The sequence below is a fragment of the Cydia splendana genome, chromosome 23, assembly GCF_910591565.1.
Source record: "Cydia splendana chromosome 23, ilCydSple1.2, whole genome shotgun sequence".
NCBI classification, from domain to species: domain Eukaryota; kingdom Metazoa; phylum Arthropoda; class Insecta; order Lepidoptera; family Tortricidae; genus Cydia; species Cydia splendana.
This window is the reverse complement of record NC_085982.1, coordinates 13,152,758-13,224,846: the sequence shown is the minus strand read 5'-3', so window position 1 is coordinate 13,224,846 and position 72,089 is coordinate 13,152,758. Positions and strand designations below refer to the sequence as shown.

The 72,089-nt window shown below is 37.7% G+C and overlaps 3 protein-coding genes across 3 annotated transcripts; all 3 read right to left on the bottom strand.

Annotated features, from left to right (window-relative positions):
- Nucleotides 1-33,579: 33,579 nt before the first annotated feature.
- Nucleotides 33,580-36,909, bottom strand: LOC134801995 (CD63 antigen-like). The gene has a single exon (XM_063774613.1). It carries the CDS (start codon nt 35,756-35,758, stop codon nt 34,994-34,996), a length of 765 nt encoding a protein of 254 aa, XP_063630683.1. The 5' UTR covers nt 35,759-36,909; the 3' UTR covers nt 33,580-34,993.
- A 118-nt stretch (nt 36,910-37,027) lies between these two features.
- LOC134801994 (tetraspanin-12-like) lies at nt 37,028-38,155 on the bottom strand. The gene has a single exon (XM_063774612.1). The coding sequence runs from the start codon at nt 38,062-38,064 to the stop codon at nt 37,279-37,281; it is 786 nt and encodes a 261-aa protein (XP_063630682.1). The 5' UTR covers nt 38,065-38,155; the 3' UTR covers nt 37,028-37,278.
- A 9,405-nt stretch (nt 38,156-47,560) lies between these two features.
- Nucleotides 47,561-48,802, bottom strand: LOC134802015 (CD63 antigen-like). The gene has a single exon (XM_063774627.1). It carries the CDS (start codon nt 48,732-48,734, stop codon nt 47,973-47,975), a length of 762 nt encoding a protein of 253 aa, XP_063630697.1. The 5' UTR covers nt 48,735-48,802; the 3' UTR covers nt 47,561-47,972.
- Between the last annotated feature and the right edge of the window lie 23,287 nt (nt 48,803-72,089).

The following is a 72,089-nucleotide window of genomic DNA, read 5'->3' as shown; positions in this document are numbered from 1 at the left end:
CAAGCCAACTCTGCAGTGCTAAATACGTCAGTTCGCAATGTGGTAGGTGTGTCCGCTACTGCTTCCTACCAAACGAGATAACAACTCGAATGTATGTAGAGTCGGGCCAAGCCAACTCTGCACGGTGTTTGCAATGGCAAAGTGTGACAATGTCATAATTAATGACAAACTGCCTGATTCGAACTTTAAGATAGATCAAAAATTTGCTAAAGATGTGTTTTTTTTAAGTCACTTTTGACACTGACATATCCGACACATACATGTCGTATCTTTAGCAAATTTTTGACGTATTTTAAAATTCGAATCAGGCTGAAAGTTATAGTATAAATAGATGGCGTTTATAGAGTCGGACCAAGAAAAGTTAGCAGCGGATTTGATAGCCCACGCAGTGCAAGTGTTATTTATACGTCATAATTTCATAGAAGTTTGACGTTTACACTCTCTAATTACACTCTCATTTTGTTCTTCAAAACATGCTTGACTTTTTGGAAATATTATAATGACAATTTTTTTTCTTTAGTAAGTATTTATTTTGTTTATTTTTATTTATTTATTTATCTTGTAACAGCGGCGTCTTCAACCATAATTATCAGTTGCTAGCGCATATAAATAAAATGGATAATATTTTGTTTCTTCCTTTTCGAAGTTATTTTTTTAGTTGCGGTCTATTATAAAGTTCCTTCCACGATATGTTTTTTAAAAACATTGCGGTAAGGAAAGTCAATTCAAAGTCGAGTCCCGAGTGAGACCCACTATTCAAAACAAGCACGTTTATTCGATACAATCCCTCAATTTCCTAACGACGCATAAAAATATGCGTCTAAACCTGGAGATTACGACACCTACGTCTCGTGTCGACGTTGATTCGCAATATGGTGGGCGTGTACGAAGCCAGTAAACTGGTTTACTGACCACTTCCCTAGCGACTGAGAGAAATAAACACGAAAACATATATCTAAATAAAAAACACTTAAGGTGGTGGTACTGGTGCTCGACGCGGTCCTATTTAGTACATTTCAACTTGAAACTTAAGTCATTGTCAATAAGGTGACAGCAGGGTGTCATCTATTGGGCATTAGCATGTCGAGCACTAGTACCACCACCTAATTCTGTGCTAGGTTTTCTACTTCAATTTTTTACACATTACGTGCACTTCAGCTCGTTCATGGTCCGCGTGTCGCGGTCGCTGCTGGAAACCATCGCGAGCGCGGACTTCTGGCCGAAGGGCGTGGTAATTCGGCGGTTCCGTGGGAATCTGTCGAATCCTACATCGGAACATGCGACGTAACAGAAAACTGTATCGCCGATCCATACCAGCCGTATTCGAACAATGAGATACGTCAAATACTACCCAATACCGTCCAGCGGACTGTTAATCAGTGGGCCCCTTTAGAGACACACGTCTTCTGTACCTAGTACTATTATTTATTCTGTGCCTTAACTATGTTCTTGAACCGATTTTATTTGTTATAGAGATAGTTTTCGTATCGGGAAAGGGCGTCGTATATAGGATTATCTCTAGGAAAACAGCATGACAGACTCGGGAACAGGTTAGTAGGTATACGGTTTAGTTTATAATGATTGAAGCAACAAACTTCTGCTTCTATAAAACTTTTGATTGCAACACTACGACGTAGATTCGCAAGGCGTGTTCTTCTAAAGCTAGTATCTAAACAGGTTTACTGACCATTTCCTTCACTAGCATTATGTTAGTTGGAATCCTAAAGCAGTGGAAAGCAAAAGTAAAGCGGGCGGTGATCTGTCGTAATAAAATTATGTGATACCATTTGGTAACATACATACAAATACAGCTGATATTATTTACAAGTAAATTCGTCATCCAATTAACCAGAGTGCCTACCGCGAAAACCGAAATTCGCAAATTGCGGGGAATTTTCTATTTTATTCCAATGAAGATGTAATTAGAGTGACAGAGAAAGATGCCCGCAATTTGCGAACTTCGATTTTCGCGGTTATAGCCAAGCTTGGTTGGACCAGCCCAAATCTAATTCTGTTGTTGATTTGATAGTAGACTTATATCGACCGGGATATGGACCGTGATTACCTTTAACGTAGACATTTTCTTAAATTTTAAATTAATATTTTAGGGTTGAATTCCTTTTCTTATTTCGATGATTTTAACAATATCCCAAACTAACTCGATTGGTTGCACTTATTTGCATAATCTGTTGCATTCATATGCACCTCTTTATGCTTATCTGTTGTCGGGGTTGTCATACGAGTAAAAATAATTAAAACTTGAGATATTTAGGTTGTCACTCCAGGAAAACTTTGTATGATTTAGATATGTTTTTTTAGGTAAGAGAGAATTTAGATGTTAAATAAAACATAGGAATTACAGACTCCAAAAAGGGGGCTCTGAAATGAAACTTTATTAGATTTATTGATAAAATATATTTCTTAGGCTCAGGAGTGAATTGTTAAATAAATCAGTCAGAATTTTCGTAGGATTTGTGTCTTCAAGGGATTGGCACCCTACTTTTGTTTTGTCCTTTTGTACTCAACATATGAGGAGGTCATTTTGAGATGACAATGACTTTTGATGTGTGGACCCCTCCGGGGACGCACGCTCGCATGAGTACTATTTGTGGTGAGACCACACATTCGCCATGTTGGTCGAAATGCTGGAAGCAGCTCGAGTCCTTCGGTGTGCTCCACTGAGTAAGTACAAATGGAATTTAGGTGTGATCAACTCCACAATGGCGCGAAACGTTGTGGGTTCGTCCTTAACCAGGTTTTTGGTTCTTTACAGAGTTGACTCCTGCTCGAGGGTTGGGAGTGCTCCGCCAGAAGTCCTAACAGCTTCCAGTGCGGTGAGCTAAATTTCCAATTGTTTCATATTTTCTTTAGCGGCCATTAAGGCGTCGGCTAATGTATCCATTTCTCGGTTTACAGGAGCCGGGAGCTTGTGAACTTTTTTTGAAGAGCTTGTGAATTTTTTTGGAAGAGCTTTCGATTTCTTTTGGAATTCATTTGAAGATGTTTAGAAGTTGTAATATGAGGCTGTGGGATCTGTACCACGCCATTTGCAGCGGCCGGCTCCAACCAGGTCAGCGGCCAGCTTCCCGGGGAAAGGCGAGTTCGCTCCCCGCTGCTGCAGTTCCAGCAGCAGTTTTTGAAGTCGGTCTGTTGCATAACTTTTGAGTGGCATTCGCCACCAACTACAAATTTAAAATGGTTAATTATGATTTAATTTTATTCAGTTTGAAGTTTTTGAAAGTTCTGGTGCATAAAACTTAGGTATTTCGAAATTTAGTTTTTAGTTTTTAATTAATGGGTGTAAACCCTTATAACTAGAACCTGTGAAGCGACCCAGCTTTACCACTGAGCATTTAACAGTAAATGATTATATTAATAAAGTTTGTTAGATATAAATTTGTTTAATTGTTTCTCCTCCTAGCTTTCCTGCAGCAAGGTTTCCGTTTAGTCTATTTAATTTAATTTTGATTTAATTTTATTTTGTTAACATGGCTGTTTCCATTTTCCACAAGCCGGAGCTTTTCTTTTATTTATTTTACCCCCTTACCAAACAGCCGTGTTACAAAATGTCGAAATATCGGGAGCTCGAAAACAATACAAAAGGTAATCACGGTCCATATCCCGGTCGATATAAGTCTAGTGAAACTAACCGTGAAACATTCAAAACTGTGATTTGATAGTATGTATTTCAAATTTAGCTGCAAGACAATTGCGAGCAAGATTCAATTTAAAAAAATGTAAAAATAAATTCCAACAATTATACCTTTAAACGACCAATTTCTTGTTTATTTATTTATATATATATTTCGGGGATCTCAGAAACGTCTCTAACGTTTTCGATGAAATTTGCTATATGGGGGTTTTCGGGGGAGATAAATCGATCTAGCTAGGTCTTATCTCTGGGAAAACGCGCAGTTTTGAGTTTTTATATGTTTTCCGAGCAAAGATCGGTCTCCCAGATAGGGATCATCCATTAATTACGTCACACGAATTTCTAGGTTTTTTTACCCCTCCCCCCCTCCTTGTCACACTTGGTCACATTTTGCAAACCCCTCCCCCCCTGGTGTGACGTCACATTTTAGGCAATTTTGTTTTCAACGAAATCGACAATATTAACTCGGCATTATTTTTTTATTAAAAAAATATTTTTTATATATAAATATTAGTAATTTTATAACACAACGAAAGTTACATCCAAAATATCATTATTTAACTGTACAGCGAATAAAAAAATATAAATTAATTTTCGGTTACTGATGAAGTTAAAGTGACATCACAATGTTTGTGACTCCCCCCTCCCCCATGTCACAACATGTCACATTTTCATGACCCCCTCCCTCCCCCTAAACGAGTGACGTAATTAATGGATGACCCCATATTAATAGTTTACAAGAAAAAGTAGGTCAACCGATAGACAGACCTACATTAAGTACTTACTTACCTTTCCCACCCATGATTAGGCAATACTTACGCAAGGAACGACAACTTCCCAAAACGTTTAAACAACTTCTATCTATAACCGTGTTAGACCTACTTGTACTTGTATATTGTATTGATAATTCATATCCCTTATTACCATTACATAAGGTCCACCGATAACCAATTAAATTTTGCTGTTGATACGCCAACTAAGCTAACCAATTCAAGGGCATATCGCAACATAGTAAAACTATGCACCTTCAAAAATACATTTGAATTGAATATAGACGATGACTTCTTGGAATGCCAAATCGGTAGGTAATATAGTATAAGTCAAATAGCTTGAGTACGGTGACAGCCGTTATATTGAGACATATTTTCGTTTTAAGGTTATAAATTGTATGTAGATGACAGCTGTCACCGTACCTGAGCTACGGCTAATTCCGTCATAGGGACTATTCCGTCCACGAGCGTATATATCTATTTTCAATCGTAGGAAAAAAAAGCATTTGCTTTTGATTGCTGAAACTAAAAGCAATTGTTCGTTGTTCGAGAAAAACCCTAGTGGACGGAATAGGCCCTATAACGGAATTAGACGTTTTGATGACCAGTCTGGCCTAGTGGGTAGTAACCCTGCCTGTGAAGCCGATGGTCCTGGGTTCGAATCCCGGTAAGGGCATTTACTTGTGTGATGAACACTAATATTTGTTCCTGAGTCATGGGTTTTTTTCTAATTTTCTATATAAGTATGTATTTATCTATATAAGTATGTATATCGTCGCCTAGCACCCATAGTATACAAGCTTTGCTTAGTTTGGGGCTAGTTTGATATGTGTCAGAACTGTCAGATGTCCCCAGATATTTATTTATTTATCTAGTTATCAAACGAGCAAATAAGCGGCCAGATGTGACTTCATGTCAACAATTATTAATTAAACTTAAGTGTTGCGGTAACTTTATTGAAGGAATGATCAAAATCACGTAGACCAGGTACCTTCGGATCACGTAGTACCTATAGACGGTTAAATCCCTGCGCGTGATTCGATTGCCAATTCAGAGGAAAATCCTGCGGTACATTACATCTTCAGAAGCGCCATTTTAGAAGTTTCGTAAGATTTTTTTTACGCATGCTGTGTGTAATTTTTTTAGGAAAAGTATTTTCTCCCGAAAATAATAATAATAACATGAATCAATATTTCGATGGACCCCTTTTACTTTTAAGTATACAAATATTCTGCTTGTTTAAATCTGTATTGTAAAATGTCGTAAAATATTTTATAAGGTAGGTACATAGGAAAACGCTCATAGGACAAATAAGTCAAAGTCAGTTCAAAAGTCAGAGGAGGAGGGACCCATTCTTCGTTTATTATCATACATAATTTTAATTTTTACCTATAATATGGTGGAAAGATTTGCTGGCTATGGATGAGGTCTTGGTGGCTCAGATGGCAGAGCGCTGGAGTATCGATCCAGAGGCCGTGAGTTCAAGTCTCACCCAAGACAGTAATTTTACTACTTTTAAATTTATTATCATACATATTTTATACATAGGTATATAATTTACGTTAATTAATACACATTAAGAATTCAGCAACAAAATGCAATGTTATTTCTGACATGATACTGCATGCTTATGAATTTCCAAAAAATAAAAACTTTTAACTACTTAATACTTACCTTTACCTCTAGTTGTGTTACAATGTTCTTATTATTGTATTATTTTCGTCTACTGATGTGTTCCATAAAGAGTATAGGTATGTATTGTATTCTATCCCTTGTTTGTGAAACTAGTGAGTGGGACATTTAGAAGAATGACATTTTGCTAAAGGGACCATTTTGCGCCCTAGCCATCTTTGTTAGGTTGCGAACCCTCTACAGACTCAACGTATAACCAAATGTACCACTTTTCGACTCTATCAATCAGATGATAGAGTCGACAAGTGGTAGACCACTTTCTTGGCTGACCGCGTACATAGTAACGTCAACATTATGAACATCGTTGAACCTTACGTCTTGACAATAAGGTATACTTACCTACAAAATAGTCATTTAACAATGTATGATGGTATGTCGCAACGCAGGGATCGAACCTTGACCCGGCCCTTAAGTACCCATTGTGGCCGACGACACACAGATTGTGAGACTTCAAATTGAAAGTGATAGGCTGAGGGCAGGGTGACAGCGGAGCGGGGAGCGGGTGAGGGAGGTAAAAATGTACCAACAGCGCGACTGGACCGGATTTTTTATGCAATTCTCTTCTTTCTCTTTCCTTTTAGCCCTTTTCAATCTTTGAGATGTAGGCCTCGTATGCAATAGGCTAGATGACAAATTTTTATTTACGATATCAATCGATCTGGTTTGTTTTTAGGATCAAATGTCTATATGGGGCCCATTGCAATAAAGCAATACAAAAGTCAGAAATGATAGTCAAAGTCTGACAATCGTACTTCACTCGCGAAATGCCCCTAACAAAACGATAAGTGACCGTGACGTCAAGGTCACTGAGAGTCCATCTTGAAGTATGGACTGTATGGAAAAAACAAGATAATTGCGTTTTTGTCGGTGAAATATTGCGTTTATGTACATAGTTGCAATACAATCTTTTTTTGGATAAAATTTAAGGAATCGAACGGTATCCTTACTTATTTTCTTCTTGGAAGTTAAAAATAAACTTAAATTTTGGAACTTTCAGGTCCTGTATTTTTGTATTATTTCCATATATTATTTGAATATCCACATTATTGTGATAAATTGCTCATTTGCTATCTATTTTACTAGGTTTTGTTATAAAATTCAACATGTGTCATCATCCCTATTCTAGTAAGGTTTACTCGGCTAATTCCGAATGTCGAAAACTGTCGGATAATTCCGAAATTCAGATGAAAATCACCCTTAATTCCATCATAATAAAAGTCTCTTTTCGGAATTATCCGACAGTTTTCGACATTCGGAATTAGCCGAGTAAACCTTAGTACATTTTTATCTCGCTCCGCTTCAGTGGACAGGCAGCGTAAGTTATCACAGCTGAGACTGCGGCTGTCCTACTCTATCCGCTATCTATACACCGCTTGTCATAGCCTTTTCTACTTAAAATATATAGTTAATTATATATTTTAAGTAGTATATAGATATAGATACATAAAGAGTATATAGTTAATTGAGTAATGGTAGTGTTAACGGTCCTGCCGGCCTAGCCAAGGTGACAATCGCTATCGCTACGACAACGAAACGCGTTGTGTCTCTTTATCACTCCTCCATATTAGTGCGACGGTGACAGTTGCGTTTTGATCACTACGGAGCGTAAGCGAATGGCATGTTGGCTACGCGGCCTTTTTTTTTTTTTGGTGTTTAAGTAACTTCCGCGCCCGCCGTCCTACCCGCTCCACGCTTCACCCATGGCCACAGCCTTACATTATAAAGAGTAATTGAGTAACAGTGTTAAGTGCCCCGGCAATTATGCGATGAGTCGCCGGCGCTTCCTCTTTAAGAGGCAAATGTAATTAGGCTCAAGTGGGATTGACTGGATTTGCAGTGCTCGTTGTATGTCTTGTCTTATTGTTGGCGAAGGATGGTATGAAAAGGCTAATTTTCTTTTATCTTTATAATATATATAAAAATCTTTTTCATCACACTCGCTCAGTAAATGTGGAATTGCACGCAGGTTTCTAGTGCCATAATTAACAGTTTTTTTGTCTTTATACCTAATTTTTGTATCGCAAGTGTGATGAAAAACATTGTGTGTAACTCGGGGCGTAATAATATTGCAAAGTCGAGTCTATAAATCGCTCCGGCAAGCCGTCGCGATTTAACTTACTCTCGTTTGCAATATTCAACTTACGCCCCATGTTGCACAATGTACTATTATCTTTATCTTATCTAATTTGAAATAAAGGTTGACTCACGCTAGACCGGCGCTTCGTTTTATATTTTATTTATTTATTTAACATTTTATAACAGGCAACAAGGCCCATTATTAGGTTCTTTTGTGGTGCGCGTGCCGCGGCCGCTGCAGGAGACCATCGAGTGCGCCGACTCCTGGCCGAAAGGTGTCGTGTTTCGGAGGTTCCGGGGCAAACTGCCGAATCCGACACAAGAACAGCCGATTCAACGGAGCCACGCCGTTTTGTCGCATAAATAGTGTTTAGTTTTTAAGTTTATAATATATATATGTATGTTAGTCTGTAAGGTATTTGTAATATGGGCCTTGTTGCCTGATTTAAATTAAAAAAAAAAATACGAATACCTTACAGACTAACATATATAGGTACCTATGCTTTTTTATAAACTTAAAAAACTAAATTATTACTATATGGAAAGCACCACGTGATTACCGATCAGCCGTTATAGAAAATGATAAATGACATGTCGGACGCCTCGGCCCGGGCACGGCCCGGTCTAGCGTGAGTCATCCTTAAGGATTGTTTTCGAAGTTTCAAAGCGAAGCAAGTACCTAGGGTTGTGATTAGGGCTTGCAAATATTCGAAACTTTCAGGTATTCGAATATTCGACTTTTTCTGACGACATATTCGAATATTCGAATAATTATTCGAATATTATAAAAAATAAGAAAAAGAACGAGAAATCGGTTTATTATCGTTTTATTCAAAAGCTTATTTCACATATTGCTAAAACTAATGATATTTTGCAGAAATCCACTTAATTGACTAGATTTTATCATCCTACTATGAGTTGTCCACATTTATAAAAACAAGTAAAACGCCAAAATAAGACGTATTCAATATTTCTAGATAAAACTTTTATTATAAATGCGCCGTTGAGTGAAATAATATAACTTTAATCATCTAAACCAAACCTAGGTATGTAAGATATTTTTTTTAGTAGGTAATTATTTTCTGATTTAAATTAACTTGTAGTCACTCAGAGGCCTTAATTAATGGTCGGCTTAATTATATAATATTGGAATATTTAAGGGAAAAAGTTAGTTGACTACTGGATTATTCGTCAGCTAAAGGTGCATAGTTAGATTACCTAGTTGGGCACTTGGGCAGGTTTGGTATGATCAAATTTGAGAATTGCGATAAGTGCGGGCAAGGTTTAGTCTTAATAAACAGAATGACCCTTTAAGTTAAAACTTATGCACCGTAAAAATAACATACTTTATGATTTCGTTTTCTTTCAAATTGAGTTAGGTTTCACTGTATTCACGAAGTCTATCGAGAGGAATACAGTAAAAATATTATTTCCTTCGTATTTGGGTACCTACCATTACTCATTCACTGTAAATACCCGGAAAACACACAGAAACTGTAACTGCAGCGGATTAAATAGATTTTTATAGTAATAAAAAATATTCGAATATTCGAAACCTGAGCGGCCGAATATTCGAATATCAAAACAGGCCGAATATTCGACAAATTCGAATATTCGAATATTCGAATTGCAAGCCCTAGTTGTGATACTTGTGATATTAACACCGACACCGATTTTCATTTTTTTTTTCATTTTCATTTATTTCATATTACATTGGGTGTTACATTATAAATAGTCAGATCATGACACCCTGTTAGGGCACACAATAGTATTATTATTCTATTCTATTCTAGGCTAGTCTATAAGGCAACATAATAACATTAATAACATTTACTTATTAGTAATAAATTAAATTAAAAAATAAATGACGTCAAAGCTTAAAACTAAGTCTAAGTAAGTATATAACGTCAACAATATATTGATTAATGGTTATTTGTAATAATGTGTCAATTTATTATTAATAGCAATTATTTTAAATTATTGATGTCATTTCTTATTGTGTAGGTTGTAATAATGTGCTAATAATGTGAATAGAGGCAGACCGACGATATTTTCTCATTTTTCTTCGGTATCATCAATAAATTGTTGAAGGCTATAGTAGTTGTTATTTAATAGAAATTGTTTAAGTTTATGTATAAATTTATTATCAGATGTTTCGTTTTTTAATTTATCTGGGAGCTTGTTATATATCTTAATAGCCATCATGTTTGGACTTGCTTGGTACAGTTTTAAATTAGTATTTGTTGTAATTGCCAAATTATTTTTGTATCTCGCGGGGTATCGTCGTGGTTGTTCATCGACTTTTGTGAAAAATTGAGGGTATTTCGCGAACAAATTTGCATATTTCTAGGATATAGATTGATGTTAAGGTTTTTCAGTGGATAACTATAGAATTTTGAAAAACTTTTGAGAGAAAACAGACCTTTAAGGATGACTCACGTTAGACCGCACCGTGTCCGGGCCGGAGCTTCCGGAGCTTACTTTTCTATGGCATGACAGGCGTTCATGTTTTCCATAGAAAACGACGCCGGAAGCTCCGGCCCAGACACGGCCCGGTCTAACGTGAGTCATCCTTCACACTAAACTTATGTTAACGTTGTTACGCAAAAAACAGGATAGGAAAAAAGAAAAGTCGAAACGTGTAAAGTAATACTTTTCCCAAGCTTTCTCAACAGCTTTTCCCTCACTTTACTTGAATAAATCAGAGTGAGACACAAACATCGCTACCAAAAACATGTCTTACGCAACCGACATCTTTTCTCACTTCATCTCTATTGAAAAGAGTGAGATAAACATATAGCCATCAAAGAAACTTACGCAACCGATGTAGAGGCCCTTTGGCAACTGTTATATAATCGCCATTTTGGGACCCTATCAAATATCTATTCGTGAGGTCTCACAATGATACTTTGGCCCACTTTTATTGATTGTTCTGGAGTTTGAAATATGTTATGTTGTGTTATGGTAGCATTTGGGCTGTATTTTATTTTGTAGTCGATTTATTTATGTATATGATAAATACAAAATTAGAATCAGAATCAGAATCAAGCATTTTATTCGTGATAAACTCAAACTTAAATTACAAAATGTCCCGAAAAAAATTAAGTGATTTTCTGTTGAGTTACAAAAATGCCATACTAACTGAACTTTTTTTGGATCTATAAGTATCTGAATCCCTAAAATTTTTTGTCCTATCTTTGCATTCCCTAATATTATTTGTCATAATGATCAGATGTCCTAACGCGCGTATTCCCTAATTTTGGTTTCCCTATTATCGAATAGGCGATTTTTTTTTGTCCTAATATCTTTTTCCCTAATGACACTTTCCATATTGAGTATTTATCCTAATGTTATGTAGCATAATTATTTTTTTGCCTAATTATTGTTAGGCCTAAAAATTATATATCCTAACCATCATGTTACCTAATTTCACTTAGCCTATCGTTGCTTGACCTAACACTCGTATGCCCTAATTTTGATTTCCCTATTGCGTTTCGTTTTTACAATGGTCGCAGTTCTAACCTAACCTAACCCACTTTTGTGACAGCAGTTCGTTTTTGCGAGGATCACAGTTCTAACCTAACCTAACCCACTTTTGTGGCAACATTTCGTTTTTACAATGGTCGCAGTTCTAACCTAACCTAACCCACTTTTGTGGCAGCAGTTCGATTTTGCGAGGGTCACGGTTCTAACCTAACCTAACCCACTTTTGTGGCAACAGTTCGTTACCATTCATTATGGAAAGTAATTGTTATGATAATTGATCAATAGGAAAAGTAACTGTTATGACGATTGATCGTTAGGGTAATAGCCATTAGGTCAAAACAGTTAGAACATGTTATTTTATGCCAAACATTGTTAGGGATTTCGAAGAATATGGTAAAAAACATTAGGGATCTTGATAGTTATGGTACAAATGCTTAGGGCAAATGTGTCTTAGGCTAACCATTACATTATGGAAAATAATCGTTATGACAATTGATCGTTAGGGCATGTGCCCATTAGGACAAACCAGTTAGGGCAAGTGACTTTAGGACAAACGTTGTTAGGGATTCAGAATGACACCCACTTTTTTTAGGACATACGGCGAAATTGCGCTTAATATATATTGTACAGAGGGGCTACCGCGAAAACCGAAATTCGCAAATTGCAGGGATCTTTCTCTTTTACTCCAATGAAGGCGTAATTAGAGTGACAGAGAAAAATACCCGCAATTTGCGAACTTTGATTTTCACTGTTATAGCCCAGAATAGGGAAATCTTTCCACCAAATTTTATCGAAATCTGATGAAAAAATCGAGCTCAATTTTTTAAATCGGGCCATTTATCTAAATGTAATAAAGTGGAACCTGTCTTAAACAACACAAATTCCATTTCTAAACAAAACGAAAGTGAATTCTCTCACATTCGTTACCCTCATTTCCAATAATAATGAGCACCAGCTGATCAAACACACGATAAAAGTGATTACACACATATTCTCAGAGTGTACATAATAAATACAACACCTGTACAAACTAAATATATATTTTGTAACTGCTTAAACAAATTGTGTTAAACGTATTTTATTGAGAAATGTCAGCGAAAGTAAGAGTTTTATTTTTTGTTCAATTTTTAATTTTCTTTGATACTCGTATAAATAACAACTTCATGTAAATTTATTTTGTGGTGATCAAAAAGTGGAGAGCATCGAAGAAATATCCTATTTGTGGGTGGCTAATAAATAAGTGCATTTCCGTTGCTAGGGAGGTTTTGGGATTATACTGAGCAACTTTTTACTATGGCATATAGTCGCAAAAAAAAATTGACTGTGTCATACATTTTGGCTGGTTCATTTCCTATGGGAGGGTAATTTTTTTTTTTGTGTATTTGGGGTTGGTCCCATAGTAAAAGTTGCTCAGGAAATAAGGGAATGCACTTATTTTTTAACCACCGTGTATATTTGGGCATAAATATTAGTTACTTTTTATGCTGACTGTACCATAAAAATCCGACAAAAGGTACTCCCACACTTTCCACTTGTAGCCGACATGGAATGCATCTCTCTCCCACACAGTAAAAGTGAATAAACAAGCACAACACGATGCTACGAATACAAACGCACGTTCGCCTTGAATACACAATACAGCGGGGCCCCCCATTAGATGGAGCATTTAAAATCATAACCACCTCGAACATAACCAAACGCTACTCGAAAGAGAATTAATGTACAAAAATAATTATGTGAGTTTTCGTTGCATCTGTCATCTATACATGTTTTTTTTTCGATCAGCGTTTGTCAATGTACATTTAGATAAGGGGGCCTACCGCCTAACTAGATATATAGTTAAATACATGCAGGATATGTCATCAGACCAAGAAGTAAAGTATTGCGCGCAAAAGCTAAGTGAGATTACTCAATAACTTAAGTTTTAATGCACTTCAAATTTTTTTATGGACGTGTTTGTCCTCATGTCCTAAACAAAGACTGTCTAATTGTAAGTAGGTACCTACGATTTTAACGTCAAACCACTCAAACCTTGAGCCCTGAATGTTTTGCAAGCTACATCATAAGATACCTGTAGTTTAGTCCTTGCTTACAGTGTACCTTCTCTAACTAGCAGTTGTATCTTGGTTTTGTTTTTTTTTATTTAAAAAGTTATATAGAATGACTCAAATTATTTAGGTTTACTTAAACGAAAATGTAATTTAATTAATGGGCACACACCACGCTAAACATAAGTAATTTAAAAAGGCTAGAATTTGATATTGCTCCATCTATGGGAAGTAAATCTACAAATGCACAGCACAATAGTGCGGCACCCACGCCCGATTTGCTCATACTTACGTCACAGTTGCCTAATACTGGGCCCTTTTACTTTTTAAAGTACCTTTCTGGTTTGGCAACCTTTTGAATGTTAGGTTGAACTTTGGATGTACGTTACGTGCCATGGTAAAATTGGAGCAATGGGTTTTGTACTTCTTTGAAAGGCTGAGGTTTTTTAATGGTTCCTACTATGTAATATCATAAATGCGAAAGTAACTCTGTCGGTCTGTCTTCTCTTCTTCACGCTTGAACGACTGAACCGATTTAGAAGATATTTGGTATGAAGATGGATCAAGGCCCGAGGAAGGACAAAATAGTTTTTATATCATCCCATGCAGATGAAGACCAAACGCTAGTGTTTAACATAACATATGATATTACCTATGCATATTGCAATAGTTGCATCTAGTGGGCTACTTTGGATATGTTTAAAGTTATAAAAAAACCACGTCCAAATTATAACAGTACCATCTGAAAACTAAAATTTACACTTTTGTTCTTTAGAAAAATTAGAAACTCTTATAGTTATCCTAGTGCGATGCTTTGAAAACTGATTCGGTCAAATTGTGTTTTTTGAAAAACTAATTATAGCCAGCCTTTTATGAATGTAGTATGATACCTTTGGGTATGGTGCTTTACGCACGCTAGCGTCCCCTTCCCTCCCCCTGCCGCAACCCCCCCCCCCCCCCCTTTTTGCATGAAATGTGTCCCGGTTCACAGTTTTTTTCATTTTTTGGGGAAAGTATACAATATAGGAATAAAGCGTCAATAAAATAAATAATCCCTATTAAATTCTTAACAAAACAGGTCATATTCATTTTTTTGATATGACGCACCATATTCATGTTATGGCTAGATGAACTTCGACAAAATTTAACCGTTGAAAAACTTGTTGAAGTTCAATGTAACATAGTACGTAATAGTACTGAAAGAAATCCTACACGGAGAATAACCTTGCAAGCTTATTCTCCGTATAAGATTTCTTTCAGTAACTACTATTACGTACTATGTTATATTGAACTTCAACAAGTTAATACATGAATATGGTGAGTCTTACCAAAAAGTTGCATATAACCTTTTTTGTTTAGAATTTATTAGGGATTATTTCTTACCTTGACACTTTATTCCTAATTCTAATACTTTTCTCAAAACATAATAAAAACCGCCAACCGGGACATATTTTATGCAAAAAGGGGGGTTGCGGCAGGGGGTGGGAAGGGGACGCTAGCGTGGGTAAAGCACCATACCCAAAGGTATCATACTACATTCATAAAAGGCTGGCTATAATTTGTTTGTCTTCCCCATACATTAGAACACAACTTAACCGAATCAAACCGCTAAACATTACTCATGATGGTTGACTGGTAATAGTACTTCCGCCATTTGTACTTTATTTATTTTATTGTGAAATAAAGTTTAAATAAATAAATAAATCTTGACCACATTGTATTAATTTCAATACAAGAAATTGAATTGAACCAATTTATTTTATATCGATATGATTGATTTATAAAATGTAATTCATATAATTACAGCTGATTGGTAGATATTGAAATCTGTGCCAATTTCTACAAAAGCAGCGAAGGTTGTTAGCCAATTCTTAATGATGACATACATACATTCTCCTTAGTCTAGACGGTTGAATAATCAAAGTCGTGAAAATCCATTTAGATACCTAATCATTATGTTTATTTATTAGCATTTCCATATTTACGTTACCAATAATACTGCGCGAGCATCTATCTGCCACTTTATATTTGGAATAACAACACAGCATAACATGCTCCAACTATTCATTATTCACAACGACGGGACTTAACTAAATTTACCTCCGACGTTTCGAGGACGGCGTTGTCCTCGTGGTCTCGGAGAAGACGGGCTAAAGTTGACATCAACATCTTCTAGGCCCGCGAAAGGTAAATTTAAAACTTAATGTTACGCGATTGAGTCCCGTCGTTGTAAATAATATTGAGTAAAAATCGTGAAAGTTCATATCAGTGTTATGCTCCAGTTTAATAGACAGTTTACAATTTGTAAAACGTAAAATAAGCGAATATTTTGTTTGCTACTCCTGTTTTTATTCGCCATTCATGTGTAAATTCTATCAAAAAAATTATCAAGTAAGCAAAAAATACGAAACGTGTTACATTTGTTTCAAAAACGATAATTTATTTCATTCATAGTGGAATTTGTCACGTGCAATTATAATTATATGGATTTATCCCTTTAGGATATCATCATGATGATGATGATGATCCCTTTAGGTATTCTTATGTCGTATGCTTATATGTATATTTAGGTAGTGTACAATTGTACATTAGGTAGGTAAGTAAGGTATCGTTTAGCGATTAGGTAAACTTAATTCTAGTATTTATGTAGTACCTTGAAACGTGTAAAACTTAAATATTTTAACTACAATAATTATGAATTTCGCCCCTTCTTGATTTAGTGATTCAAGTTGCTGGATTACCCAAATATAAGATAAATTCTTACACATACTGGTATTTATCACTGTGATTTTAAAACTGTTAAAAAGTCAGACCGGCTACACAGCCATTGGCTGCTAATGTGTCATTAATGACGATACTAATTAACAATTAATGACTTGACTCTTAATCAGGAACTTCCGCAACGTCGTATCCGGTCCGTGAGAACCTTCAAATAAACCTTTAACTAGTATAAGATAAGACTTAAAATGGAATAGCTGGGGCAGCTATTGTTATTTTTGTGTTTGATGAAGGCATCGAACTTAGGAGACGAGACAAAGAGGTGTCGTAGACAGTTTATACTTTTGGTGCAGAGTTAGCTAAGTCAGACTATAGCATGATTCCGCAACACAATCAAACCTATAAAATGTACTAAATTACCGCTTATTTGCCTAGATGTAAACATAATAATATATGTATATTGTTATTTATTATATTAATTATACTTTGAAAGTTAAATCATTCGTAGAGGCCTTAGAGCATTTAGTAACTGGATACGTCATGGCTGTCATTTTCTGTACGAAACAGTCTGCCGATTTTTGCGGGGGAGGGGACGTCAAATGTATTGCTATTTCTACATGATTTGTAAGTAACGTACAAAATAGCCATGTCAGTCCATATAAAAGTTTGCATAATTGTGCAAATTTTTCGGCAGAGGGGTAAGCTCTTAAAGGTGACTCCAGTTATTAAATGCTCTGAGGTAGAGGTCGATAAATTAAATAGATACATAATAGAAATATAACAATTATAGATATACAGATATTTTTATTATTTATTTGTTTAAATGAAATTGAAATTGTAAAGGACAATCTCGAATACATTTACAATACACATAAAAGCAATCAAGACTTGTCAGTTACTTCATGCAGACTTTGCCTCTAAGTATTTCTATAGTGACTCGATTCACGATTACTCATTCCCACTACAAACAGTTGTACGTGTTTTTAAAAACCTTATTAGCATATACGAGCGACTTGCATAGCTAAAATTGTATAGTAAATTGCCTGACAAGCGAATAAGAGTTTTATTAGCGCTTACATAACGTTGAATTTCCTTTATTTGCCCTTGTTTCGAAATTTACGTTGTAAAATATAAAGCTTATTTGCACCGATACGTCACACATAGTTTAAGATATGTTTGTTGAGCTTTTAATATATAAATATCCTCTGATAAAAATATTTTGAGACTGATATTACTCACCCGATGAAGCCGTGACTAGTGGCGAAAGACAGGGGAGGGAGGCCGTTGCCCAGCAGTGGGACACAATATTGGCTACTAAAAAAAGATACTCAATAAGGTTACTTAATCTTTTTTCCGAATTTTTTCCAATTATGGTATCTATGACAATTCCTTCAAGTATCTTTTGATTAGGCTTAATTGAATAAAAAATTTTTGAAGAAATATGTTTTTACCATATTTTTATTACATAATATGTAGTGTGCTGAACTGCCAAAAAATGTCTATCAATTTAAACATTTAACGTGCCAGCTACTTACTATAATAAGCAGTTTTGACTTATTTACAATATGAGTGGTGGTAATTGCTATAACTGTTCCGAATTTTAGGTATCTACGTCAAACGGTCTCTGAGAAAAACGCATTTAACTGATTTGCAAGACCGAAGTGATTCCATAAGTGTTCCGTGAACAAACTTTTGTACGGAACAGGAACACTAAAAATGAACTGTCATATAGGAATCATCGTTCGATTTCGACGCAAAAGGCATAACTTTTTAGTTTCAAAGTAGATTATGTAGATCTTATTACTAATACGTAAGGTCTATTAAAGATCACTTTTAACTTCATAGGTACCAGTACCAGGATGACATAACCACAACGGAATCATTTCGTAACAAAGTTTTCCCAAAGATAAACTATGCGATAGGAAATTTTATGGAAGGGAAACCGGCTTGACCGCATTCTAATGGTCGTTTTTATAGTTTTGTATTGTTGTTATACTTCACATCAAATTGTTATGGTCAATTGGTCTATTTCTTTTTTTGTATTTTAGGTGCGAATCTTTTGTTACGAGTACTTTTTATACTGTAATCGTGGCTAATATTTGTGGTAATCATTGGTTAAGTTGAGGTACCTACCAAGTCCTACAAATACTGTAGTGTTACAAAAGATATAATCGATTAATTGACTAAACTAAAAGAAACAAAAAATGTCCTTTACCCTCAATTTAAAGGACATTGTAAAGTCTATTTGTTTATTCGGTAGACTAAAATGACATTTCATACTAGGAAATGTCATTTTAGTCTACCGAATAAACAAATAGACTTTAGTCTTGTTGTTATGTTGTATTTATTAAATATCCGTATAGTTTCCCACGCGCATTTTATGTTTTTCTTATTAAAATTAACGATAAAAATCTAGGTAAGCATATTTATTCGATGACAGAGCTTGGTTGGTGGAGAAATAGCCTGCCTGTTCTTAATCTTAAAGATTACTATATCGCACCATTTCTATACCTAGGGGAGAGAGCCTAAATTGTACTAAACTTGTGAGGGTACTATTTGACTTTAGGTGCTTACATTCAACCAATTTTGAGGCCATATTCCACGTACTTTTGATCAAATTCTCGCCTTCAGATTTGTATGACGCCCTGCCACTGCAGATAAGTAACGATACGTAAGTGTTACCTACTACTGTTGACCCCGCTTAAGAACACAGTCGTTACTATAATTAGAAACTTTGCGGTTTCTAATTGTCACGACTCCTTTAACAATGGAGCAAAAACCTAGTAAAAACAGAGGATCCCAGCATCTCTACCATTCCAATCCATCCACACAAAATACGCTCTATTATTAATACATTCAAGTTTAAAATCAAATGACAAGAGGATGCATAAAGAGGCAAACTTGAATGCGTTCACGATACGTGTTTCTGCAAAAAGCACGTACTGTGAGGACGTATGCGTTGATAAGTATTGTGTGGATATACGTACCTATATGTATATACATACTATCTATGTATATACGCATTAGTTGCAGTATGCGGGAGCGATGTTCACATAACACCACAAGCTGTGACACTTAAATAGCTACCTACGCAAAAATGCTTAAACATTACAAATAGATACTTAAGTTTTTATGCGAATGGACAACAATAATATATCAATAGTGAACAATTCGTGGGATACGTGGAATAAATTAATTTTAATTTGCTTTGATTTGGAAAATCATATTAGGCCTGTTTTCTGTTTGGTTGTAAAGACGCATGAAATTCGAACTACTTACCTAATTTTAATATATTTCTATAAAAGCCATGACCTCCTGTACTCACATCCAGGCTTAATTACATACACTCAAAGTAAGTAAGTACTTATTGTTAATCTTGTATCGAATATTGTTAACCTATAACAAAGACAACATTATCAATGCCACTAAGGTGTATTTTTCAACCCTTCAACGGAGCGGGCAGCTGACGTCCACGAGGGTTCACATTACCCTTAACTACTTTACGAGTTGTTGCCTGGGATGCGATAACCGGTGAACGCGGTCTATACTAAGTACAAGTACTTTACAGACATGATTGTCATTGGACTATGACCCGTCTTTGGGAAGCGACAATTGGCTGAAATGACTCATCATCATTCTCATTATCAATCAGACAGGTACGCGTTGTAGTGGTCACTGACGTTTTCGTAGCATCTGTCATCCCCGTACATTTTTTTCTATTCGTTTGCTATTTGTCGATGTACAGTCGACGTCAAAGATATGTTTACACTTTTTGCCTTATTACAAAGGAGTAAGGTGCAAAAGTGTAAACATATTTTTGACGTCGACTGTACGATTTTCAGCTTGGCTAAGTCACCAGAACAGTCGCCATCGGATATATCTGAGTGGCCGAGGTGCTCAAAAACATCTAAACACGTACTCTAACGTCTTGACAAAAGACCCGTGTAAAGACTTATGTGAGCACTTGGCTGCTAAAAAAACTAAATGGATTTTCTTTACTTTGCATTGTAACAAACAATAGCATCTTACGTTTTTAATCGTTCACTCCATCCTTCTTATTATAAGTACCTTAACCGTCATAAATATGTTTACACTTTTGCACCTTACTCCTTTGTAATAAGGCGAAAAATGTAAACAAATCTTTGACGTCGACTGTACACAAAACGGTCAAGCACGTACTCACAAGAGCAATTACATTCTTTTCATTCATCTTCAAGTACTAACAACAAAACTGACCAATTATAGACCTTTTGGTATTGGAATAAGATTTACAACAATAAGTTGGTGGTTAAGTTAATTTGGTACTTTGCTTACAACGCCATTACGCAGTCCTCAACTCAAAATGGAAACTTGGAACGAGCGTATGCCATTTGGACTTCACTACGCGCCATGGCTTATGACCTTAGCTTGACCCACATAAACTTCGTGCTTAGCTGAGCTTAGCAAACAGGTCAAATTGAACGTACATTGACATCAGAAAGACATAAATATGATCATTCAATAGGGGGTATTACTGCAATGTTCTGCCGCCAGAGTGCAGCACTAGCTCCTCTAGTAAACCATAGAGTAACTTATACACACTGTGCCTTAAACTGTTTTTGACAAGTTTTCACAGACAATAAAATATAACATTGATGCATCAAGGCGGTTTGTTAACAATGGCCTACCGGGAAACGCGAAAATCTAAATTTTGTTATTTGCCTCTTTATCGCTCGAATAAGCAAGAGATAGACAGGTTAGAAAACGAAATTTCGATTTTCTTGTTGCGCGGTAGACACCCAGATTGTGACGGAGTGGTGCCTCCTACGCAGAGTTTCGCGTAATATTCCCTATTATCGTGGATTTTGCTCGTACTTGCCCATACACGTATTTAGGTGAGACGCACGATAACTAAATGATATCATTCAGATATCATTCTGATGTCAGTGTACGTGCGAATTGGCCTGAAGGTTAAGGTATAGTGTAAATAACATTATTTGCGGTATTTGACGTCTGTCACTCACAACAGCAATACTACGTAAAATGTTTTGCACATCGAAATCACAAAGGAAAACAACTGCACTGCGAACGTTTACGTTCTACGTCTTTTTTTTTTTAATTTTAGGGTTGGCCGGACACCACCGTTATGAATCGGTAGTCGTCTAAGTAAATCGATATGAATTTTTCATTTTTCTTTTAATAAAAATAAGGAAAAGGTGGATAATTAACTGTAAATATGGATATATTTATCGTTACTTAACAGACAACAAATTTGACACAGAAATAACATAAATAAACTTTAAAATAGATCCCCAGTTAGTTTCAATTTTGACAATGGGTGCGACCTACTCGGTCGGTGTATTAAATACACCGACCGACCGGTAGCTTGCGGGAAAACCATATAATTCTAGCTTTATTTAAATCTCAAATAAAAATTCATTATACGTCACAATTCGATACCTCAGTCTACGTGCCATCCAATCGTAATCGCTTGCTGTGACAATCGATTTGCGTTAGTTACATCTCTATATACGTCAGTCATAATGTGTCAAATACCGCAAATAATGTTATTTACACTATAGCATTCGGATCGAGACTGCTCCAGTGTTATTACTGCAGTATTCAGGTGCATTGCTGAAAATGTCTGGAATTGAAGATAAATTTTTCCTTCAGCAATGTGGCAGCAGTAACGCTGATGCAGTTTGAATCCGGATGGTACCTTTACAGATTTTAAAATCAGAATCCCCTCTAAAACATTAATTCTTCCCATTGACGAATATCCTTCCTTCTTCCTCGCGTTATCCCGGCATTTTGCCACGGCTCATGGGAGCCTGGGGTCCGCTTAACAACTAATCCCAAGAATTGACGAAGGCACTAGTTTTTACGAAAGCGACTGCCATCTGACCTTTCAATCCAGAGGGGAAACTAAGCCTTATTGGGATTAGTCCGGTTTCCTCACGATGTTTTCCTTCACCGAAAAGCAACTGGTAAATATCAATGATATTTCGTACATAAGTTCCGAAAAACTCATTGGTACGAGCCGGGGTTTGAACCCGCGACCTCCGGATTGAAAGTCGCAGGCTCTTACCGCTAGGCCACCAGCGCTTCCCCCATTGACGAATATATTATTATTTATTCACCGTTTGATTCGAGTTATTTTTAGAATAGACTTGAAAAAGCTTTCAAGAAAAACGGCCGTGTGAAGTGGCTCGGTTGGGTGAATATTGTTTTATGTTGTTGACATAAAGAAGGAAGGTGAGATCTACAAAGGTACGATACCTTTACTTACTTTTTTTATTTTCGCATGTATACCTAATAATATAAGTTTGTCCGTTGATCAGTTGATCAGCATGTAACTGCATGAGTTAAACTGTGAAATCAGTTTAAGATCAGTGAAGCGTTTAATTTGGTCATAGGGAGTGTTCTGGGCTTGGTTCTTAACAATGAGTTTGATGTAACAACTCCATTGAGCATTTGTACGCCTTGTGTATTTGGATTATGGTTCACTATAGGTCAATGAAAATTGCGGAGGATGGTAAATTCGCGTTTGATGTTCTAAAAATGTAATAATAGTTTTGTTACTGCATTGTATTATTGCTATGGGATTGATTATATGACATCGTTCGTTTTGTTAGAATGTAAAATGTTAGTACGAAGTTACCTTAGCCGCCCAGAGGCCTATAAAAAGGTCTCCCGTTCTATTCTAATTTGAATCGTTATTTTCACAAATAAAAATTGCATTTGTCTTGGCAAGTTTTGACTCGTGGAGGCTAGAGGTGGTCGGTTACAGAATGGTTGAAAGTTTGTAGTTTTGTAGGTATTTAAGTAAAGAGGTAGGTCATATTAAAAACTACTTTAAATCTTCAAAATTAGCTACATTTTCCTCACCGCGACCACGACCGCGGCCACCACACGCTTGAGATAAGTGTTATACCTAGGTAGTACCTTATAGTAGGTATTAAATTCTGTGATACATATGAATTTGTTAATTCTATTTTCCTCCTTTCACATAGAAAGGGAGCGAATTATGATCCTGTTTTTGTATGTAGAAATTTTATAGGAGTGTAAGTCATGCCATGTTGTTTACACCGGGAAAATGTAGAATTCACATCACAGAATACAGAATACAGAATACAGATCTTTATTGGTAAAAGCAGATTTTACAGGTCACATTTTATACATATTTACAAAAAATATATGTTAGTAGGTACACACATATAAGACAAGATATATTTTAAGAAAATGTCGGTACTTTTCCTCGGTGATGTTTCTGTGGTAATGATATTTTTTATAAGAATTAGGTTTGTACTAGAGTCCCAGATTTTAAATGGCTTTAATCGTATATCAATGTAATTAAATTCTGTGTAGTCAGCATCTGGCATAAATATTGATTTTTTTGTTTGCCTAGAAACTTCAAAACAATAATATTATTACAGTAGGTACTTGTTGTGACACACGCTACTGCATTAGTGCTTACCTTAAATAGGTCCAGAACATACCTTCTTCAAAAACTATCGAAGACAGAAAACTTAGGTGTCATCATCATATATTACTATTGCAAGTAAACGCAAATCTAAAGAAGTACCTTTTAAATCATTGCTAAGCAATCCACCTACCTCACTAAATCAAATTGTACAGAACACTGTCAATTTCAGCACCCAACATACGCAATATCACTCAACCTAAACTGGCACTGTGTCATCACCGAACCAAGGTAGCTATTGTCAATTTTGGCCTTTACTGAACTTTACTGCAACGATATAAGGGCTACATAAGATCAGCTAAAAGTCCCATTCTACCTCAAATAAGTGCCCTATAATGGCCTCAATAGGGCCATTATTTACTCATTACATTAGCATCTTCCTCTGCCCTTACCTTAAGGTACATTTTAGCGACATCACTGGCCTTGACGGCCGACCTCAAAAGTCCATGTGACTCTCTGTTTAGTGTATTATCATAGGTACCTTAAATTTACAGTTTTGACATGTAGAGATTGACACGAAACTATCACAAAATAGATCAACAAATAGTATTGTGTGGTGGTATCGATTTTATTATTTTATCTGTATTTTTTTTTTGATGTAAATATTGTATTTTTGGGAATTTTTCACTAAGTAGCATGTCCCAAAAGTCCCATATTATATTCGATAATGAAACTAATGCATGTTTCATTTTGAAAGATTTTTTTTGATATCTATGTAGAAATAAATAAATAAATACGAAATGGACCCTTGTGCCCCAGCGAAGTGCCTTAGGGCCCGATTCGGATTTTGAAATAGACATCTACTAGATATCTTTTAGACGTCACCAAGATACGATAACGATATAATATATGTTTAAGCTCTAACCGGTCAAATTTGACATTTATGCGATCCTGGAGATACTCTTGAACGATTTCCACAAGATATGACTTAGAGATCCAATTCACATCCAATAGATATCTAACACTATCTGACGTAAAAGTGACACTGGTTGCCCGACTTGAGCTGCAAAAGAGAACTAGTTGAAATCTAAACTATAACGTATCTAGTACGTGTCGTGTCTTGTGAATATCTTGAAGTTCGAATACGGCAGTTACTCCAAAGTACTCCATTTTTTTGTATCTTCTTCCGAGTTGGGATTGGTCTTAAGGGACATAGCGGTAAGTAGCTAAATATAACCTTCCAGCAGCCTTGCTTTTTGTCGCTCGTCTCGCTGTGAAGCCATTCAGAGCAAATGGGGTGTGACGTGTAAGACGTAGAAACGTTTTGGCATCAATTCATTGTACGTCATGTTAATGTTTACATACAGTGTACATATAATATTTATGTTAGTCTTTAATGGTAATTTCGTCTTGTGTCTAGAAAGTCCTGAAAATATCTTAAATTTGTGATAATTAACGAATAAGAATAAGAAATGTTTATTAGCACAAAAAATAACATAAAACTAAAATTCATTTAAAACATAAATATTTGTGCTAAAAGGTTACTCAGCTTCTTATCACGTTGTGTATCCTAGCACTAGCACTAGGACACACAACGTGACGCTGTGTTTCAGTGAGGCTTGGTAAAAGACTAAAGCTAGATAACTATGTGGCACACATATCCAAGAAAACATAACACTAAAATAAGTGGTCACAGCATCACGTAGTCCAAAATTAAGAACAAAAACATAAGGATTCATCAATGAATAAAAGTGAGAAAAAAGAAATGTAAAAAAAACAGTATAAATAATTCCGTCGTCAAATATTCTGTATTTATAGAAATACTTTTGATTACCTATAAGATTACATCGGGGTTTTTGGTGCGGGAATGTTTTACACTAAATAGGTGGAAAGTGTAAAAACAGATACTATTTTAACATTTCGAAGCACATTTGGAGCTTTAACCTATTTTAAATGTATAGTTTGATAATTATTTTAGAAGTAATATCTATTTATTTACATATTAAAGTAAAACTACCTATAAAACTAAACTAACATTAAAATAAACCTACTTAAAAATTAAACAACAATAGAAAAAATACCCTATTTTTAGAATTAACAAATTTATAAATAAACGAAATCATTCCCTCACCATAAACCCCGATATATGATTATAAACACTAAAGATGAGGATACATTTTAGAGCTTAAAAAAAAGAAAAATACATTAATAAAAACTTATTTTTGGAGGACATCGATATCAAGTTTTGAACGAGACACCGACTTGTACCTACTGTTTTCCATTATAATAAAAAAAATTAAGACGAAATTTCTTAAATAAATTGAATTTTCTGTACAACGTTGACGTTCTGATATTAATGTAATATTGACAAACCCAATTATCTTGTAATAAACGTCTACAGATAAGAAAATTGAAAAGACGTGACGTTAAAATATCAGCCGAGATGTCAATTAGGATCTATTAAGAGAGTAATTATGTTACGCCTGGTCTATTAGGTTAAATCACATGTTCCATTCAAAATCATGTTTCATTTAAGGTTTTGCCTATGCCCCTTTTAAGACAGCCAAGATGTGGGTCCCGAATTTGGCAGTTTTTGTTAGGTGGGTCGGAGTCCAATTAACTTTGGGAACCACTGCTTCATTTACGGTATAGCGAACCCTAATATCCTATTATTTGAAAGTTGATTACCCAGCACCGAATCTCGTAATTATTTCTATCCACAATTGACACTTGTGGGAAACTAATACAATCACTATCACCCCGCCATCTCCGCACAACGCTCTCACGTTTCCAATATTTTTCTGAATCGCACGTGCAATAGCTTCCGGAGTAATCGCATAGTTCCACGCCTCGTCATGCGCGAGAGCATGCTGTATTATACTATACGACCTAAACGTGGGCATTTCCATTTTCACTTGCGCTTTAAAGCGCGACTTAAGGGGTGTTTCAGTAACGTCTAACCGTTACATTCCTGACAAAATGTATGGGATTTTACATTGACCGTCAGTTTTGTAACGATTGTTAAAGGTGCACAGTTAAGTGAAAATGCCCACGTACAACATGGGTACCTACTCGAACTTAACTGATCACCTAAGGTAAACGTACTAGTGCTCGATATGCTAATGCGCAATAGGTGACACCCTGTTGTCACCTCTATTGACAATGACTTAAGTTTAAAGATGACATGTACTGGGACCGTGACGAGCACTAACAGTACGTTTACCTTACTCATACTATCCATAGTGGCTCTGTAAGCTGTAAACCTCGCGATAAGCTAAAAAATGTAAAAAAAAAGGAAATATTTACTTCATTGAGTCATTATTGCAGAGAACTCACAATTATCTTAAGCGCCATAGTCTCTAATGGCGTTTAAGTCCTTTATGCCAATTTCCGCCATTTTGAACGTTTTCCAAAAAAACAAAACGACAGAAAATTTATATCTAACTACTCGTATCGAACTGGTTCACAGAATTTTAGACCAAGCTGAAAGTCATACGAACCCTCAAACTCTCCTAACTTATGTATAAATATAGGGTCCAAAACTAACTCGAGTTAGGTAATTGAGTGACACAGATATAAGGAAATATTTTCATAAATGGAAAAAAACTAAGACAAAAAAAAGAATTGGTAGGTAATCTGACAGTCGAGATTTCTGGGAAATAGGTCCTACTTTAAACAAGGACCTATAAGGTGGAGTGATTCAGACTTGCACTTTACAAACAGTGGTTATTTGCCCATTTATACTATAGTTTCTCGGAACCAATCTGATCTTGTGTTATATTTTGGCTTCGTGACTTCTAACAGTGACATAATTAGGTACATTTAAATGTAACACATACTAACGACAGGCCGGTCTCCAAGTGAACATGACCAAGACAAAGTACCTGAAAGCGTCAAAAGCGACAAAAGACCAACAAGCACTACTGCAAGGAATTAACACTATTGGCAATAACACCTTCGCTAGCGTCAATTAATTCGTGTACCTGGGGTCCTTAGTAACCGATAACAACGATGTATCTTCAGAAATCAGCAGGAGAATAATGGCCGCTAACAAGTGCTACTTCGGCCTGCTAAGATACTTTCGCTCGATACTTCTTTCAAGAAGCATAAAACTTCTTTTGTACAAAACCTTACTAAGGCCCATACTCACCCAGCATACCTACGGCCTATGGTTCTGAATGTTGGGTGCTGAGCAAAAAAGACGAGAATTCCTTGTTGGTATTTGAGCGTAAAATACTAAGACGCATTTTCGGAGCTGTGATGGAGGATGAGATATGGCGAACGCGTTATAACCACGAGCTATACCAAATGTATAATGAGCCGAACGTCATTAAGACCATAAAGATCGGACGCCTGCGTTGGGCAGGGCACGTGATACGAATGGACGAGGCCAGAGTACCCAAGCGCCTTCTAGAAGGCCGACCGGAGGGCCGCCGAGGTAAAGGCAGGCCCAAGCTCAGATGGTTGGATGGCGTATACTAGGACATCAGGATCTTAGGAGTGAAAAGTTGGAGAAGGAAAGCCACAAACAGATCGGACTGAGAGAGAGAGAGACTTGCTTGACCAGGCTAAGGCCCACCCGCGGCTGTAATGCCTCAGATGACGATGACATACTAACGACAATGCACAACCTAATCCGTTGAAAGTAGACCTTTAAATTTTGAATCATAATTATATTCTTCAAATGTTGAAGAACTCCACTTATGATAGATTTTTAGAAATTTCACCCCCTTAAGGGTTCAATATGAGGATGAGAGTTTTTAACGACTTCAACACGGAGGAATCCGCAGAAGGATACTGCTAGTAGTAGTAACAGTAGTATAAGTAGGTATATATCTACTTAGGTTACCTACGGAAAAACACTCCAAGCGAATTCGCCAAATGCTGACGCTGAAAAAGACGACTGGCTTAAAATTTTCAGATATTTCTCACACCTTTTGACGCCACCGTACGTAGGTATACAAGGGGCCTACCGCGAACCACGTTCGACGTGTTGCCTCCCTGTCACACTTACGTACGAATTTACAAGTGCGATAGAGATGCAACACGTCGAACGTGGTTCGCGATGAGCCCTCAGGTTTGACGCTGCACAGCGCCAGGTTCTCCATCAATATTGATAATTATATCTATTTTTCTCATAATAGGTACGACGCTGCACGGAGCCGAAAAGCAAAGTGAAACGCTATATGTCATAACGTCTACCAAGTCTATGGGAAAGTAATTTACAACTTCTTGGTAATATGGAACTACTTATAGCGTGAGTCATGGCGGTGGCGGTGGTGGAAAGTAGGCTAATTTAGTTATTAGATCATTCAATTAAGCTTACTTCCGATACTGTTGCATAACTGGTAGCTATTATAGTACATACTCTCAAATCGCTAAATATAATACCTATTCGAAATTAGTATATTGTTTAGATTTAATAGAAACAATAAAAAAGTTAAAAATATTTCAATGTTATTACTACACTTTTGCCATAGCGTCGTTTTAAAAACGATGCATATTAAATGTTTGTAAATATATCATAAACAACTCTTTATAAACACCCATTGTTAAACACCATCCTTGATATAATATATTCACTTAGTATTAGGTGTTTTAACTGTCTTGAGAAAATCTTCGACTTATACTTTTATATCTAACTCTCTTATTGTTTTAATTTAGTTCGTCCCTTATACATTTTTGATCGCCCAATAATACACTGGGTCCTAAATACTTAGACTTTTCGCCAAAAATTCTTTTTTATTTATTTTTTTTATTTTTTTTTTTTTTACAGCTAGACCGCCAAAAAATACAGTTGATATTAACTAAAGTAGATCCTAAAGGTTGTGGCACAATAACAGAGTCGGAAACTGCCTTGCGTGCAAATTACAACAATATGGTGAGTCAAAGCCTTTTCCTTATCCCACACATTCTTGGACTTAGTATGCAAATGTATACTATGTGTTTGTGTGTATGTCTACGAGTATGTTTTTCGTAACTTTGTAGTCCTATGTATGCACATATGTAGATTCACAAATTGTAAGGCGTCACGGTAGATCTGGCGGGAAGAGCTAGACGCCTTTGACAGAGACTGGTGGGAGACTTTCAAAGATAGGGATACGTGGAAGAATAAGAGGGAGGCATTTGCCCAGCAGTGGGACAATCAATAAGTGTATGCTGTTTCTTCTTGTAATTGGTCTAGTAGAGACTTTTAATCGCCAAAAATACCGTTGGCCATGGACTTTTGACGACCAGAAAGTACATTTGATAGGTATAATTTTTTTAGGGTTCCGTACCCAAAGGGTAAAACGGGACCCTATTACTAAGACTCCGCTGTCCGTCCGTCCGTCCGTCCGTCTGTCCGTCCGTCCGTCCGTCCGTCTGTCACCAGGCTGTATCTCACGAACCGTGATAGCTAGACAGTTGAAATTTTCACAGATGATGTATTTCTGTTGCCGCTATAACAACAAATACTAAAAATAGAATAAAATAAAGATTTAAGTGGGGCTCCCATACAACAAACGTGATTTTTGACCGAAGTTAAGCAACGTCGGACGGGGTCAGTACTTTGATGGGTGACCGTTTTTTTTTTGCCGTCGTTTGCATAATGGTACGGAACCCTTCGTGCGCGAGTCTGACTCGCACTTGCCCCGTTTTTTTTTTAAAGACGACCACCAAAATCTAAAAAACTTGACAAACCAAACTAAGTATTGATATGATATTCTAACAAAGACTTACCTAGTTAAATACCAACTTGTAAACAGCGAGTGATTTGTTTCCACTCAAGGTTAGGTCCCAGCATCATTCAGGTATTGAGTCACTACGTTACAATGCACATAATAATTGCATATATACCTACATTATATATACGGATATATAGATACAGTTGATTCAATGCAGTTGAGTCAGCGAGCGCAAGAAATCGTGCGGTGTGTTTTAATGGTGTATGGTTTGACCTCAATCTTATTGGCATTATAAAAAAATTGTTCTTACGAATAACTAAATTATTTGAGCTATAAGTCTGTAATAAGAATACTGAATCGGAGATGTTGGATAGTGGTGATGTAGTCAGAAAGGGCTATGAATAGTTGTTCAATAGTTACAATAGTTGACGTAACTAAAGTTCATAGCTTTTTATTTGTCTTGACGCTCATCTCTTACATAGACAAGTTTGACATTGATTGACTTTGCTATGCTCAACATAGGTCGATTCAAAGTTAAAAAATATTTTGATCATATATGAAAACGCTTTTTAGACGCGCATTTAACGATTTTTCTATATCCTGTTTGTTTAAAAATCACTGCTACTTATAAGTATCGGCTGAAGAGTACTTAAATAACTATCACTACTATCAGTGACAAAAATAATTAATTATAACGGTGTAACATGAGGAAACCGAATAATTTTAACAGCGTATTCCTGATCATATTTAGAGACAAAAATGTCCTATAAACTTTTTTGAAATTCGCCTAGTTTCAGAGATAATATTAATTAAAAAAAAACAAGTATTTATTGTTACAGAGTGTAAAAGGCCTTTTTGATGGTGATGTTGCTGCTATGGGACGTAGTCTAAATATCCTTATTGATAGATGTCAAAAAGTGACAAGTAACACTTTGCAAAAAGTAGGTTTTATCGAAAAAAAAATGTAAAAATCAATTTTAAGTGCCAAGTTTACCAATAACATTTATTTTTTATGTACAAATACTCGTACATTAAAAAAATAGAAAAAACAAAACAAAATAAAATTTTTTTTGGCGAAATTGACCTAAACTCATATTAAATTTTTTCCTTCTTTTGACCTCAGAAATGCGTGGTTAAAATTATTCGGTTTACTCATGTTACACCGTGTATAGGAGGATATAAGTACTCGCGCGTTGCAACAACATAAGTTTTGCCAAAATATGAACTAATATGTAGACATTAGTGATTTTCAAAATGACTCTGCCTCCGAAGTTACCCTAACCCAGCTTACTTATATACAGTCTTAAATGTATTTGTTAAAGAGATACATTATTACTTATGTTTCATGTTAAACACCGTAACCGTCTTACTAACAGTTGAGTCTACTCTATAGGTACAAGAAGTAGGTACGTACCTACAAGATAGATTGTCACAATAAGATAGGTAACTTTAATATCCATGAATAACTTATATCAAACAACGACAGCTCTCCTAAGCTTAAAGTTGACCTCAATTTTCGAGGGCACTGACTCGTATAAAACTAAACGCAACAGCTCACTCAATACCGAAACGTCACAAGTACCATGCTACATACTATAGTTAACACTACTGCTGACCTATTATCAACCTTACTGCAACGAAATAAAGTCGACGAATGATCAGCCATGTGCTGCAGTAATATTTGACGATCTTTTTCTTATGAAGAAGTGCCAAATGAAGTGTGACAGTGTGAGGCCTATTCGTGGGTGGACGATTATGGTCATAAACATGTATACATATAGTCACTTCATTGCATTGACGTAAGGTGAAACAGTTTGTGTGACTATAACGACATATGTGGAGGGGGCATCCCCTCTTAGTTTGAAGTAGAAATCGCCATGGACTGAATACAACGCCAAGTCCACGCATCAAGTGAACACTGAACAAGTATGTTGCGGTTTTACGCATATGGATTTTGTTATAACGAAAATGAGACATTTGCAGATTTCAATCTAATTTCAATAATAATTATCATCAGAATAGAGCCTCAGAAATTGTGCTTACTATTTTTATTAGGTAACTTGACATTACGTTATGCCTACTACGTAGTATTTATCTGGTACTAAATAAAATGTCAAGTTGTTTTTGTTTGTCTTTGCACTTGCTAAACCGGTTTTGATGCAATAGAATAGATGATGCTATATATGAGATAGTCTACCTACTCAACAATAAAACAACTAGGTATGGGCCAAATTAAAATTTATATGTTTATTTACTTATGTGTAAATAAATTGTTGCTTGAATGATTCTCTTGGCTATGGCCCCATTTTTTGCTGTATATAAGACGGCATTTTTTATGAATAATATAAGTTTTTTGGCAACAAAATTGTAGATACTTATAGAGAAGGACAATATATAATTCTCACGGTGTTTCAAGGTGGCAGATTGAATAGAAGTCTGTGCAAAACTGGGTTGCCTTGGAAACTAAATGTTAGCTGAATCAACATTCCTGGATAATTCGCAGTTGTTGCAATGCAAATGCAAGATATTTTATTCTTTAACTTAATATTGATAATAGAGAATTGAATGTGGCAAATAATTATTTATTGTGAAGTAAAATGTAATTCAATTTATTGACTTTAAATATGACAACATATAGCGTAGGCAAAATTTTTGTCATATAAATAAATAAATACGCGATCGATTGCCAAACAAAGTTTAGTTTGCGTGGTCATATAATATGTCATGAAATCATAATTATTTAGAAATAAAAGAAACTCATAGTAATATATCACAAAAAAATATTTGTTCAACTATTAAGTATGCAACTATAATAAGTATTCTTTGGCAATACTTTATATTTTATACCTACAATTATTAGGTGTGGGTATTTTTAAATGCATTTATTTAACAAAGATATTTGATAGTGACCTATAATTGCGAATTTAACATTTTTCTTTACTTTTATGTTATGTTTTACATGTTACTTTTACATTTTATGTTCGTTTAACTATCAAAGTACCTATGTATTAATGACTAATGGCAGGTTTCAAGTAGGTAATCAGTTAAGTAAATTAGTGAAACAAGGTAATTAGTAAGATGTCATTTATTACACATTTCTGACACATCACAACGAAAAGGTAACTTAAAGACTAGGCATTCCAGATATACTTTAGAGATGTCTGCAGTTTTCTCTAAAATATACCCTTTTGTTATGTATAAAAATCTAAATAATTATATACATTTCATAATTGTGATTTATATACTTAAAACTATCTTACCTAACACGTGTATAGTTTTTGCATGCAAAAAATATTTCTTTAACACATAAATTATATGATTCGATATATATTTGTACCTATATGTTTCTTTGGCATGCGATAACATTTACGAAAATATTCTACAGAAGGTGGTATACATATGTTACATCTAAAGTCCATATGAGCAGGTAAAAAAAACTTATTCTAGTCCAAAATATACAATAATATGGACGGAGAATGAATGTAGCAAATATATATATATATATCTAAATATAACGATGCGTAATCTATTGCATAATCGCAACCAAATAACATGGTTACGTTGGCACTTTGATATTTCAAAACATGCTTCATCGAAGCCAATAAATTATCATTCAGAAGAACACATTGCGTAACTGCCTTAGAACCAATCGGGTTCCCAAACACACATCGCTAATAACATGACAAAACACCATCGCCTTTAACAAAACAGTCGGAAAGTTCCATCGAAACTCGCGAAGATACTGCATTTAAGTTCTATGTTCTATTTGAGGTCAAACATTTTCTCATAAGCGGCCTTCGAGGTAAGTACAACATATACCTGTCCATGGCGCGCTCGCTTTCGAAGCAACTTAGAGCGAGTCTTGCGAAATCAACGTTGGACGAGGTACATACTCGAATGGTTTTATAATTCGTCACGACTTGGAGGGGCGCGAGGTCGCATAGCTTAAGGCTTTAAACAACTAATGCTAAATTCAACCTTAGGTTGAAAGTAATACAGCTCAATTTCAAGGATGTGTTAATGGGCTTAAGTCACTCAATTGCCTAAATATACATGATTGAGTTAGGAGGATCCTGATTAAAATCACTCAAGGCGATGGCATTTTGACCTCAACAGTCGATTTCATTATGGCAATTAAAGACCTTAACCATAATCTTAACTAAGACACGAAGGAATGCGGAGATCTTAACAATTAAATAATAATTACGTTAACATAAACAAGTTGCCTGATTTTCCTTGATCAAGGAGACGTGGGAACTTGATGCTAAATGCAGCAATCTAAAATTAATTATGCATATCGGCATATTCCATTGTCATACTTAAGTTATTTTGAACCTTACAATGTAACACTTTAAGTTGAGAATTCTATGTTTATTATTGTAAACAACGTGCAGATATGCATAGTTAAAACTGCAGTAAATCGCGTCGGATTCGTGTCGGATATACTAAGTCGGCGGTATAATACTGGCTAACCACAACTAATACTAGCACTCGGTCTCACCTTCCTTCTTCTCTGGGATATAATGTTCCACCTCCCGGAACAGATGAAACAGTCTCCAAGCGATCGCCACTCCGACGATCTCGAGAATCATCATAAGTAGTGACGCAGCGGCGACGGAAGAGCTGATAATCTTGGTGTACACTGCAGCCACTTTAGCACAACCCACTCTCTCATTAGCTTCCTTGTCCGTGAAGTCACACAAGGCTTTGTAAAGGCTGTCATGACAGCATGACAAAGGCAGATCATTTCTAAAAGCTCGGTAATCTCTTGCGTCGTTGGCACCGCAGCATTTCAGCTTCCGTTCGATCCACTCATACTGCCTTGCGTGTTCCTGGTTGTTTTGTATGTTGTAGAATCCATCGTACACTGTATCCTTAATGAAACGGTCAGTATCTTCACCATCCACATACACAAATATAAGCACTGCTGAAAGCACTTGGAACAGGATCAGGAAACTCAAGAATCCACCGTAAATCCCGAGGATTCCTCTGCTTTCCCGCTGCGCGCCGCACCAACCACAGAAGGCGATGATGATGATCATGACCCCGAAGATGATAAACAGCCATGGCGCCACTTGAGGCCAGTAAACTCTCCAGTCAAGTAAGTAATGGTTCATATTCCGAAGCCGGACGAATTCCATGAGCTGCACGAAAAACCATATTCCCGTGATAGCTGTAGCCAGCCCGAACACGGCGAAGATGATGTTGACAACGTAAAGCACGTTCTTCATAAAGTCTTCCTTAGCCATGGCGATAGGCGACCGCGCCGCTAGATCGTTGTCGACGAAATGAGGCGGCCGCGCGCGCGCAACACCTTTTATTAACGCGCGAAGGCCGTAGAGCGATCAAGTCGTGACATACATAAGATGGAGGTGATTACGTAAGCTTTTGGACAAGAATTTTGGATTAGAAAGCTATCGTCCTATACTCCTAAATTAATTATCTAAGTACGATTATAATTATGATCTTTAGATTTACAATTGTCAATCGATGACGCATACCTATTTAGTTCAACCAAAAGTGACTCATGCATGTAATGCTATTATAAGGTATAATTGTAGCCATTAAGGGTTATAATGGCGTGTACAAAAATGCACTTGAGTTACTTTGGTTTTGAACAGTCGTTAGTTTATGAGAATCAAATTAACACATCAGTACAGACATTTACGTGAGATTCTAAGATATAACAACATAGCAGTTAGGACCATAATGAAATGCACTACAAATCGCACTTGGGTTACTTTGATTTTGATCAGCTTTTACAATACGAGAAGCAAAGTGACTCATATGTACGTGATTGTCAATAACATTTTAGACTATAAGGTTAAAGCAGTTAGGACTATAATAGAATGTACAGCAGATCGCACTTGAGTTACTTTGCTTCTGGAACAGTTTTTACTTAGTGAGAACGAAAGTGACTCATGCGTACGTGATTGTCGATTACATTTTATACTATAAGATTACAGCAGTTAGGATTAAAATGGAATGTACAACAGATTGCACTTGAGTTACATTGATTTTAAAGTTTCTACTTAGTGAGAACCAAAATGACTTTTATGGACATGAATGTCAAATTCATTCTAAAGCTTAAGATAATAGCAGTTAAGATTATAATGGAACATCTAATCAAATGCACTTGAGTTACTTTGGATCTTAACAATTTACAATTAATGAGACGCAAAGTGACTCATACGTGCGTGAATGTTCATGCCATTCTGAGGCTTACGCTTAAGGCTATTAGAAATATAATGGAATGTATAACAAAATGCACTTACGCTACTTTAGCTCTAAACAGTTTTAGGTTATGAGATACAAAGGGGCACAAGTCCACATTAATCGCTTTGCCAATTTAAGAAATAAAACAGCAAATAAGTTCACAATTGCGTATATAACGAATGCACTTATAATTATTTGCTCTGAACATTTTTAGTTTAAGAACAAAAATGACCCAAGTAACATGGTATAGATCATCCTTGTACAATTTTATTGATTAGATTATACAAGCGTTTACGATATACGACCATAACGTTCAAGCGATTAACAATACATTTACGTTTACAATAAAATGGGTTGGGTCTTTTTGGCTTTTGTGCTAATGATAAATGCCATTAAACTAAATGATTCAAATAAATAGTGTCAAATGAAGCTACACTAGCAAGTCTTACAACATATGTTACGTCATCGCTTAGAGAAAATGTTACTTACTCTCGCTTTTTTGAGGATAGAAACAAGCACAAATACAGTCTTAACACTAAATTAGTTAGAGTCTTTATAGAAGCACTTTTTTGGTTTCTAATTCTCTCCCATCTATCACTTGAGGTGTTCTCCTCCTGTTCTTGATTTTCTTAGACGTTGAAAAAGCAACGGCGAGCGTTAACAAGCCAATTAAGGCAGTGAAAATGGAGACTCCAGACAAAACTTTGATGCCGATTCTTGCATATTGTGCTGCGACTTCTGAACATCCGTGTCTCTCATTGGCTAGCTTGTTGGTCGTACTACAGTCAATGGGATAGGCATCTAGAAAACTGTACCTGACGACATCACAGCACGATTGAGGGAATTCGTTTCTCCAGCTGACGTAATCTCTTGGGCTATCTGCGCCGCAGCAATATAGACGTTTCTCGACGTTTCCAAAGTACTGTTCAAGTTCAGGATGGTCTTTCATTTGCGAATATGCGTCCCAGATTGTGTCTCTGATGAAATTATCTGTCCTAGGACCATCAGCGCAAACTAGGGCAACTATAGCCATGCCCAACAGTAAAGATGTAGCTACAGAGACGAATATCCCGTAAGTAGTAACCATCGACTTACTGTTTCTCTTGGCCCCGATACATCCGCAGCAGGCACTGAAGATCACAAACAGTGACGTCACAAAGAACATCCACGGGACCGCTTGAGGCCAGTACACATTATAGTCCAGAAGGTAATGATTGCTGTTCCGAAGCGTGACGAACATGTTGATGTAACAGAAGAAGGCAATAGAACCACTGAAGAGGATCAGTCCGAATATCGTGAAGACGACATTTAGCACGTGTAGAGGGATTTTGGAAGCCATTTTTATCACTTCGCGGCACTTGTTTTCAACTTAAACGTGTCACTGCGCGCGCGCGTCGGCTACGAAGGCTTACAATTGAATGGCGCGGGGCGGGCACTAATAACTGATCTTATAGCTAGTATAGTATGTGATACTTGGTCTTGATCAAGGTTGTAAGGATTCTTCGTTTGATGAATGACTCATGATGATTCATGTTTGTTTTGGCCGAAAATACGATTTGTGGAAAACTTATGATGGTGTTCGGAATTCGAATGAAAAGGGCTCATTGTGTGGAAGCCTTATAAAATTTGAACGGTGTTCGTAGTAGGTACCTACTTAATCATAATCAATGTTTAGTAAGTAATTGTGAGTTTTAGCTGTTAAGATGTAATAATTATTGTTGTTTTATAAAAAAAGAAATATAAGTACTTATACCTAATTACTGGGAGTTTGTAGTAGCCCACTGGTCCCCCACTTTTCCTAAATAATGACATAAGATTCTTGAGCTTATTACTGTGGGCTTAGTCAATTTGTGTAATAATATCCTTATAATATTTTTTATTTATAAGATTAGGTAAGTATACAGAATCGACGGGAGAGACGCAAAAATAGAAGATAATCGCTATGTTTCTGTATTAGGTACCTATTTTCTTCTATTGTGGTGTGCAATATAGTATTTTGTATTGTAACGTGTTTGTTACCACCACCAATATTTTATAAAACAGTTCCGTTACATAGGTACATACTGAAAGACAACATACAAGCTAAACCATTTAAGATACACACCTTGAAGTTGGAAATATACAGAAAGTAACTAAGTAAGTTCCTCGGATATTGTAGAGCCTTAATGATAAGGTTATTTTAATTTATACCCCATAAAGGATGACTCACGTTAGACCGCGCCGTTTCCGGGCCGGAGCTCCTGGCGCATCGTTTTCTATGGAAAGCATCACGTGATCGCCTGTCATGTCATGGAAAAGTAAGCGCCGGATGCTCCGGCCCGGACACGGCCCGGACTAACGTGAGTCATCCTTAAGAGGGTCCAAATGGCGCTGAAAGTTTTTACGGCTTCTACATAGTATAGACGAAGTGGCAGATAGAAACTAGTCTTTAATCTTTCTAAAATCTTCAACTACATAGGTAGGTATCTTAAAATCTATTTCATATTTACTTTACCATATAAGCACAGTGAATCAGTACAGAAAACCCTACAGATTCGCAATGGTATATAATTATCTACAACAGTGGCCACGTGTATGGCGTCACGTGTTCAAACGAGACAGGTGATGTTATCATTGTCTTTGTCATACTTCCTCGCTGAAATGCGGAAATAAATGCGAATATAATTCTAGAGTTAGACCAAGAAAAGTCTGCAACGATTTTGATAGCCCACGCGGTGCAAGTGTTATTTATACGTCATAATTTCATAGAAGTTTGACGTTTAAAATAACATTTGCACTGCGTGGGCTATCAAAATCGCTGCAGAGTTTTCTTAGTCTAACTCTATGTACATAAAAGAAGTTGATGACAATATAGTGAACTGCAAAAAATACAGGCCAATTAGAATGTACACTGATAGACATAATAGGTTTTTATTTTTAAAATACTTTGAAAAAGGCGTTTTTTACATAAAAAGCTAATCATATACATATTATCAAAGTTTTTGAAACGTAACATCGTAAAGTTAATAATTATGTTTTTAAACGAAAGTGTATCCAATTAAGTAAAATGGAATTATTACGGCTATCCACTTTTACAATATTGCATATCATTAATAAATGAAGTACTGGAAAATTACAGAGATGGCAAAAATAAAACGATTATAGAAAGAGCTTAAGTTATTTAAGGCTACTCAGGCTCTACTTCTTTAATTGTAAGTTCTTTCTGAGTAAAAATTACATGTTTTCTTACAAATTTACAAATGCAACACTGCACGTGTCACCTACACTTTTTATTGTTATTTTATTTCCTCACTTCGTAGTTTACGGAAGTTTTTTTTTTTCGTGAAAAATCAATACTTTTGTAACACTTTACACAATTCGCATAGATTTCCGGTTTTTAATGCTAATACTTACCTATTATACTTAGAATAAGGCGTGTCACTTAGTTTCCGTGAAACAGGTAAGGTACCTATACTTAGAAAGGGTATACCTATAAAAGGTGAAGTCCTTAAAAGACCTTGACCTTGGTCGTATGTTATATGACTAGCCGCACGATTCGAACTTTAAGATACGTCAATTAATAGATCTAGAACCGATATGGATGAGTAAGTGTCAAATGTGACGTTTCTTCAAACAAAATTGTCACTTTTGACACTGACACATCTAATCCATATCGTAGCTAGATCTATTAATTGACATATTTTATTAGTTCGAATCAGGCAGTTGTTTTATAATGAGTATTTTAGACTTCTGCTAAGTTAATTCTGGAACGACTTTGACAGAAGAAAGTGTGAAAGAGACATTATAATTATCATATTTTCAACCCATATCTAGAATGTAAAATATAAATTTACCAAAAGTGCGACCAAAATCGGAATGATGACAAGTTTAGTGTCGTTAGAAGTCTTGAATTGGATACAACTTTTAGTAGGTACTTTACAGTCCGCTAACCTTATGTTTTAGTACGTTCAATAGGCCGTTAGCGGCCGCTACGAAAGCTTAAGTGGCCACGTTTTTTCATTTTAAGTCTGCCTCTTTCACACTCGGTAAATTTGACATTTATGATGACATTTAAATAATTTATCATTACAAATGCCATGGAGGGTTATCGTGGCCCGACTTTAGTATAAAACCACGAAAGCAGGCAAATTTAAATGACTGACCTAACCACAAAATCTGGTTATATGTATTATATTTTCAGGATAATTTAACTATATAATATATCAAGGGATATAGCGATAATTAACCGCAGTGATTAACCACATCTGTGTGAAATATAGGTACCTAATTAGTTTCAGGATAATTGTAGCAAGGTATATATTATACCTTATATGATATATGAAAACGACAAACACGATTAAAATCCAATTTTACATTTCTGATTGTAAATATAAAAATTACTTTTTACGAATTTGGCACGCTAGACCGTGTCCGGGCCGAGGCATCCGACTTGTCATTTTCTATGACGTCTGATCGGTGATCACGCGGTGCTTTCCACAGAAAACGAGGCGCCGGAAACTCCGGCCCGGCCCACTTTCACTCACGCTAGACCGGCCCGGCCCGGCCCGGTCTAGCGTGAGTCATCCTGAAATGTATTATTATATTTTAGATTACAATAAGTGGACCTGGCGCCCACGGCACATTCTCAGAGCTGGCGAAACGCCTCTTGGAGGCGACGGGTGACAAGAAGGCTGGCTCCTGCCTTGCGCAACGCGTCCAGCGCGGCAATGCCGCCAGCCTTCTTGGCAACCTGTCGCAAGGCACCGAGCTGGAGACAGTTTTTTGAAGTGAAAACTTCTTTAGCAGCGCTGTGCACTTTTTGAGGTGGGGAAAAAATGATAAACTCGAGACAGCGTAAGGCGTAACGCGTAAGGCGTCTCTCCTCTCTTTCTACCGCGCGGCGAAAATGTATGCCTGAGCCTGCTATTTCATTTAGGCGGCGCAGTGCGCTTGCGTGATGTGTGACGGACAATGTCATTGTTTTTTTATTTAAATGCCATCTAGTGAGATTCCCTCAAACTGGTATTAATATACCTAACTGTAGTACCAGTAGTACTTACAGTGATGTGCTTAGGGGTTTCAAGTAATGCGACAATACAACGCTAGATTTTGCGTTAACATCAATTTCACATAGTGCTGCAGACATTTTGCACTATATGTTATGAAAAATTGAAAATGAAAAAAAATGTTATTAATATTTTGAGTTACAAGGTCGTTGAGTTTTCACTTCTGCCGGCACTCCCGGAACCCGTTGTTTTTTTATTTATAATTTTAGTTGTTGTAGTTAGTTGTAGTATTATGTAGTTTATATGTTTTGTTTATATTAGTTACTTGTTATTGCTTTATGAAATAAGTAGATATAAACACAACATTAGAGCTGTTATTGGTGCACAACAGAGATGACATTGACCAGACGCGAGCACAGGCCGTGACAGTGCGTAACTTGCATAAACAGCAACTTGACTATTCGCGGCCACTCGACTGTGAACAGCTTAGTAGAGTAACTCGCTTTATATTGGAATGGAATCGTAATAGTAAGGTCCGCGATATAGACAGCCATAATTGTATGTTTTTAGTTTTAAGATATATTTAATAATAATAATATTATGTATGCTAGTTTTAAGGTATTTATCTATGGGCCAATATTTGCCTGAAAATAAATATTTTCATTCATTCATAGACAAAAAACTTGTTGTAAAATTGAAATTAATATGCACATGCTATTATGCTGGGCTGGACATATCTGCCGCATGCACCCAGAAAGGTGGCCCAAAATGGTTACTGAGTGGGATCCACGGAACACAATAGACGGTGCAGGCCGGGATTCAGGCAGACCGAAAAGGAGATGGCGGGACGACTTGGACGCATTCTACCCCAAATGGTGGGAAAATGCCGATGACAGGGTCGAGGGGAGAAAACGAGGGGAGACCTTTGCCCAGCAGTGCATGGGACACTAAAGTAGGCTATTAAAAATAAAAATAAATCATAAAAGATTTACTTATTGCATATTGCATACTGCGCTATCTCTGGACATCACTTGAAGTTACTAAAGGGGCCCACTGATTAACAGTCCGCCGGACGGTATCGGCCTGTCAGTTGATCGGAACTGTCAAAACTTTGTTCTAACTGACAGGCCGATACCGTCCGGCGGACTGTTAATCAGTGGGCCCCTTAAGATAAGTATTTATTTATTAAAGCAACAACGGTAAATGGATAAATTTGCAAATTGCGTATTTCCCAGTTAAGATGCCATTATGACGCGGTCTCTTCAGAATCTTCTTAAATCTTAAGCAGGTTTTAGTTTTACTATTGTATACCTTCTGTACACCTAGTGTACATTTTTATTCGATAGCGTGACGTGACGTACGCGTTTCCATTAAGTCTTATTTTTGATGGTATTGGGATATGGGAAACTCAAAATCCCATACAAAATGACAACGCAAACGCATACATCACATCATGCTATCGAACGAAATTTACACAAGGGATAGGTACTATATTAAATTTTGAAATAAATACTGCTGCGTACAAAAACACAATTAGCTACGCAATTAATAGCCACACCACAACCACGGTAGTAACACAAGCATGCTAATAAACAGTGCTTGTTGTAGGTTAATTATACTAGTTATCGCCAAACAAGGCCAACCCAAAAACATACATCTAAATAACAATCATTATGACACAAAATATACCAATTTGGCTAAAGAAGGTCCTTTTCTAACGAGTTTATTGGAAAGAGAAGTCATTGCAGTTCTAAGTCATTCAAAAGAACATTGAAACAACACTCAAGTGTTAAACGAATTTGAATCTTAAGTAATGGGAGGAGAGTTGAGATTGGAAGATGATAAAGATGTAAAAGAGAGTATTATGAGTGATTAAGGTACTTTTGTTCAAGATGCAAGGCCAATGACCTTTGTTATTCATATGTTGTCACTATGGTGTAAACTTGGTAGTTTGTTTGAAGAAGTATGGTGAGATTATCGTAGATGATATAAGTTGTCAAAACATCCGGCTGGATCGAAAATTGTTCTCTTTTATACCTTGACTAGATTTTATTTGGCCTCCGCCATGTTACGGATTACGTTCACGTTAAGAAAAGATTTCTCAAATATAATCGATTTTTACAAAAGTGCCAAAAAAGATTGTCAAAGTTGCAAGAAAATCTAAAACGTATGAAGCAGTTTTAAGTAGGAATTTGTCTAACAAATTAGACAATAAAAAATAATCAATGGAGTGGTGTGGCTAATATATTTTACTTTTACCATGAGATACCATAATACTGATTGTTATGGTAAAAATACTTAGGACAAAATGAGCGTCTGGACAACCGTTACATTACGAAAAATATTTTTGAAGACAATATTGATCGTTAGAGGTAATACCCATTAGGACAAAACAGTTAGGGCAAGCGATTTTAGGACAAACGTTAGAGATCGCGAGGGAGACCCTACAAAGATCTATAGTATGTTATATGTATGACAATGACACCATAATATACCACAGACCTTTGTGGGAGTTGTGCAAACATCTCGTTGAAAATATGCTTATGTTAAGATGGCATGTATGTAATGTAATATTCACTACAAACTATGGCATTGTATACCTACCTCTACTCGTTTCCACTATTTTCCCACGGAGAGCGTATTGACAGTAAAACAATAGCCAAGAAATATGCTACTGGTTATTACACAAAGAAAACATTATATAACCTTTTCTAAGCCTTATGTCTTTGAAATAAAGTTCATTTTTAGAAAAATTATTAATTACGGAATACATATGTATGTTACGTTGTATCTTGTATTTAACTTCAAAGTAATATAATAGGAAAAACAGATTTAATTTGGAATTAGTTGCACCACAATACGGTAAACAACTAAATGAGTTTCACTTTGGCTTTTACGGCTGATTTCATTGTAAGTAGGTATGTTTAGTTTATTTAGGAGGAAAACTTAGTTATATCGTACGTAGGTACACATTATGTAAATATGTATCCAATACTTCCAGACATATTAATTGGAAATCGTTGTATCTCGATAGTCATGAGTACTTACCACATTTTCCAATAATTGGGGTTCTAAAAGGAACTCGATTTTTTTCTAAGCCTTGAAGTGCTTTTTTGTAAGCCTTGAAGTGCTTTTTTGTAAGCCTTGAAGTGCTTTTTTGTAAGCCTTGAAGTGGTTTCTTGTAAGCCTTGAAGTGCTTTTTTGGAAGCCTTGAAGTGCTTTTATGTAAGCCTTGATGTGCATTTTGGAAAGCCAAATTACGGTTAGTGCAGGTTTCTTTTTATGGTTCCGTACCCAAAAGGTAAAACGGGACCCTATTACTAAGACTTCGCTGTCCGTCCGTCCGTCCGTCCGTCCGTCCGTCCGTCCGTCCGTCCGTCCGTCCGTCTGTCTGTCACCAGGCTGTATCTCACGAACCGTGATAGACAGTGGAAATTTTCACAGATGATATGTATTTCTGTTGCCGCTATAACAACAAATACTAAAAACAGAATAAAATAAAGATTTAAATGGGGCTCCCATACAACAAACGTGATTTTTGACCAAAGTTAAGCAACGTCGGGCGTGGTCAGTACTTGGATGGGTGACCGTTTTTTTTGCATTTTTTTCCGTTTTTTTTCATTATGGTACGGAACCCTTCGTGCGCGAGTCCGACTCGCACTTGCCCGGTTTCTTTTTCTATCCATTGAACTAAATACATAGTAACATAATTTCTTTAGTTTTATAGATTGATTTGTTGTTGTAATAATTATGTATAATCAATATTACGGGTATCGTAGGACACTGTGTTATTAGCAAATATCAATGTTATTTTATTTGAGTTTATTAGGTTTTACCTAGTAGTTGAGATGAACTGTGACATAACCCTATTACTCTATTAAATTTGATGGCCAAGACCGATCTCAACGGAACCCAGACAGGCCATTTGGCCAAATTGAGTATGCTATCAATGGTTTGATCGAGGCTTAACAATTGGCTGTTAACTGCTAAATTACTAGCAATTAAATGAAGGTTAGCTTAGGGCGAACTACTTCAGACTGGTGTGATGAAAAAGTTAAATACTTCTACGTTAGTGTTTAGATAAAAGGTCTACCCTTGTCTACTTTCCGAATGATTTTTGTCATGGCATTAGTCATTGTAGAAATATGTATAAATTCAATATAAAAAATGTCTGTAAAGTCGGTTTAAGGACGATAATTTTGCGTGATAACGTCATAAGAAAACATTGATGAAAACTTGCCGTAGCGTTACCATGGAGATCCGTCCTCAACGTGACACTTTTTCGTGCATGCTACCCTCGGAGTAATTAACAATGGAGCCGCCATTAACAGGCGTTCCCCTCTGTCGAAAATAGGCGGCCAATGGTCAACCACATGTCAACCATATGTATGGACTGACGCTTATCTGACATGACGTACCTATACATTTGATGTGCCCCTCCCCCGCAAAAAACGGCAGACTATTTAGTACCGAAAATTTTAGACATGGCGTCTCCGTTGGTTATATCCTCTAAGATGCTACCGGTGTTCTTCGATTTTTAAGACGTTATCATGCCAAAACATCAATTTTGCGTTAACGTTTGGCCTCTTTTAAGACGAAACAGGAGCTGAGTTTTAAATATTTTAGGTAAATATACCCGTCTCGCTAACGGAAGCGGCACCTAAAAGTAGTGCGATAAGGACAAGGCGAAAAATCCTGCGTAAAAATCTCAAAAATCGAGGTTTCGTACTCCTCTGTTTCCTCCTCCAAAACTTCACCAATCGTAACCAAATTTGGAAATCTAAATGACTATGAAATTATCTGTGTCGGACCGTTTTGCTTTTTTGGCTAATTGATATCAGTTTTGAATGCCACGCCTCTCATTGCGGCATAGTCAATTAGGCCATTTTGGCCATTTTTGAAGGGCTCTAGCGCCTTAAAAAACAAAAATATCAAAAAAAGCAAAACGGTCCGACACAGATATTGACAATAATAATCTGTGTTGAAAAAATCATTGCTCTAGCTTCAAAAACGACGGAGGAAAACGAGGAGTACGTTTGTATGGAGAAATGACCACTCCCGTTGGCTCTTAAGGCCAATCCTCGGTGGTCAGTAAATTTGAGCATTAATTATTTTATGAACCGAATCGTGATTGGAAGTTAAATTAAATTAAGTATTTTAGAAAAATTATGTTTTATTTAACTATTTACTATATTGCAGTTCTTGGTTTATTCTTAATTATAAATATTTACAATCCAGAAGTTAAACTTCGACAATATATATTAGAAAACAATATTTGTATAGGTAGGTACTTTTATAATTCATAATAAAATAACATCTGTTTCTTAATAAGTAAATGCCTTTTTATATTATACCAATTAGGTATATTGTTTACATTCTGACAACTAATTATTACGTAATTAAAGTTGTATTATCTATATTTACTAAAATTATACACTATGTATTAATATCACGTAAACTATATTACAAACTTATAATAACATAACATTCACAAAACTTTCACTACAAAATCAACAAAAAAATAATTTAAAAATATTATTTTCATGATTCTGTACTGAATGGCATGTGCAAATGGTAACTTTTTATAAAATATAACAAAAACCTTTTGTTTTGTATAATAATGGCATAATGACTGTATGTAGAACCATTGTTAATTCATTTGTCCTCTACAAAGGTACAAGTACAACAAACAAACTAACAATTTTTTCTATTATGTCAATTAAAAGCAAATTCTTCCTCACACACTTTGACCTTGTTTGTCTCATTTTAATACTGTTATTTGTGTAAGTAATATTACTATGACAGTATGTATGTTTTTACCATCAGAATATAGTATATTTTATTTGCTTTTACACTTAGATTTTTACCGAGACCATTTTCAATGAAGACATTTTGAAACACAGCAATTTAAGAATTCACAATAAAATTAATTGTCTCTAAATTAATTGGCCTTACCATAAAATCACACAATTTGACATAAGTAAAATGTAAATTACATTATATCTTCTTTGGTTATCTCACCACTAGCATCCTACAATAAATATTAAACATTCTCACACACATGAACACATTCAAAACATTTAAATTAGTAAACATCAAGAAACATTTTGCAACCAACCTTTGAACTATTGTACAAATTGCAAAAAATTACCTGAACTTTACAAATACTGAAACTTCTTTAAAGTTTTCAAAATAAAACTTAAGAAGTTTCATCCCAACGGCGGGATATTAAAGCTTGACTCATTTTACAAAACACAACACTTTACAAAAGTCCTTTCTTCGTCTCGATGTCCGTTGCTTCGTACACTGCTGGCTTTTTCTTCAAATCTATCGATAAAGCTAAAGTAGCTACTAAACTTAAGATTCCAAAGAAGGCTGCAACGGCAGCGGCCGCTGCTAAAACTCTTAGGAATAATCTACTGTATGAAACAACTACTTTTACACAGCCATGCCTATCAGTAGCCTCCTTAGACGTGAATTCGCATTTTTGATTGGAATTTTCTGAATATCCGCAGCAGGATTGAGGTAAATAATGCACACCGTGAGGCCTATAGCTTGATGAGCCTTCCGCGCCGCAGCAACCAAGCCAGCTCTCAATCCTTGAGAACATCTCCTGGTGATTCGGACTCGTTTTTGCTTCGGAAAATCCGTCGGTCAGCGCATCAATCAAATACACGTCTGTCTCTTCATTGTCGCCATATTTCAAAGTTAACGCAGCACAGGTTATGAGCACTATTAAGGTGATAAGGATGAAGATAGACTGCATAATAGTGAAGCCCTTGTTGTTCTTGGAAGCAGTGCAGCAGCCGAAGCAGCTGACGAAGATCACGAAGATTCCTGCTAAGCAGGCGACGACCGGTATCACTTGAGGCCAATACAAGCTGAAGTCTAGTTTATAATGATGGGTGTTCCTCAATGCAGTAAATTGGGCCACGTATATACAAAACGCGACACCGCCGAGGAACAACGCGAGCCCGAAAAGGGCATAAAGAATATTTAGGATATAAAGAATTACTTTACGCATTTTGGCGTTTGTTTTAACGGGAGCGGTTCGTGTGGCGCCGAACAATATAATGGCGTGTATAGCAATTGTCTCGATATATAAGCGGGACAGTTTCCTGCGTGAATCACCCTATGACGCCAATTGGTCCACTCAATGGGTCTGACCGCGGTCAATATTTTCAGAGGAACGGATAGTCTTAGCATGTTAAAATGTTATAGATAGTTCCATAGACTTAAATTGAAAGATTAAGACCTAATTAAAGCTATTTTTAGAGCGAGTTGATTAAAACCGCCTGTTTCAATTAGCTATTTAAGTGTTTGCTGTTAGAAATATTGAAGTTTTCTTTTACAATTAATTTTAAGCACCAAGTTGCTTGTTTACCTTTTGTTTATCGCAGCTAGTAGAAAAATATTTTTATCCCTGGCTAAATATGAGTGTTTTTATGAAATTAGTAGCCACATCTTATCAATATTCTTGGCCTTACATTATAAAATATGAATGGATAGTTATAAAGCTTAATATTCCGTTTTCTTTTATCTATAAAGTAGTGGACTTCTGTAGAGGTTTCTATGTTCTATTTTTACTTAAAATCCTTAATTTAATTTGATATAATTTAATTTTTAACAAGCAGAAACGTCTGCAAACAGTGCTATTAAGCTTAGAATAATAGAATTTTTCCACTTTAAAATTTAAGTGTGATCTTTTTAAAGGTTTTTCCTCTATGATAGTGTGCTATAATCATTTTAGGATTAGCTTTAAAAAAAACACCCAAGCGTTAAGAGCTATAAACCACCAAATCCAATGTAATCTAAATAGTGCTAGTTTGGATTATCATTGCCAAATCATTGCGTGTAGCCGAAATCAAAATGGCAATGACTGGTTTGTAAATCAGCTAGTGTGACAATAGGTACAGAAATAGCACAAATCTAGTAACTATCCGGTTAGGGTTAGATCAAGGACACAATCTGTGTAATTAGAAGTTCATTGATGGATTTGTATCACTTTTGCGCTTGGTATTTTGGGTTTTTCGATACTTAAACCATACCTCTTATGTACATTCTTACTTGTTGTGAATGTGAATTGCGATATTATTAAGTAAAATCATGTATTAGAAACAAAACTTATCTATCATGTTATGTACAGTGTGTGTATTTGTTTCGGCGACGTGCATTTTTATTGAATCACGCTTTTTAAAAATTAGGTAGGTACCTATGAAAGCAAAATGATGTAAATGATCATAAACGATTTATAACAAACTTTCTTTTTCTGGGTTATTTTTTAGACGCATTCAAATACTTAAACATTTCCAAAACCACATCCCAGATGCTTAGTACTAAAAAAAGAACAGTTTTTTTAAATCAGATTGCTATTTAGGTATTTGCAACGAAAGAGTTTATTTCTACTTTTAAGTCTAACCTAAACCTAAAAATATTCCCGTAATTAAGAGGGTTTTTCATTAGTCATTTGTTTACAAGCTGAGATGTCCCACCTACGTTTACTAACACGCTTGACGTAGGTATTTACATGCGTGTATGACGTATTTTATAGAACTACTTCTTACTTCTACAAGAAGTAAACTATTCAGTTATGTCGGCCTGTAGTGCGAGCTCTGCATAGTTCGGGGCTGACAACGTGACGTTTCTTCAAACAAAAATGTCACTTTTGACACTGACATATCTAATCCATATCGTATCTAGCCGTAATATTTGACATATCTTAAAGTTCGAATCGGGCAGTAGGTCAATTTGTGTAAGATTGACCCGAACAAAATAGAGCGAACTCATCAAATATAGTAGGTTAAATAAATCATTAGCCCTCGGAATGTACTATTCGGTGAAGTAGAATTGCTGATGAAGACCATAAATTATATATATAATATTATTTCATAATGTAGTGATTTTGAAAATCTGTTTTGGAAAGTCGTTTCTTTTTATTATTCCATAGCATGCTATGAAGAATGTAAGTAAGTAAATAATTTATTTTATTTTTAATTAGTAAAAGATTTATGGAATCTCACTTTTTTGTTTAAGATTATCATTACTAATTCATTGATCATTATGGAGGTACAGTATTAGGTACTAAACAAAAACAGCCCTTACCATAGGAAGTAATGCTATGTTTCAAGGAAAACGTGATTCAGTAAACAACATGATCTTTGTTTGCGGTATATAGATGTCGTAATTCCATTCAGTATTCATTATTATATATTTTCTACCTATTTAAAAGGACTTAAATCACATAAACTTACTACTATCATAGGACTTTTTAGAAATAAAGTATTTACTTTGAGTGCAGTCGTACTTGGTTCAAAAGTAGTGTACTTAATATTTCTTGTTAATTTGTAAAAATAAATGATCTGAGTGTACTTCTTGATAATTGTAAAACATTGAAAACTTGTAAGTATAACAGTATTGTTATTGCATTGTTTGTGAAAAGTAATTACTTACTATTCCATATTTTTATTACTAAGTAACTTAAAGTACTTACAGATAACAGAGTAAAAGGCAGTTTGAAAAAATATGTTGTGTTTTAGGCACTTTAAAAATATATACCTTCAGGTATACATATGACAAAAGGATACAAACATAACTAACAAAAATCCATCAAAAGTACTAAGTGGATTTAGCCAATCAGGTAATTTGCTCCATCTAAATTCAAATATCAACGTAGGTACCTAATTATCGATACAATAAACAACTTATCAAAATAGGTAACTTAATTTACAATAGCTTCAGTACTAGGTATACTCAACGTAACCTAATGTAATATTATTTAGGTATTACTGAGTTACGCTACGTCTTACGTAGGCGAACAACGCGCGAACGCGGCGCGGCGCGGCGCGGCGCGGCTAAATCAATCCTTTGATGCCCATAGAAGTGTCCTACGTAAGCGATCTCGTTGCGAACGCGGCGCGGCGCGATTTGCACGCGAATGTCGGGCGGCGAGGCGCGGCGCGGCGCGGCGGCGGCGCGGCGAGACGCGGCACGGAAAAAACAAACCGTTGTTGCATATGGAAGTGTCCTAGGTGAGCCAGTTTGACGCGATGGCGAAGCGGCGCGGCGGCGGCGCGGCGCGGCGCGGAACGGGCGCGATCAATCCATTTGATTTTTAGACGCGAATATGACGCGGCTAGAGGCGTTGCGTATATAGAATTACCGGCTATGATTTGATTAGTCGACTCCCGTTTGATATCTTTATAGGTTTTCCTGTAATCTATAGGCACAAAACTAAAAAATATTCAAATTCGCGGAAATTGGCACAAAAGACTTAACTCCAGTAGCGTCTATGGCACTTACGACTATTCTGAGTTCGCTGTAATAAAGATTCGGCAAAGTAATTTACGTCATTATTTTAATTTTTTTAAGCTAATTGCGAAGTTACAGCTCACAGAAAAGAGCAACTACTTTGGTTTTTAACCGCCTTAAAAAAAAGGAGGTTCTCAGTTTGACCGGTATGTGTTTATGTATGTATGTTTGTCCGTGATTTTGATGCGGTTTTCAGTGGGATTGAGAGTGCGAGTGCGAGTGCGAGTGGGAGAGGGAGTGGGTCCCTGTATTACGTGCGCGCAGCAAGATCAATCGATCGTCATAATGAGACAAAAATAAATAAAACGAAATAAAAAAGTAAAAATATAAATAAATCAATTAAAAAAAACAAACATAAAAGCAAAATAACTTAATATAATTTCTTTAAAAAAACCGGCCAAGTGCGAGTCAGACTCGCGTTTCTAGGGTTCCGTACATAATTCCGACTCCCGCTTGACTTCACATTTCTAATAGGTTTTCCTGTCATCTATAGGTAAAGAACTATTTTGTATATTTTTTTTCAAAATTTTAGACTCAGTAGTTTTGGAGATAAATGGTCATTTTTTGGCTATTTTCTTAAATAACTTCGAACCTATGTATTTTAAAATTATAAAAAAAACATGTCCATCTTTAAGTTACTAATGTACATATGTGTACCAAATTTCAACTTAATTGGTCCAGTAGTTTCCGAGAAAATAGGCTGTGACAGACGGACAGACAGACAGACGCACGAGTGATCCTATAAGGAGTATAAGGGTTCCGTTGTTTCCTTTTGAGGTCCTTCCAACCCACTGAAAAGCACAAAATATTTTTTTATATACCAGACCCCACCCCTATCCTTGTCCAGTCCCTATCCCGTCGTAAAGCCAATTTCTGCCAAAACGTAATTAATCCATACTATCCATACTATATTAATACTAATATTATAAATATATATAATATTATAAAGGCGAAAGTGTGTCTGTCTGTCTGTTACCTCTACACGCTTAAGCCGCTGAACCGATTTAGTTGAAATTTGGTATAGGGATAGTTTGAGTCCCGGGGAAGGACATAGGATAGTTTTTATGTCGGTAATCATCCCTGAAGAGAGTGCAAGGGGGGGTGGAATTGAAAGAGTTAATGAATTGCCTAATAATTGAAGCAAGCAATGCGCGAATTGAATCATTGCTATTAGAATTATCCAGGCGCCATACCTACTTTAGCTGCTGTCACTAATTCCACGCAGACGAAGTCGCGGGCAAAAGCTAGTAATATTATAAATGCGAAAGTGTGTCCGTCTGTCTGTCTGTCTGTCTGTCTGTCTGTCTGTCTGTTACCTCTTGACGCTTAAACCGCTGAACCGATTTTCATGAAATTTGGTATAGAGATAGTTTGAGTCCCGGGGAAGGACATAGGGTAGTTTTTATCCCAGAAATCCCTCTTTAAGGGGGTGAAAAAGGGGGTGGAAGTTTGTATGGGGAATCAACAACCTTTTCTTCCACAATTCTGCAACTTCTACTTCTCTAACTTCAACTTCTCCAACTCGAACTTTTCCAACCTTTTCAACGTCGTTAACTTCAACTTCTTCAACCTTTTCAACTTCAACTTTAACTTCTCCTACTTCAACTTCTCCTACTTCTTTAACTTCTTCAACTTCATCAACTTCTCTAACTTCAACTTCTCCTACTTCTTCAACTTCTTCAACCTTTTCAACGTCTTCAACTTTAACTTCTCCTACTTATTCAACTACTTCAACCTTTTCAACTTCAACTTCTCCTACTTCTTCAACTATTTCAACCTTTTCAACTTCTTCAACTTCTACTTCTCTAACTTCAACTTCTTCAACTTCAACTCCTACTTCTTCAACTCGTCCTTCAACTTCTACTTCTTCAACTTCTCTAACTTCATCTTCTCCAACTCGAACTTCTTCAACTTCTCCAACTTCTTCATTTTCTACTTCAACATCTCCTACTTCTTGAACTTCAACTTCTCCAACCTTTTCAACTTCTTCAAGTTCTCCAACCTTTTCAACTTCTTCAACTTCAACTTCTCCAACTTCCTCAAATTCAACTTCAACTTCTCCAACTCTAACTCTTCCACTTTTGCACCTTCTTCAACTTATCCAACTTTTTTTAACTTCTCTAACTTTTTCAACTTCCTCAATTTCTCCAACTTATTTATTTTCCTACTTCTTCAATTCATCCAACTTCTTCAAATTCTCCAACTTTTTCAACTTCTTCAACTTCGACTTCTCCAACTTCTTTAACTTCAACTTCTCCAACTTCTTCAACTTCAACTTCTCCCACTTCTTCAACTTCAACATCTCCTACTTCTTCAACTTCAACTTCTCCAACCTTTTCAACTTCTTCAACTTCTTCAAATTCAACTTTAACTTCTCTAACTCGAACTTAGTCAACTTTTTCAACTTCTCAAACTTCTTCAAGTTCTCCAACTTTAAATTGTCCAACTTCAACTTCTCAAACTTCAACTTCAACTTCTCCAACCTTTTCAATTTCTTCAACTTCTCTAACTTCAACTTCTACTTCTTCAACTTCAACTTCTTCAACTTCGACTTCTTCAACTTCAACTTCAACTTCTCCAACTTCTTCAACTTCTCCAACTTCAACTTCAACTTCTCCAACCTTTTCAATTTCTTCAACTTCTCTAACGTCAACTTTTTCTACTTCTTCAACTTCGACTTCTCCAACTTCCTCTACTTCAACTTCTCCAACCTTTTCAATTTCTTCAACTTCTCTAACTTCAACTTCTACTTCTTCAACTTCGACTTCGCCAACTTCCTTAACTTCAACTTCTTCAACTTCAACTTCTCCCACTTCTTCAACTTCAACATCTTCTACTTCTTCAACTTCAACTTCTCCAACCTTTCAACTTCTTCAAGTTCTCCAACCTTTTCCAACTTCAACTTCTCCAACTTCTTCAACTTCAACTTCTCCAACTAGAACTGGTTCAACTTTTTCAACTCCTCCAACTTATCCTACTTCTTCATCTTCAACTTCTTCAACTTCGACTTCTCCAACTTCTTTAACTTCAACTTCTTCAACTTCAACTTCTCCCACTTCTTCAACTTCAACATCTTCTACTTCTTCAACTTCAACTTCTCCAACCTTTCAACTTCTTCAAGTTCTCCAACCTTTTCAACTTCTTCAACTTCAACTTCTCCAATGTAGTATTCGGGGTTAGGGATCTAAGTAAAACCACCAAGATAGCTAGACCAAGACTGATTTATTTTAATTCTAAACCTACCGCACATTCCTCAGCTACCCACATCTATAATTATGATGATATACCTATGTATGTATACAACATCTTCCCCCTTATGAATAAACATGCATATTTTCATATGAGGTATACCAAGCTTAAAACACAGTTAACCTAGCCAAGCAAAATCAAACTAGAACCTTATCTTATTAAATGCATAACAAGACCATCTATATATTTATATATCTTTTTTAATATCTAAGTTTATATATTTATTTAACAATCACTACAGCAACACTACTAAGCTTCTATCTTATATTTTATAATATTACTTCTACACATTTTTTTTTTATTAATGTTACAAAAAAAATTAACATGCAGCGATACTTGCACTAGGCCATTGTGAACCCTATTACATTGCATTAAGGTTCATCACAAGGTTATTAACTGTAATTAGTGTATGAATACAATGCAGTTGATATCGTTTACTTTTGCTAAGCACATTACTTATTTACGAGTTACCTATAACCATAACTTATAACTATTTATGATATCCTTATTTACTAGTTGACATTTTAAACTTGATACGTAAGTTAGATATAGACAATGTTTTTCGTTACGTATTACGTACCTAAGTGGTTTTTTTTTTAATATATATATATATATATATAATAGCAAATACACCATTCATAGGCAATATTTATACCATATTAACTTCAGCTTTATAACTAAAACCTATCCGGCGTGCGTACTCGCCGGCCTGAACGAGTGTAGCGGAAAGCGGAATCTTGATCAGCTGTGGCCTGGGGCCCACGGGAACTCTGTGGTCCCGGTGTTTGACCTCCGCCACACTCCTCCAAGTCATCGTAATAGTATTTTGGAATATTTACCCCTGAACTTCCCGCCCCGGGTATGTCCTTAAACTACGTCCAAGACCACCGGTGGACGGGCAGCAGCGTCCCTCAAATTCGGTGTACTCGACTGCGATCGCCAACCCGCCTGCCAAGCGTGGCGATTATGGCATTCACCCCCCATCATGATGAGCACAATAGAACCACGGCCCCGAGGTTCCGGCGACCCCCGGTGCTCTGGCTATGGTAGCGGTCAGGGCATTAGCGGGGTCAGGGGTGCTAAGAATCTCCGGCAAAGATCCGGCTACCCGCCCCGACGACGACTGGCCCTGGTAACACACAACATACGCACTATGAGGACTGACGAAAAGATCTGCGAGCTGGAAGAGGAACTGAGCAGGTTACACTGGGACATTATAGGGTTATGCGAAGTCCGTAGAGAGGGGGAGGACACGACAACCCTGAAGTCTGGTAACTTGCTCTACCACCGGGAGGGCGACCAACAGTCCCAAGGTGGTGTCGGGTTTCTCGTTCACAAGTCCCTCGTAAACAACATAATAACCATCGACAGTGTGTCGAGCAGGGTGGTATACCTAATACTCAGAATATCCAAAAGATATTCGCTGAAGGTCATTCAGGTATACGCACCGACCTCGTCACACTCCGATGATGAAGTAGAAGCTATGTATGAGGACGTAAGTAGGGCCATACATACTTCTAAAACCTACTTTACTGTTGTTATGGGGGACTTCAACGCAAAGTTGGGCAAGAGAAGCGGGGATGAGTTGAGAGTGGGGCAATTTGGGTATGGGCAACGGAACCCTAGGGGTCAGAGGCTGGCCGACTTTCTGGAGAGAGAGGAACTCTTCATGATGAACTCTTTCTTCCAGAAGCCGCCTCACAGGAAATGGACCTGGATGAGTCCTGACGGTTCCACGAGAAACGAGATAGACTTCATCATGACCGACAAGAAACGGATATTCAGTGATGTCTCTGTGATCAACAGGGTAAAGACCGGTAGTGATCACCGAATCGTAAGAGGCACACTGAATATCAATATTAAACTTGAAAGGTCCAGCCTGATGAAGTCTACGCTCCGACCTACTCGAGCCTATGTTCAAAACCCCGAAAGCTTTCAACTCGAGCTCTCTAACCGCTTTGCTTGCCTAGAGAACTTGGCTTCAGTGAACGAAATCAACGACGGGCTAGTGGAAACTGTCCACACAGTAGGGTCTAAGTTTTTTAGATCCCGCCGTAAAGATAGACCTCAGAAATTGACCGAGCAAACCTTAAACCTCATGGCTGAACGACGCTCGCTACAGTTGCAGTCTCCCGATGACGCGGAGTCATATAGGCAGCTCAATAGACGTATATCTAAGTCCTTGCGACATGATCTGCGTCTCTTTAATACTAACCGTATTAAAGAGACTATTGAGCGAAACCAAGGCTCCAAAGTGTTCGCAAAGGACAAGTCTATTGGGCAAAGCCAGCTGACAAAGCTGAAACGGGAAGATGGCAGCATAGCGTCGAGCAAAGCGGAGGTTTTAGGTGAGATCGAGAGGTTCTATGGACAGTTATACACTTCGATCGCAAAGCCCGTTGACAGCTTGGTAGGAGATCCAAGAGCCAAGCTGTCCCGACATTATACCGAAGATATCCCGGACATCAGTCTGTACGAGATTAGGATGGCCCTGAAGCAGCTTAAGAACAACAAGGCGCCGGGCAAAGACGGAATCACTTCAGAGCTTCTGAGAGCGGGTGGAACACCGGTACTTAAAGTCCTCCAGAAGCTCTTTAATTCCGTCTTGTCCGAGGGCATAACGCCTGAAACATGGAATAGAGGCGAGGTGGTGCTGTTCTTCAAAAAAGGTGATAACAACCTATTGAAGAACTACAGACCCATCACGCTTCTGAGCCATGTCTATAAGCTGTTTTCAAGGGTCATCACGAACCGTCTCGAACACAGACTTGATGACTTCCAGCCTCCCGAACAAGCCGGTTTCCGAAAAGGCTATAGTACCATAGACCACATCCATACGCTGCGGCAAGTTATACAGAAGACCGAAGAGTATAACTTGCCATTATGCTTAGCGTTTGTGGACTATGAGAAAGCCTTCGATTCGGTGGAAACATGGGCGGTGCTTGAGTCTCTTCAGCGATGCCATATTGACTATCGGTACATCGAAGTGTTGAAGTGTTTGTATAGTAACGCCACCATGTCGGTCCGAGTACAGGAGCAGAGCACGAGGGCGATTCCATTGCGAAGAGGCGTAAGGCAGGGAGACGTTATCTCTCCGAAACTGTTTACTGCCGTAATGGAAGACGCCTTCAAGCTCCTGGAATGGGAAGGACTTGGCATCAACATCAACGGCGAATACATCACTCACCTTCGGTTTGCCGACGATATCGTAGTCATGGCAAAGTCGATGGAGGAACTCAGCATGATGCTCGATGACCTCAACCGAGTTTCACAACGGGTGGGCTTGAAAATGAACATGGACAAGACGAAACTTATGTCAAATGCCAATGTTGTGCCCATCCCAGTCTCTGTTGGGAACTCGGTACTCGAAGTTGTTGACTCGTACATCTACCTAGGACAAGTAGTCCAATTAGGTAGGTCCAACTTCGAGAAAGAGGTCAACCGCCGAATCCAACTCGGTTGGGCAGCGTTCGGGAAACTACGTAATGTCTTTTCGTCCGACATACCTCAGTGCCTCAAGACGAAAGTCTTTAATCAATGTGTGTTACCAGTGATGACTTACGGCTCCGAAACGTGGTCTTTCACTATCGGCCTCATCTCAAAACTTAAAGTCGCTCAACGAGCTATGGAGAGGGCTATGCTCGGAGTTTCTCTACGTGATCGAATCAGAAATGAGGAGATCCGTAGACGAACTAAAGTCACCGACATAGCCCACCGGATTAGCAAGCTGAAGTGGCAATGGGCAGGCCACATTGCACGCAGAGAAGATGGCCGATGGGGTCGAAAAGTGCTCGAGTGGAGACCACGGACTAGCAAGCGCAGCGTAGGACGTCCACCCACAAGATGGACAGACGATCTTGTTAAGGTCGCCGGAAGACGCTGGATGCGGGTCGCTTCCAACCGGCACGTATGGAGGTCCAAGGGGGAGGCCTATGTTCAGCAGTGGACGTCTTATGGCTGAGATGATGATGATGATGATGATGACCCCTGAACTGCTACTATTGCCATAGCTGTCAGTGGGCGGCGCCGGCGCCGCCGGTATGATCTGCTGCCTGTTGCGGCGGTATCGGCGGCCGTCCGGCGTGCGCACCCAGTAGGAGCGCGGCTCGGCGGCGGCGCGCTCCACCTGCGCGCGCACCCAGCGCCCTCTGCCGTTTATCTCGGTCGGGTCTCGAATACGCACCTGCTCATTATCTTTTAATGGTTTTAATGACCTAGTTCCTCTATTGTAATATTCCTTCGCTTTGTCATTCTTAATATCGCGTCTGATTGCTATTTCTTTTCTCACCGGAGTCTTAGGGTTCAATAGGCTACTTTTTACCGGTAACTTTGTATTTAATCTCCTACCAAACAATAACTGAGCAGGTGAGTATTTTTCACCCGATATTGGTGTGTTGCGAAAATTCAACAGTGCCACGTAAAAATCAGTTTTAGTTTCTTGTGATTTTATGATCATATTCTTGACCGTTTGCACATTACGCTCCGCCAGACCGTTCGAGCGAGGATAATGCGGTGAACTAGTAACCTGTTCGAAATCCCAATCCCTAGCGAACTCTCTAAACTCCTGCGACACAAATTGACAACCGTTATCTGATACCAATCTTTGCGGTATCCCGTGACGTGCAAACATCGGCTTCAAAATACCTATCACTGTCGCGCTTCTCAAATCCACTATAGTGGCCACCTCCACGTACTTGGAGTAATAGTCAACCACGAGCAAATAATGTTTGTCCTTTACCTGAAAAATATCAGCTGCGAGCACCTGCCAAGGCCTATCGGGGTCGGCGTGCGGCGCGAGCGGTTCGCGCGGCGGCGAGGCGCGCCGTTGCGCGCACGTCTCGCATTCGCGCACCGCGCGTTCCACGGCAGCCGCCATGCCCGGCCACCACATCACGTCTCGCGCTCGTCTCTTGCACTTCTCGATGCCGAGATGACCTTCATGTACCTTCTTGATCATTTCGGCCCGTAAACCACTAGGGATAATCACCAAGTCGTTCCGAAACACTACGTCCTCCACGACATGGATCTCATCTCTGACCTCCCAGTAAGACTTAGCTTTTTCAGTTACAATACTTTTGGTATGCGGCCATCCCTTTCTGTAATACCCCATTACTTCACACAAACTCTGGTCTATTCTCGTTGCCTCTCGTATTGCCTGCATTTTAGTGCTACTAAATGGTAGGTTACTCACTAGAGTATTTATATGTAAATTTACCTCCTCTTGTACCCGGTAATCGCTCCTACCGCCTAAATCCGTGGTCGCCCTTGACAACGTGTCAGCCACGTACATCAGTCGCCCTGGTACATAACAAATACTTAAAGAATATATTTGCAGTTTTAATAACATACGTTGTAGTCTTATCGGTGTCTCGTTCAGCGGCTTTTTGAAAATAGCCTCCAATGGCTTATGATCCGTTTCTACCGTTACCTGAGAGTGCCCATAGATAAATTGGTGAAACTTACTGCAGCCAAACAGGATAGCGAGGAGCTCCTTCTCTATTTGAGCCCATCTGGACTCGGTGGGAGTGAGCGTGCGCGCGGCGTAGGCCACGGGCCGCCCGCCCTGCAGCAGCACAGCGCCCAGCCCGCGCGAGCTCGAGTCCACCGACACCGTCACCGGCTCGTTCGGCGAGTAGTACCTAAGTGTCGGCGTATGTGCTAATTGACGCTTAAGATCATTGAATGCTTTCGTGTGCCCCTCATGCCAGTGGAAACTTATATCTTTTTTTAATAGCTCCCTTAACGGCTCCACCTTATCTGCATAATTATGAATAAAACGAGACACATAATTTGTCATGCCTATAAAGCGTTCTAGCCCTTTTTTGTCTTCCGGAATAGGCATATTTTCGATACACTTCACCCTATCTGGATCAATCCGAATTCCATTTCTATCAAGTATGTGGCCCAAAAATTTTACAGTATCCTGACCAAACACACACTTGTTCTTATTGAACTTAACCCCAAACTCAGCCGCTACGCGCATTACCTCCCCCAACCTCTGATCGTGTTCATCTCGCGTCTTTCCGTAAACTAATATATCGTCAATAAACACCTCCACACCCTGCCTTGCAAATAATTTATACATTATACTGTGAAAAACTTCTGACGCACAACTGACCCCGAACGGTAACCTGAGGAAGCGGAAGCGCCCAAAAGGGGTCGCGAATGTGCAAAGTTTTGAGCTAGGTTCATCTAGAACACACATATAAAACCCTTTACTCGCATCTAACACCGAAAAATACATGGCACCCGAGATATTAGCCGTTATTTCATCAAGAGTGGGGAGTTGGAAATGGCTTCGCTTTATCGCTTTATTTAAATGCTGAGGATCCAGACATAGTCGAATATTTCCATCCGCTTTTTCTACTATCACAATATTGGAGACCCAGTCAGTCGGTTCACTAACTGGCACTATTATATTTAACTGCTGAAGCCTTTGCAACTCCTCCTCTAATTTTGGCCGTAATTTAATTGGTATTTTTCGAGACCCTCTAACAACAGGCGGGACAGTTTCATCAATTGTTAACTTATGTAACCCCGGTAACTGGCCAATTCCCTCAAATATGTGCTTATGCGACGCTATCATCTTACTAATGTTCGAGTCTTTAATTTCATAAATACGCTTTATTAATCTTAATTGTACGCAAGCATCTCGCGATAACAAACTGTCACAGTCGGCGTCTAGCACATATATTTTTTGTCTAATTATAGCATCATTAAAACTCAAATCCGCTTCAAAACAACCTACAACTGGTAATATATGTTTACTAACCTCTTTCAATATTGAACTCGCCTTACATAATAATTGCTTATCAAATCCGGCACCCACATAATTGTTTATCGAGATAACTGTCACGTCCGCGCCGCTGTCCAATTTAAACTGCACCCGTGCTCCGTTTACTACTATCCACTCGTACCAGCCCTTTCTGTCAACACTTCCGATTTCAATTCCCCTTATCATAAACTCCTCCTCTTCGCTCATTTCCTCCGTCGATTGACACGATAACTCACGCATCGTATGACTCACAAATCCGGACGACCGACAACATCTCGCGAAATGGCCTCTCCTATTACACTTAAAGCATGTCACTTGCACAGCTGGACATCTGTTGCCGTCATGCGCGTAGCTACAATTCCAACATCGGCGCTCCCTTCGGCCGGCACCGGCAGCGGTCGTGGCGCGGGGCCCGGCGGGCGGCGGGCCCGGGCGGCCGGCGGCCCGCGGGCGCGCCACGACGGGCTCGACGGCGGCGCTCGGCGCAGGCGGCTCCGCGGCGCGCACGGCTCCGGCCTGCTCGCTCGCCACCTCGGCCGCCCTGCACCATGCTGCGGCGTCTTTTAACTCCAAGTCCGACTTTCTGAGCATCCTTTCCCTCAGCTGGCCATCTTTTATCCCCCTTATCATTTGAGTCAAAATCAAGCTATCCCTTAGATCCCCAAATTTACACGATTTACTTTTCACTTTCAATGCGGCATAATATTTCTCAAACTTGTCACTTCCCTGAGAGCACTCAAAAAACAGATGTCTCTCAAAGTTAATGTTTTTTGTTGGGTCACACCTCGATTCAAACTTTTCGCACAACACATCAAAATCGTCCTTTTCGGCCTCTTCAAAGTCCAATTCTTCATATATTTCACGCCCACTTTTACCAATGATATGTAAGAATAACGCACATTTTTCCTTCCCCGATGCCCCATCACGCCCCGAAGCTACCAAGTACCAATCGAATGTCTTTTTCCAATCACGCCAATTGTCCGCCATATTACCGTTGCTGCCGTCGCATAACGGCGGCGGCTGTTGTAAACTTGCATAGCCCTCATTCTGAGCGGCCGACCCTGCAATTTCTTTTCCCGTCATCACTAAACAACCGAGACGTCCGATTTACGATTAATACACTGAGTTATTTACACCTGACACCATGTAGTATTCGGGGTTAGGGATCTAAGTAAAACCACCAAGATAGCTAGACCAAGACTGATTTATTTTAATTCTAAACCTACCGCACATTCCTCAGCTACCCACATCTATAATTATGATGATATACCTATGTATGTATACAACAAATGAAACGTCCTATTTTTAAAGGTAAATATTATTGCAAAGCTCCGGCTTGTTCAATAAAGCATAGCACGTTAGCACAGAAAATAAAATTAACTTAATTAGTAAAAATGTGGTGTCAAAAATTGCTTGCTGGAGGAACCTTATTTTGGGAGATAAAAAGCGAACAAATTTATATTTAAGGAACTTTATTTATTACTAAAATCTTGCCTATGCAATGTTAGTGGCTTAATCTAAACTTATGACCTCTGTGTGAACCTCTAACTTGATTTGACGACACCTAATGGTAGAACTTAGCTCAGTGGACGGCGGGGCCGCTTAATAGGTCCAGAATCAAGCTTCACACAGAATTCTACTTATTTAAGAACTAAATTATCGTAACTCTAAATTCGATGTACCAGGATTTTCAAAAGTCTTTATGCTACTTTAATGGTTGCTCATAGTTTTAAATTCACTCTACACTTTACAGCTGGTGCTGATGCCCTACAAAATTAAAACATGGAAAGGACTGCGGCGCGTCAGCGCGTCAGCAGAGGCTGATGGACAGCCTTATTGATCACAATTTGACAGGTGACATCGAAACCGGTTTAGCATTTTGTTACATCGATGACATCGTTATTTGCTCATCAGATTTTCAGACGCACTTGCTTTTGTTAAATCGTGTGTTGGCGAAGTTAGAAAAGGCGAATTTAACAATTAATTTCGAGAAATCTAAGTTTTTCAGGCAGTCCATAAAATACCTCGGTTACGTCGTGGACGAGTTCGGGTTGCGTACTGATCCTGATAAGGTTTCTGCCGTTCTAAACTTCCCCACACCGACGAACGCACGTGACGTAAGGGCATTCTTAGGAACGTGTTCTTGGTATCGACGGTTTATCCGAAATTTTGCATCTATAGCCGCTCCTTTGAATAAACTTACGTCACAGGGCAAGAAGGCGCCACCTTTCGAATGGTCTGCAGAAGCAGAGGAAGCATTTAAAATTTTGAAGAACGCTCTAGTGACGGCACCCATTTTGGCGGTACCGGATTTTAAAAAAGAATTTTCTGTACATTGTGATGCCTCTTCGTACGGAATTGGTGGAATGCTTTCTCAGACCATCGAGGGTGTTGAGCATCCGATCGCATACGTTAGCCGCGCCCTAAACAAAAGTGAGCGCAATTACAGCGCCACGGAAAGGGAGGCTCTTGCGGTTATATTTTCAGTGGAGAAATTTCAGGCGTATTTAGGCTCACGTAAGTTTAAAGTGATCACGGATCACGCGTCACTCAAATGGTTCATGAATCTTGAAAACCCGTCAGGGAGGTTAGCTCGTTGGGGTTGCAGACTGTCTCAATTCGACTTTGAGATTGAGCACAGAAAGGGATCGCTTAACGTTGTGCCTGACGCACTGTCAAGACTTATGCAAGTAGACGCAATAAACGTGACAAATGATGACGCTGAGCCAGATGAGTGGTATGATAAGATCTTCAATGGTTGTAGATCTTTTCCCGCGAATTTTCCAAATTTTTGTTTAAAGGACGGGAAACTTTTTAGACTTTCTAAGTCAAAGTACAATCTGTTGCGAGAGTTCGATTGGAAGGAAGTGGTGAAGAAGTGTGATCGTAAGAGAGTTTTGCAGCAAAATCATTGCGAAGCAACCGCTGCGCATTTAGGTGTTTTTAAAACTCATCGCCGGTTGGCGTTGACCTACTTTTGGCCTGGTATGTACAAGGATGTAGTCGAGTTCGTAAAAGCGTGCGATGTCTGTGCAGCGTACAAGCATTCGCAAAAACCGACTGCAGGCCTCATGGGACAGCCAAAGGTATGTCGACGACCATGGTTGGTAGTTAGCATAGATCTTGTCGGTCCACTGCCGCGCTCTCGCGCAGGTTATACATTTTTATTTGTTGTTACATGTTGCTTTTCGAAACACACCCTGCTATTTCCACTTCGCCGCGCTACTAGCGCTTTGGTGGCGAAGCATTTTGAAAACCATGTCATTTTGGAACATGGCGTTCCTGAGACCGTGATTGCAGACAATGGAACGCAATTCACGGGATCAGAGTTTAAGCAGTTATTGAAACGCTACAACGTACCTAACATTTTTTATGGCCCGCGCTATACTCCGCAGGTAAATTTAGTCGAGCGTTATAATAAAGTAGTAATGACCGCCGTAGCGTCTTACGTAAAGGACAATCACCGTACATGGGACGAAAAGCTGCACCAAATCAGGTTTGCGATAAACAGTGCAGTAAGTGAGACCACCGGGTATTCTCCTTTCTTTTTAGTGCACGCTAGGGAACCCGTCATTAACGGCTCGCTTTATAAAGATACTGATAAGCAGTATGCTGTGGGTATGCCTAGAGAGGAGTATGCAGGCGAGTTTGGTTGTATGAGAGAGATTTTTGAGCAGGTTAGGTTACGTATGCTGCAAGCACATGCAACAAATGCCAAATATTATAATTTGAGACGCCGAGAGGCGAAGTTTTCAGTAGGGGATATTGTTCACAAGCGTACTTACACGCAAAGTGACGCCTCTAAGTTTGTTATGTCAAAACTCGCACCTAAGTATGAACCGTGCAGGGTAAAAAAGGTTTTATCTCCTTTGGTTTATGAGCTTGAAAGGCTGGATGGTCACCCAATTGGGTCGTGGCATATTAAAGATTTTAAGTAGGAAATGGAAGTTAGGTTTCGAGGTGGAAGTTATCTCTGGACGCAAGACCCCGAGTCACTTTGGCTTGTCGTCTTGCCGCCAGGGTTGACAACCACTATCACCTACCTCTCATAACATAACAAAAAAAACAGTTGAGATCGTTAGTAGTGTTAAATATTCGGTAAATATTTAATTCACGAATTTTGTTCGGAATGTGGCGAACAGGAAAAACTGTTTCGTTATTATTTTTTTGCATGGGCGATGAATGTTTGAGTCTGTTAGTGCGTGATGTATGTGCGATGCGATCGAAGCTGTGCTCAGTCTCAGAGCGATATTGGGATATAGGACTTAGTATGGTTTTAGAGCGTAGGGGAGTTATCCTTGGACGCACGATCCCTCGTCTTGTACCAGTCGTCGTGCCGCCAAGGACGACAAACCACTCACCTGCTAAGTACCTCTCAACCCCAACATCGGAGCTATCTTTAATATGACCAAATGGTAACGCATTGTTGCGCTTTGTCCGGTACTTACCATACCCGACAAACATCGAAATAGTACTTTGTTTGTTTTTGTTTTTAACTTAGTATATATTTTTTTTAAATCATGTGTCGTTAGGCGTAAGACCTAACGATTTTTTTTAATAGTACTATTTCGCATGTTGCCGTACCTCGGTTTTGTTTAGGTATACCATATTTTTTGGGGGGTGTTGTGCAACATGATTTTGGACGTTTCGTTTCCTCCGACAAGTCAGTCGGGGACAAACTTTTATAGGTAGAGATTGAAACTTAAGTTAGCAACTTTGATGGTTTGAAACTTAGATTTTGTTGGATTGTTTTCCGGTTTGGATTTATGGTTGTTGGAGTCGGGTGATGGTTATTGCCTAGACTTCATCATTTTGCCCGGTCAAGAAGAGTTTATATTGATGAATGCTGAATATCGGTCCTGGCGGTTGGATTTGGCTTTCTCGGCACAACAAGCTTTTACCGCGTTGTACTGAGAAGGCCAACGGTTTGTTCACTGGTTCGTAAGATAAAACGGAGGTTTTTTCTATGTGTTGCGCAGAGGCCGCATAGTTTTTTTTCACCTTCCGTATGTTAACGTGGGTTCGAGATTTTCCTTTTTGGTCGGTTGTTTTTAGATTCGGTTAATCCATGTTTGTGGAAACGGTAGTTTAAATTTTTTTTTTTTGATGATATATGTATCATAGAGTCCTTAGACTCCTGTGAGTCAGAATCTCGAAGCCGCGTTAGGTTTTTGTTCAATTTGAATAGCTTGTGTAGTAGGTTAGTTTGCTTGCCTTTGGTTTGTTGTTGGTTTGGTCCAATAAACTTATTTCAAGGATCCAAGTCGCTGAGGACAGCGAGCGGTTCACCTACGTTGAACCTTAAAATCGGGGAGGGGGCTATTGTAACGTAGTACATTTTTCTAAATTTATATTAAGTATTATTGAGATGATTCATAATCAAAAGAAAAATACTTTTTCTTATTTCAACGTTTTTAACAGTGTCCGAAACGAACTGTATTAATTGCACCTATTTGCATAATCTGTTGCATTCAGATGCACATCTAGATGCTTATCTGTTGCCGGGGTTGTCATACGAGTAAAAATAAATAAAACTTGAGATATTTATATTGTCACTCCAGGAAAACTTTGTATGATTTAGGTATGTTTTCTCAGGTAAAAAATAATTTTGATATAAAACAAAACATAGAAATTACAGACTTACAAAGTGGCTCTGGAATGAAACAATATTAGATTTAATGATAAAAATATATTTCTTAGGCTCAGGAGTGAAATTGTCTAAACAATTCAGATAGAATTTTCGAAGGATTTGTGTCTTCAAGGGACTGCCACCCTACTTTTGTTAGGCCCTCAGGAACCTCCATATTGGAGGAGTTCATTCGAGAATGATTTGCACATTTGATTTGGGAACCCCTCTGGGGACACTCGCTCGCAAGAGCACAATTCATGGGAAGACCACACTTTCGACATGGTGGTCTGGAAGATGGAAACGGCTTGAGTCCTTCGGAAGCTCCACTGAGTGAGTACTAATTAAATTTCGTGGTGATCAACTCCACAATGGCGCGAAACGTTGTGGGTTTGTTCTTAACCAGGGTTTGGTTCTTTGCAGAGTGACTCCTGCTCGAGGGAAGGGAGCGCTCCGCCAGAAGTCTTAGCAGCTTCCAGTGCGGTGAGCTAAATTTACAATTGTTTCGTTTCTTCTCTAGCGGCCTATAAAGGGCATCGGCTAATATAACCTTTTCTCGGTTTACAGGAGCCGGGAATTTAAATTAAATTTAAATTAAATTTATTTCATCATTTCAAAAGCTTGGAAGTCAATTTAAGAATATGGTTTGGGAGACCTCCTGGATCGAGGAATTAAGCATCCCATCTGCCTCTGCCACGTCGTCTTGGTACCACGTGCGCGGCCCCTGAGCTCTACATCTCCGCTCAGCTTCTAGCCTTCTCGGGGAAACCAGCCTGACACCCCGCAGCGTCTGAGGAAGGTTTTCATCCTGAGGTCGGTCCTTTCCATGTTTTAATTTTGTAGGGCATCAGCACCAGCTGTAAAGTGTAGAGTGAATTTAAAACTATGAGCAACCATTAAAGTAGCATAAAGACTTTTGAAAATCCTGGTACATCGAATTTAGAGTTACGATAATTTAGTTCTTAAATAAGTAGAATTCTGTGTGAAGCTTTATTCTGGACCTATTAAGCGGCCCCGCCGTCCACTGAGCTAAGTTCTACCATTAGGTGTCGTCAAATCAAGTTAGAGGTTCACACAGAGGTCATAAGTTTAGGTTAAGCCACTAACATTGCATAGGCAAGATTTTAGTAATAAATAAAGTTCCTTAAATATAAATTTGTTCGCTTTTATCTCCCAAAATAGGTTCCTCCAGCAAGCAATTTTTGACACCACATTTTTACTAATTAAGTTAATTTTATTTTCTGTGCTAACGTGCTATGCTTTATTGAACAAGCCGGAGCTTTGCAATCTTATTTACCTTTTAAAACAGCACGTTTCACTTCTTCAAATTCAACTTCAACTTCTCCAACTCTAACTGCTTCAACTTTTTCAACTTCTTCAACTTCTCCAACTTCGACTTCTCCAACTTCTTCTACTTCAACTTCTCCAACCTTTTCAATTTCTTCAACTTCTCTAACTTCAACTTCTCCTACTTCTTCAACTTCAACTTCTTCAATTTCGACTTCTCCAATTTCTTTAACTTCAACTTCTTCAACTTCAACTTCTCCCACTTCTTCAACTTCAACATCTACTTCTTAGACTTCAACTTCTCCAACCTTTCAACTTCTTCAAGTTCTCCAACCTTTTCAACTTCTTCAACTTCAACTTCTCCAACTCGAAATTCTTCAACTTCTTCAACTTCGACATCTCCAACTTCTTTAACTTCAACTTCTCGTACTTCTTGAACTTCTACTACTCCAACCTTTTCAACTTGTTCAACTTCAACTTTTCCAACTTCTTCAACTTCGACTTCTTCAACTTCTTTAACTTCAACTTCTTCAACTTCTTCCACTTCTTCAACTTCAACATCTCCTACTTCAACTTCAACTTCTCCAACCTTTCAACTGCTTCAAATTCTCCAACCTTTTCAACTTCTTCAACTTCAACTTCTTCAAATTCAACTTCAACTTCTCCAACTTCTTCAACTTCTCCAACTTCAACTTCAACTTCTCCAACCTTTTCAATTTCTTCAACTTCTCTAACTTCAACTTCTCCTACTTCTTCAACTTCAACTTCGACTTCTCCAACTTCAACTTCAACTTCTCCAACCTTTTCAATTTCTTCAACTTCTCTAACTTCAACTTCTACTTCTTCAACATCAACTTCTTCAACTTCGACTTCTCCAACTTCTTTAACTTCAACTTCTTCTACTTCAACTTCTCCCAGTTCTTCAACTTCAACATCTACTTCTTCAAGTTGAATTTGAAGTTGAAGAAGTTGAAAAGGTTGTATCCAACCTTTTCAACTTCTTCAACTTCAACTTCTCCAACTTCTTCAAATTCAACTTCAACTTCTCCAACTCTAACTGCTTCAACTTTTTCAACTTCTTCAACTTCTCCAACTTCGACTTCTCCAACTTCTTCTACTTCAACTTCTCCAATTTCGACTTCTCCAATTTCTTTAACTTCAACTTCTTCAACTTCAACTTCTCCCACTTCTTCAACTTCAACATCTACTTCTTAGACTTCAACTTCTCCAACCTTTCAACTTCTTCAAGTTCTCCAACCTTTTCAACTTCTTCAACTTCAACTTCTCCAACTCGAAATTCTTCAACTTCTTCAACTTCGACATCTCCAACTTCTTTAACTTCAACTTCTCGTACTTCTTGAACTTCTACTACTCCAACCTTTTCAACTTGTTCAACTTCAACTTTTCCAACTTCTTCAAATTCGACACTTCTTCAAATTCAACTTCAACTTCTCCAACTCGAACTTCTTCAACTTTTTCAAATTGTCCAACTTCTCCAACTTTAAATTGTCCAACTTCAACTTCTCCAACTTATTCAACTTCTCCAACTTCTACAGCTTCTCCAACTTCTTCAACTTCTCGAACCTCCAAGTTGGAGTGGAGGTGGAAGTGATGTTATGATAGAAAAATATGGTTGTCTGTAAAGTAGGGTGATTCAAAAAATAAAATTTATGATATTGTATTTTCCACAAGGCTCTTTTTGTTCCATATCACCTCTTATATCCCTATGCAAAATTTAAACGAAATCGAATAATATTTAGGGGTCGCTATGAAATGACACTTTTTCGAGTACAAAGAAAAGCAGTATTTTTTTTGTATATGGTACTTTTATTGCATATTTTTAACTTATGTTATTAACATTTAAGTAAAATTAGTAGAATATAACAAAGTTGCATTATAATCATATTATCTTTAAATCAATAATTCAATACCCTACTTTTCCTTTTCTCCCGAGCTCATTTTCAATACGTTAGATTTCGACGCAACTGGATATTTCTTTCTGTGAATATCAACGACACGGGGAAGATATTGTTTTTGTTGTTCATTTTTTGTGATGCTAGAATTGTATTTTTGTATTAAAGCAACACCTCGCTCTGCGCAGTCATTTACCACTTTCAATTGGTGGACTTTTTCCTGCATTTCAGTGTAAATTTCATCAGTATGCCACTCTGAAGGATCTTTCACTAGAAATGCTTGTGACTTGTCTTGGCCCTCATTGACAAGCAAGTCAAATAGAGTTTTCGTTCTTTGAGTAAAAAAAATCTCTAATGGCAATGGCTGCTGTATTTGAAAGGTTTTTCCCTCTGGTCTTTTCAAAGCTTTTTTTGTTGGCGGTTTTTGGAGATTTTGAACCATCATTCTTTTTGTCTCAGGTGTAATTCTTGGATCGAATAAAGAAAGACCGATCAATTGCTCTGAAAAGTACCAGAGGTGACGGCGAAATGCTTTCAGAGCAATGGTGCTAATCTTCTTGTTAGGATAGTCTTAAAGCTGTGATATGAAGTTTGCATCGTTAAGAGGTGCTTTTGCTGCTAGCGGAGCTTCGTTCCAATATCGCCCGTAGAGGAGACTCACAAACAGGGATAGCTGTGTAATCGATCGTTTTTCTGCTGCTGTCAGTGTGAATTGGTCTTGAAATAGATATATTTTTAGACAGTAAATAGCTTTCGCCATCCAGCGAGCTCGATGTATAGCCCCGGGCTTGCGGAACTTAGCTTCAGCAGTTATTTCCGAGCTGCCGAGGAAGATACGGTACAAATTCAGCAGTTCAAGGTAATCATCTCTGGGTTGTTGATGGTTTATCGCCTCATTGTAGTATTGACTAATTTCCTGGCGTATTGCAATGAGTTCCGCGTTCTCATACAAATTTTCGCTGCCAACTGAGAATTCTTCCTGTTTTATCTCCGGCCATTTCTTTTGGAAACGTTTGATCAGACCAATATCAGGACCACTGCTCGATCCGAACAAAGCTTTGAAAACATCAGAAAGAATTATTTCGAGAACATGATGTCGACAAGCAATCCAAACTAGTTCTTTGTCTAGAGCTTCCTCAATCAAAGTACATGCACCCAAGTTCAACCCAGTGTTCGAAGCAGTTGTGTCAAAGCAGAGTCCACGCACCTGAGCTCTCAACT

Coding starts and splice junctions, on each gene's coding strand:
- LOC134801995 (XM_063774613.1), bottom strand. CDS start 35,758: ATGGCTAAGGAAGACTTTATGAAGAACGTGCTTTACGTTGTCAACATC.
- LOC134801994 (XM_063774612.1), bottom strand. CDS start 38,064: ATGGCTTCCAAAATCCCTCTACACGTGCTAAATGTCGTCTTCACGATA.
- LOC134802015 (XM_063774627.1), bottom strand. CDS start 48,734: ATGCGTAAAGTAATTCTTTATATCCTAAATATTCTTTATGCCCTTTTC.